This window comes from Athene noctua, chromosome 26 (genome assembly GCF_965140245.1).
Source record: "Athene noctua chromosome 26, bAthNoc1.hap1.1, whole genome shotgun sequence".
NCBI lineage: Eukaryota > Metazoa > Chordata > Aves > Strigiformes > Strigidae > Athene > Athene noctua.
The window spans coordinates 44,251-105,198 of record NC_134062.1 but is presented as its reverse complement, the minus strand read 5'-3'; the positions used below and the strand labels follow the sequence as shown (position 1 = coordinate 105,198).

General features: G+C 51.1%; 5 protein-coding genes and 1 long non-coding RNA gene across 15 annotated transcripts; 4 read left to right on the top strand and 2 right to left on the bottom strand.

Annotated features, from left to right (window-relative positions):
- The first annotated feature begins 703 nt into the window (after positions 1 to 703).
- On the top strand, positions 704 to 10,225 carry VPS11 (VPS11 core subunit of CORVET and HOPS complexes). Of its 5 annotated transcripts, none has more exons than XM_074927630.1 (16): positions 704 to 898; positions 1,263 to 1,411; positions 1,591 to 1,726; positions 2,766 to 2,929; positions 3,032 to 3,279; positions 3,688 to 3,889; positions 4,184 to 4,320; positions 5,344 to 5,542; positions 5,937 to 6,080; positions 6,547 to 6,735; positions 7,047 to 7,208; positions 7,683 to 7,822; positions 8,125 to 8,327; positions 8,848 to 9,019; positions 9,124 to 9,346; positions 9,962 to 10,225. In XM_074927630.1, exons 1-16 carry the CDS (start codon positions 745 to 747, stop codon positions 10,124 to 10,126), a joined length of 2,787 nt encoding a protein of 928 aa, XP_074783731.1. In that variant the 5' UTR covers positions 704 to 744; the 3' UTR covers positions 10,127 to 10,225. The 5 variants fall into 5 exon arrangements, with proteins under 5 accessions (XP_074783731.1, XP_074783728.1, XP_074783730.1 ...); XM_074927627.1 differs by having other exon boundaries at positions 4,169 to 4,320; XM_074927629.1 differs by having other exon boundaries at positions 4,169 to 4,320; positions 5,332 to 5,542.
- Positions 10,209 to 20,155, top strand: HMBS (hydroxymethylbilane synthase). 3 transcript variants are annotated; one of them, XM_074927635.1, is made up of 14 exons: positions 10,209 to 10,376; positions 10,494 to 10,547; positions 12,197 to 12,269; positions 12,948 to 12,997; positions 13,097 to 13,152; positions 14,217 to 14,294; positions 14,596 to 14,673; positions 15,860 to 15,935; positions 16,644 to 16,757; positions 17,274 to 17,312; positions 18,435 to 18,554; positions 18,794 to 18,847; positions 19,417 to 19,503; positions 19,701 to 20,155. In XM_074927635.1, the coding sequence occupies exons 1-14, from the start codon at positions 10,353 to 10,355 to the stop codon at positions 19,872 to 19,874; spliced, it is 1,077 nt and encodes a 358-aa protein (XP_074783736.1). In that variant the 5' UTR covers positions 10,209 to 10,352; the 3' UTR covers positions 19,875 to 20,155. The 3 variants fall into 3 exon arrangements, with proteins under 3 accessions (XP_074783736.1, XP_074783738.1, XP_074783739.1); XM_074927638.1 differs by lacking the exons at positions 10,209 to 10,376; positions 10,494 to 10,547 and adding exons at positions 10,566 to 11,508; positions 11,637 to 11,744; XM_074927637.1 differs by lacking the exon at positions 10,494 to 10,547.
- Positions 18,854 to 21,595, bottom strand: H2AX (H2A.X variant histone). 2 transcript variants are annotated; one of them, XM_074927640.1, is made up of 2 exons: positions 21,025 to 21,595; positions 18,854 to 19,007 (listed from the first exon to the last, which is right to left on the bottom strand). In XM_074927640.1, exons 1-2 carry the CDS (start codon positions 21,384 to 21,386, stop codon positions 18,959 to 18,961), a joined length of 411 nt encoding a protein of 136 aa, XP_074783741.1. In that variant the 5' UTR covers positions 21,387 to 21,595; the 3' UTR covers positions 18,854 to 18,958. The 2 variants fall into 2 exon arrangements, with proteins under 2 accessions (XP_074783741.1, XP_074783740.1); XM_074927639.1 differs by lacking the exon at positions 18,854 to 19,007 and having other exon boundaries at positions 20,880 to 21,587.
- Positions 21,596 to 21,598: 3 nt separating this feature from the next.
- On the top strand, positions 21,599 to 25,447 carry LOC141970780 (uncharacterized). Of its 2 annotated transcripts, XR_012635225.1 has the most exons (4): positions 21,599 to 21,948; positions 22,797 to 22,922; positions 23,445 to 23,613; positions 25,337 to 25,447. It is a non-coding gene; the product is annotated as an uncharacterized LOC141970780 (long non-coding RNA). The 2 variants fall into 2 exon arrangements; XR_012635224.1 differs by having other exon boundaries at positions 21,599 to 22,922.
- DPAGT1 (dolichyl-phosphate N-acetylglucosaminephosphotransferase 1) lies at positions 23,653 to 28,912 on the bottom strand. The gene is made up of 9 exons (XM_074927634.1): positions 28,624 to 28,912; positions 28,413 to 28,533; positions 28,114 to 28,327; positions 27,459 to 27,605; positions 27,244 to 27,328; positions 26,628 to 26,816; positions 25,891 to 25,978; positions 25,373 to 25,528; positions 23,653 to 24,231 (listed from the first exon to the last, which is right to left on the bottom strand). The coding sequence occupies exons 1-9, from the start codon at positions 28,776 to 28,778 to the stop codon at positions 24,166 to 24,168; spliced, it is 1,221 nt and encodes a 406-aa protein (XP_074783735.1). The 5' UTR covers positions 28,779 to 28,912; the 3' UTR covers positions 23,653 to 24,165.
- Positions 28,913 to 30,249: 1,337 nt separating this feature from the next.
- C2CD2L (C2CD2 like) lies at positions 30,250 to 53,523 on the top strand. Of its 2 annotated transcripts, XM_074927632.1 has the most exons (15): positions 30,250 to 30,665; positions 37,213 to 37,308; positions 37,794 to 37,913; positions 40,317 to 40,427; positions 41,317 to 41,430; positions 42,054 to 42,171; positions 42,335 to 42,458; positions 43,018 to 43,082; positions 43,691 to 43,818; positions 44,092 to 44,263; positions 44,993 to 45,094; positions 45,694 to 45,827; positions 46,336 to 46,618; positions 48,080 to 48,289; positions 51,679 to 53,523. In XM_074927632.1, the coding sequence occupies exons 1-15, from the start codon at positions 30,420 to 30,422 to the stop codon at positions 51,828 to 51,830; spliced, it is 2,175 nt and encodes a 724-aa protein (XP_074783733.1). In that variant the 5' UTR covers positions 30,250 to 30,419; the 3' UTR covers positions 51,831 to 53,523. The 2 variants fall into 2 exon arrangements, with proteins under 2 accessions (XP_074783733.1, XP_074783734.1); XM_074927633.1 differs by having other exon boundaries at positions 48,080 to 51,819.
- The last annotated feature ends 7,425 nt before the right edge of the window (positions 53,524 to 60,948 follow it).

Sequence of the window (60,948 nt, the reverse complement as noted above, 5' to 3'; positions counted from 1 at the left end):
TCCCCCATCCTCTGCTGAACTTGTAAAGGTGACAACAGGCATGTGAACTCACTCAGATCCTGCTCTTGGGCCACAGGGTCTTGGTAAAGCCAGGCAGCTGTGACACCAAGCTGGCATAAAAGCACATCCTCCTGCAGATGACTTCTTGATGTGGGGGAGAAGCAGGGGCTGTAGGATATAGTGGGTCAGAGCCGAGAGAGTCTGAGTGGCGCTGGCTATACGAAGCTCTGACCTGCTGCAGGCATGAGCCTATGCTGCCCAACCTCTCCCAGGGTTAAGCTCCCGAGCCCCGGGTAGCCTCATTCCTGCCCCAAGACCCGTTCAGGGTGCTGTTTCCCGGAGGTACTAAAGAGCTGCTGGCCGAAGGCACACGCGAGCAATGGCTGTTTCAGCAGCAGAAAAACGAATGCGAGTGGAAGTTGGGGACCTTGTCACCAGTCACTACTTGGGGCAGGTACAGACGGGTGGCGGGTGCAGGAAGCAGGACGACGCTAGCAGATGCGCCCCCGACCACGGCCCGCTGTGACCAGGCCGGAGCGGCAGACTCCGTCAGACCCGCCCGGCAGGCCGCGCTGCCCAGGGCCCAGCGGCGGCACCGGCGACGAACCCCGACGAGCAGCCCAACACCCCCCTGCGCATGCGCAGTGCGGAGCACAGAGCGCGCCGCGACGTGCCCTGCCTCGTGACCAGAGGGGCGGGGAAGCGCATCACGTGAGAGGCGCGGGGGCGCGGCGCGGCGGCAGCATGGCGGCGTACCTGCAGTGGCGCCGCTTCGTCTTTTTTGACAGGGAGACGGTGAAGGAGCCGCCGGGGCCGGATGGAGGCGGTGGGAAGCCCTTTGCGCTGCCCCCGGGCATCGCGGTCTGCGACTCGGGCCGGGGAAGCCTCGTGTTCGGGGATATCCTGCACGGCGGCGGCCGCCGGCGCTGCCTGCGGGCTGCGGCGGGCCGGGCCGGTCTGGGCCGCGTCGCAGGCGGGTCCCTGGCTCCGTCTAGGGCGGGCGCGGCACCCGCGCGGGCTTACGGGTACTTGAGGCTTGGGGGTGCGGCAGGCTCCAGCACTGGGCTGTCCTTTGCCTGGTCAGAAGAAACGCCGGTGTGTATTTTGGTGCTCTCGGGTTGCTGTGCAGAGGTGTGTTTGCTGTAGCCCTACCAGAGGTTAGCAAGAAGCAAACATTGAGATTTTTTTGATTCTGGTATGATTGGAGGTGTGGTGTTAGCTTGGGTTTTTTTTCCTCTCTGTGTGCCTTAACTGTGATCTACATATGGAAGGTCAGATTTGGTTTTTGCCTCGCTCCCTTCAGCTCAGCAGTTTCCAGGCTTACAAGCTAAGGGTCACGCATCTGTACCAGCTGAAGCAGCACAGTATCTTGGTTTCTGTTGGTGAGGATGAAGAGGGTATTAATCCTTTGGTAAGTCAAATGGTAAAGAGAGGAAGATGCATTTGTATTATGGGTCTCTCTGTAGATTGCTGCCATTTCCTTGGTTACCTTAAGTAGCTTGCTCGTTCTGGGCACTGTTACGTTTGATGCCCGCTCTTGGTCTCCTAATACCACGCGTTTTGCTTATGACAGATCCTTGTTGTTTGTAGGTTAAAGTCTGGAACCTGGAGAAACGAGATGGTGGCAATCCTCTTTGCACACGAATTTTTCCAGCAATACCAGGTAACAAGCCCACAGTTGTATCCTGCCTAACTGTCCATGAGAATCTTAATTTCATGGCTATCGGTAAGTAGACCTGAACTGTAATAGCTTAACAAAAATATTATGGCTGTTGCTCAGATATTAGGAAAATAAATCGATAGCACAAAAATCAGCATAGAACATCCTGACAGTTTTTGTTCCTGTGGAGTTTTTATGTTATTCTCACAGAGAGACTGCATACTGCGCACTGTCTGGGAGCCTCAGAGGATAAATACATAAATTTAGCCTCAGTTATTACAGTAATAACTTTGATACTTAAGAGATGCACATATCTTTAGTTGATGTCATCTTTTCCCACCAGCCAATAGCATTGCACTGTTACTGAACTTTGTACTAAATTTAGCTTTTGTTGTAGTACAAGAAAAAAACATAGATTTGTGTGACACCTAACGATATGGAGAGATTTTTTTCAAGCACTGCATAGAAACCGTTTTTAAAAGAAAAAAGCTGATGTCCCTTTTTGGATTTAAGCATTCCTGTGTAATATTTCTTGCTTAACTTATGGCAAAGAGCGCTCATGTTGTGGGGTTACAAGTGCATTCAACCTGCAGTGAAATCAAAAAGCTTTCCATGTGTGTTTTGTGACTTTCTGCCCTGGAACAACCTGCAGGACTGGGGCTGTTAGCAGTCTGTGAAAACTGGACATTTTACTTACTCTTAGGAAACCTGCCGCTAGTCTTTTTACTGCATGTAGTATGCTTTGAATAAGCAAGTGAATTAAAATAATAGTTAGAGTTGGTGGATGAGAAAGCTATTTGTAAAACAAAGTGCAGACTTGCTCAAGCAAAAATAACCTGCAACTGCAGTTTGTGTGTGGAAAGCAAGTTGAACCTTGCTGAACAGTGACATCTTGTGTGCAGTTGGGTGACAGCCCTGAGCGGAACAGAAGCAGTTGGGGTGGTTGGGCACGTACTCGCTTGACATGAGAAGCTGTGGCAATCTTGTTTACTTAACACCTTGCAGGTGAGCGAGGTGTTGTGCTGACTGGAGTTGCCCTAACCTACGCTGGATAGTATTCCAGGTGTGCCATGTATGTAACAGTTTAGTCTGTCCCATTCACCAGGTTTTGCAGATGGGAGTGTTGTACTTACCAAAGGAGACATCACTCGAGACCGGCATAGTAAGACCCAGATCCTACATGAGGGCAGTTACCCGGTTACTGGCCTCGCTTTCCGACAGTCTGGCAAAACAACACATCTGTTTGTGGTGACCACGGAGAATATCCAGGTGGGAAGTTAGTATTGAAAAAAAGAGACTCTGACTTGCGAATTGCATTGGCTTCAGAGTCTAGTTTGGAGCAAACCCCAGAACCTTGTGTTTCCTTTGTAGTCTTACATGCTTTCCGTGAAGGACTATCCTCACCTGGAGCTGGACACTCATGGTTGTGGCTTGCGCTGTTCGTCCCTCAGCGACCCCTCCCAGGATCTGCAGTTCATTGTGGCAGGAAATGAATGCGTGTACCTTTATCAACCGGATGAACGCGGCCCTTGCTTTGCCTTTGAGGGACAAAAGCTGATTGTTCACTGGTATCGGGGGTACCTCATCATTGTCTCCAAGGACCGAAAGACTTCTCCAAAGTAGGGCTCCTTGGAACAGATGAGTTCTTTCCACTCGTCCAGTTTCCTGCTTGCTTTCTTTTTCCTTTTCCCTGTGAACCTTTGCTCTTGGGGGCTAATTGCAACTTTGTCAGAGGTGGCATAAGGTTCATCTGGACCCATATATCGAATAACTCCCGTTGTGAGAGTGGCATGGTTAAGCATGCTGAATGAGTGGGATTTTTTTTCTGGTCCTATGAAAGTTTCATTCTAACACGTAGATGGAAGTTGTGTATAAATATGTGGTGTTTTGCCTCTGGGTTTGAGATTTGCTTCATTGCCCAATTGAACCCCATTTGTCTTGCTCTCTGGGCATCCCTAGTTTGCATAGGTATCCAGAATTCCAAGTTACGCTCTCCTTGTTTTCTAAAGCTTTCTTCTGTTCTCCAGGTCAGAGTTTGCTGGGAATGAGGCACAGAATTCAGACAAACAAGTCCTGAATATCTATGACTTGTGCAACAAATTCATTGCATACAGCTCAATCTTTGACGATATAGTGGATGTCTTAGCAGAGTGGGGTTCTCTGTATGTACTGACCAGAGATGGGAAGATTCATGTACTGCAGGAGAAGGATACACAAACCAAACTCGAGGCACGTAAATCTGATCTGCTATTAGTCTCTGCCTTATGTCTGTAAGATTGTACTGGCTCTGCAGTTAGAAAAGTTGAGCCGTTTGGGTAAGCGAGTTATGTAGCAGGTGACCTGATAGCTTTTCAGCATAAACTGGTATAAGGCATTTGGTATTTAAAAGCCCAAGTGCATGTATATGTCCAGCACCAAGAAGAAGAAACAACTTGTTTTCCAGGCGCATCTGAACTTGTTTTGCACAGCTGTGTTTTCCTCATGCTACTATTATCATGTATTTAACAGATGCTATTCAGAAAGAACTTATTTGAAATGGCCATTAACCTGGCCAAGAGCCACCACTTGGACAGTGATGGTTTGTCAGAGATCTTCCGGCAGTATGGCGATCATCTGTATAACAAGGGGAACCACGACGGAGCCATCCAGCAATACATCCGGTAAGCGGGGCTCCTCCCTCACGGCGTAGTATGGGTAGGAGCTACAGAGGCCTTGACTTCTGTTTTGGCCTAGGAACAAAACCAGGCCAAAAAAAGCATGACATGAGGTGAAAATTCTACCAGTAGAGAAACATGTCAGTGAGATTAAACATCTCTGAAAAAATTGCTTGAAAATCACTCTGTACGCTTTAGGATGAAGTGCTTTTTGATTGTATTTTAATGTGAGTAATGAAGGTACACTGGGATGGAGTGGGGCCTGATGATGTCATTATAAATAAGGGATCGCTCTAGGTAAGATGGATGATGTGATTTGACTGTGTATGGCAGTCTTCCTGGAAAATGCTCCAACAGCTTAATGTCAGTTTTAAAACATCTTAGGTTTTTTAAAACTTGGAGCAGCTAGTTTTGGGGCTTACTGCAAACTTCATGTTTGGTCTCTTTAAAATGCCACAAAGCATGTTACATTCATGTAGAACTGAAACTGGAGTCCTGACGCTTAGCGAGAGTCGGCATGTACTTTATTATTAACTTGCCATGTCTGGAGCATCAACTTCTAAGTGTCAGCATAACTGTGGCTAATCTGCTCCGTGCGGGCACGAGCGTTTAAAACTGACTTTGAGTTACGCGACTGAAATGAAGGAAAAACGTAGCTTTTGTTCCCCTTTTTGGGGCTTCCCAGTTGGCTGTGGTCAGAGCAGAGTCCATCTTCTCGCTGCCTCCTTTAAAGAAGGATTAGCTGCTTTGGTGCTGTCATCGTCATCCTGATCACAGCCTCTGTAGAGGGTGGGTTGTTTTGCTGCATGTGTGGATGGCTGGCTAGTGTGGATGCACGTGTGGATGACACGTACGCTGGACGTGTGGATGACATGTGACTAGTTGTGGCTTCTGATGCGTAGCGAAGTGCTCCTGAGTGGGTCAGTGCCTGCTGAAGGTAAGGCTTCTGTGTGCTCTGCTGTTAATGTCTCCGTTTATTTTTACTTCCTGGGTATACCGTCCTTTGTAATGTGACTCCTCCTGCCATAGAACTATAGGGAAGCTGGAACCGTCTTACGTTATTCGGAAATTCCTGGATGCTCAGCGTATCCACAACCTCACTGCTTATCTGCAGACGCTTCACCTGCAGTCCCTGGCCAATGCAGACCATACTACGCTTCTTCTGAATTGCTACACCAAACTCAAAGACAGCTCCAAACTGGAGGAGTTCATTAAGGTATCAGTGAAGGTGAAATCATGCAAAGGTGTTGTGTCCTCATAATAACTACAAAGGGGTAGCGGTGACATTGGAAATTGGCTCCTGTGTGGCTGTTTAGGGAGAGAAGAATGGATTTGACCCTCAGTACCCCGCCTTTGCTCTTTTATTTCCAAGCTCTTGGTTACATTCTCAGTTTGGCTGGCTTGCCATCTGAGTCTGGAGCATGCTGGCTTTTGCCAGCGTGCCCGGCAAGCTAATGAGAGGCTGTTAGACTACCTCCTTTCTACACGTGTGATCTTTCCGTTGCATGAGAGGGGTACTAAGTTGTTCCTGCTCTGGCTTTCCTCCTCTTACATAAATGATCGCTCCTTGTGGAGTGTGGGAGCATTGCTGAGGGATCATCTTTCTGCTTTTGTTCTTGTAGACGAGCGAGAGTGAGGTCCGCTTTGATGTGGAAACGGCAATCAAGGTGCTTCGTCAAGCAGGTTACTACTCCCACGCTGTGTACCTGGCAGAGAAGCATGCCCATCATGAGTGGTACCTCAAAATCCAGCTAGAGGACATCAAGGTGAGGAGAGGCTCACATGTTCTTTTTTGGGAAGAATACCCCTTTTCTGGCCTCCTCTTTGGTGAGAATACCATTTTGCTCCCCTTTTTCCTGTGGCTAGTGTGCTGACAGGGCTGCTGAGGTGGCGGTAACGACGGCCGTTCGCCTGTTCACTGTCCACTGTGCCTTGTGCAGATGGACAGGTGGAGATTGGAGGGTCTTGTCTGTTTCAGATGTGGCTTTTTACAGTGCTGTTTAGGAGGAGGGAGGGTCAGTGAGAGGTCAATCTAAAGCCTGCGCTCCTTCCCCTGGGCCGCAGCCAGGCTTCCTCCCTGAGGAGGAAAACAAGCGAGAATAGTGAACTTGGTGATAATTCGGAGCAAAGGGTGTTTGTGGCATATTTGCAGCACATCTTCAGTGTTTTCTGTCTGCACCGTGGAGAGCAGAGGCTGACGTCACGTGATTATTTTGCTGGCTGCCTCTACAGAACTACCAAGAGGCTTTGCGCTACATCGGAAAACTGCCTTTTGATCAGGCAGAGAGTAACATGAAGCGGTATGGTAAAATCCTGATGCACCATGTCCCTAACGAGACCACAGAATTGCTGAAGATCCTTTGCACTGATTACCGGCCATCGGGGGACAGTGAAGGCCCTGGGACGCTGGAAGGAAAAAAGGTACAGTGTACGTTGATTGAGAGTTGTTGCTCTTGAGTAGCAGCTTTGCAGCAAGTGCTCCAGCACGCCTTGTGGCGCAGGCCTAATGGTTTAGGTATAACGAGAAGCCTGGTCTGGTACTGGTAGTCCCAGAGATGAGAGGCCACTTAAAGCTATCGCTCAGAACTGGTTCCTGCTGTAATGAGCATCCCGTACTGTGCTGTATCCATCGTGACGCGGACTCTGGGAACGAGCGCTCCGCATGGCAAGGAGGAAGCTCCGGTCTGGCTGCGACTGATCCGGGGGCTTGACTTTTCCTGGCTGTGTTACAGGCTAATTTGGAGGAGTTCATTCCAGTCTTTGCAAACAACTCCCGAGAACTGAAGGCTTTTCTGGAGCACATGACCGAGGTGCAGGCTGACTCTCCACAGGGCGTCTATGACACTTTACTGGAACTTCGACTCCAGAACTGGGCACATGAACAAGATGAGCAGGTTTGAGCTCCTCCAGCTTTGTGTTTTGAGAGGGAGATTTGGTGTCTTTGAACCCTATTTGCATTCCTGCTAACCCGTAACCTCTCTAGAGGAGCATTGGTAGCATGAGGCGATACATATGCTGTGCTGGACAACTGGCACAGAAATGGGAAAGCAGCCTCCTAGCTGAGAGAATACTCCTTTCAGTGAGGCTGAGCTTGCTTTCTGTGAATCTCATTTACTAACAGATTCCAGACAACGCAACCTCTGTGGGCAGATGTTTCTCCCACAAAAGTAGCTCTACTTGCTTGCCTAGATCTCTGAGGTTGCTGGCTGTTTGGGTGAAAGAAACCACATCCTGTTTGCTTAAAAGGGATAGAGTGCAAATGGCAAAACTGTCCTTCTCTTTGAAAGAGGTGCCAATTGTTGTCAGGTCTCAGTGCAAAATGTTCTCTACGTGTGTTGCTCTCTCCAACCTCTCCCTCTTCTCTCTAGATCAAGGAGAAGCTGCACAATGAAGCCCTCACCCTCTTGAAGAGCGGAAGGTTCAAAACCGTCTTTGATAAGGCCTTGGTCTTATGTCAGATGCACAATTTCAAGGATGGTGTCCTCTACCTCTATGAGCAGGGCAAACTGTGAGTGTTGCTCTTGTCCATAGAGTCCTGTCCCTGCCTGCAGTGCAGGGATTTCTGAGCCATAAATGTCCCTGGCTTATGATGGTAATGACCTTTTTAGTGTCTCAAGGTGGATAGACCCTTGTTGGGCGAAAATATCTTGTTGTTAGAGCAGGGCATTTATGTAGAAAGTGAGCGACAGACCTGTCTTGGCTTCTGGGTGAACGTCTGGGGATCACGTGGCTGGGTGAAAACCTGGGGTCCCTATAACGACTCAGAGGAGAGATGTATCGTGGCAGCTGATGAGTCTCTTTCTCCCATAGTTTCCAACAGATCATGCACTACCACATGCAGAATGAGCAGTACAAGAAGGTGATCGAGGTGTGTGAGTTGTATGGAGACCAAGAGGCTTGTCTCTGGGAACAGGCTCTTGGCTACTTTGCACGGAAGGAGGAAGACTGCAAAGAGTATATTGCTGCAGTGCTGAAGCACATTGAGAACAAGAACCTTATGCCTCCGCTGCTTGGTAATAATGGTAACATGTGGCACCCAAAAAAAACACCAAACCAAAGCCCAAGCTAGTTTATAGCACTCTCTGTAGATTAGTAATTTGAGAGAGACGTCAGCAAAGTTTGAGCCCACAATTTGAAGTAATAACCTGCCTTATAAGGAAAAGCCATGCCAGTCACAGCTCCAGAATTAGGAAGAAAGATCTGCGGTATCAGTCCTAGAGATGTCTGTATGAGATTTCTCTTCTGTCTGTGTGGGGAGGTGAAGGGCTTGGTGGAGATGTTGAAATGTAATCCAGTCTACTGGATCCTTGCTTTGCCCCTTTTGGTCTGAGCTATCCAAACATGCTCCCAGTCATCCATTTTTGGAAGAGGTCAAACTGAAATCAAACCTGAAATGAGCTCTCTGATTCGGTGAGAATGCCAACTGCCTCTGCCTGTAAGAGGCCTTTTACAGGAAGGTGGTCTGTCCAGGTAGGACTAGTGTAGCTGCAGTTTATTGCCTCGTGTTTACACTGACATCTGTGTTGCTCTCAGTTGTGCAGACACTGGCTCATAACTCCACTGCCACACTGTCTGTGATTAAGGATTATCTTGTCAACAAGCTGCAGAAGCAAAGCTGCCAGATAGAGCAGGATGAGCAGAGAATTCAAAAATACCGAGAAGAAACTACAAGGATCCGCCAGGAGATCGAAGAGCTAAAGGCGAGGTGCGGGACTGTGTGCTGTCTTGCCTTATGTAGAATAGAACTGCTGTTTTCTTTCATTAAGGAAAAATGTACTTTGTCTTTCTCACTCTTCTGCCTCCTCTCAGTCCCAAGATCTTTCAAAAGACCAAGTGTAGCATTTGCACCAGTGCCCTGGAGCTGCCTTCGGTCCACTTCCTGTGCGGTCATTCTTTCCACCAGCATTGCTTTGAAAGCTACTCCGAGAGCGACTCGGAATGTCCTACTTGCATGCCCGAGAATCGCAAAGTGATGGACATGATCCGAGCCCAGGAGCAGAAGAGAGATCTGCACGACCAGTTTCAGCATCAGGTAGGGTAACACTGCCTGTCTTACCAAGTCTAAATCAGTACGGCTTAGATTTCTTTACAGATTCTCAGAGGCTGGTAGCAAAGGGTAAGGGTGAAAGTATTTTGTAAACAAGGTTGTGTTGACTGTGAATAATGAGGCGTTAAAGCCCTAGGGTGACTGTGTGAAGTGTAGGGCATAAAGAGTCCTCTCCAAAAGAGTCCTCTTCAAGGACAAAAGAGAAACTCTTCTCACGTGACCCCAGAATAGATTGAGGCCTGTTGGTCAACAGAACAAAATCGAGAACAGAAATAAAGCTGCGGTGAATCGGGATGGGACAGCGCAGTTGGGGTACACCAAGTGTGTTGCATTCGCATTGTGCTTCCCAAGGAGGAAGTGGTGAGGTTGAGGAGGGCGTAGGAGCTGGAACGTGTTAACGCACGAGGAAACTATGAGGCAGCCCTTTTGTGTGCTCGTTACCTTACCACGGCACGGCGCAAAGGTAGCATTGGAACGAGGTGGCAGAAACCCTTAGCAGAGCAAGCTCCTCCTGTGGCCCTTGCCTTGGAGGACTGGGGGGGGAAGGGGGCCCTGAAGCACTGGAGCCCAGTGCTGATGCTGCTGCTCTGTCTCCGGCAGCTCAAGTGTTCCAACGATGGCTTCTCCGTGGTGGCTGACTACTTCGGTCGCGGCGTTTTCAATAAACTCACCCTCATCACGGACCTGCCTCCGGGCAAGGCGGCAACGACGATCGAGGCGGGCCTGCAGCGGGAGCTGCTCATCCAGGCCAAGCGCAGCACCTGAGCCCGCACCCTGGCGCGGTGCGGGCCGCCCCCCCTCCCTGTCTCCGCGGTCTCCCCTGCTCTGTCCCTCGCCCCCAATAAACCAGACTAGCGGGCCGTCCGCCCAGTGTCGGGGCGGGGCGGCGCCGGTACCGGCGGGCGCCGGTCACGTGGGCGACCGGACGTGACGTAGGCGGCGGGGCGGTGCCGTGGGGCAGTGCGGGGATCGCTGGGCTCCAGGCGGTGTCATGGCCGAGCCGGACGCGGCAGCCGTGAGTCGGGGGCTCGCGGGGGCTGGGCACCGGGACGGGGCTGGGGCGGGGGAGGCTGGCGGGCAGCTGCGGGGCCGGCGGAGCAGCGGGCGGGCGCTGACCCGGTTGTTGCCGCAGGGCGAGAACGGCGTGGGCGGCAGAGCGGTCCGCGTGGGCACCCGCCGGAGCCAGGTAGGCAGCGCCGGGGCCGGGGCGAGCTCCCGTCCCCAGCACCTGCGGCGGGGCGGGGAGCCGGCGGGGACGCCGCGCGGCGCTGCCTGGGAGTCGGGGCGTTCGTCCCGCCGGGCCCGGCGGTTCCGCGTCCCGGGAGCCACGTTCGAGTCACGAAGGGAGTCGGCGAGCGCCGAAGCGGGGGAGGGAGTCTGGCGCCACAATTGCTGCTGGCTCTCCTCCTTCCAGGCGGCAGAGAAGGGCTGAGCTCCCTGGGGAGAGCCCCCTGCGAGGGTGCGTTCGCGCGTTCTGGCTCCTTTCTCGGGGCTCTTAGAAGGAGTTTGGAAAACACTTTCTTTGGAGTCGCTCGGCTCGGAAAGGGGCTGCCTTTGCGCGGGAGCGGAAGGTGGGGGCGCGAGCGCCCTCCGGTACAACCGGCATCTTGGTGCCGACCTTTTACCTTGCAAGGCTTGTGCAGCTCTTGTAGGAAGGCGGGAGAAAACCCCACGACCCATCCAAAAAGCCCCAGCGAGTAACGGCTTCAGCCCCCACAAAGGACAGGCAAGGAACGTCTCTAGAGATACAGTGGGTATCTCTTGCCAGCTGCTTGCAGCAGGGAGGAGCAGACTCGCAAAGGGAGATAGATAACGTCCTTCAGCCTTTGTTCGGAGATAATCTTGTTCATTCTGGCAGCAGGCTCTGGGAAGGGTTCTGTACTTTTAAGAAGGCATTTCTCTTAGCGTCAGGGTAAGGGACCTAGCCGTGCATGCATCCTACCTCTTTTTCTAACCTGAGGCTCTTGTGACGCTTTACCAGGGGAAGCAGCTACTTATACTTGTTTTACATGTAGGGAAACTGCAGTCCTGAGAATAAAGTTCATTGCCCCAGGCTACACAGCTCATCAGTGGGAGAAAAGCTGAAACTCACCCGCTGATGCTTGAGTCTACTGCTGCTTGTGTGTGTGGAATCATTTTCTGCTCGTGTAATTCTGTTTTTATTTTACTTGCTTCTGCTGTTCTTACTTAGTGTTCTTCCTGCACTTTACTGCTTTAAGATCTGTTGCCTGCTATGTGTGCAGATCTGAGCTGTTACTTTTTTTTTTTCCTGTAGAAGCTCTAAATAAGAGCTCTTTGCTTACCTTTCTGCCTACCTGCCGATGAGCAGGTATCTTTCAGCAGTCATGTTCCACAGAGGTGAAACTGAGTGGCTCAAAGTTAGGTAGGTAAATGCTGTCTATGAATAAAGGTGCTGAGGTGGTTTAGAGAAATGGAATTTCTTACTGGGGGACAGCTAATGATCTTAATAACAAAGCTGGAAGCGGAGTGTGTGAATCCTGACGTGTGTAGACTTCTGCTCTAGTTGCTCTTCTAACTCTGTAAATTCTTTGCTTTGCCCTGTCAGTGCTTGGATCACAATGGTACGAGACAGGGGGAGATGTTGTTCTGCCACTTGATAAAATAAGTTCTTCAGTGAAATGTTGTGGTTATGATATGAGTTCACATGGTTCAAGGAGCTGGTACAGATGAGAGATTTTACTTGGGGATACTTATTTCTAATGAGTTTTATTTAGAGAATGTACTGGTCACACATGCCCAACTGTTGAAGAAACTCTAGCTACTGTATGGACGACATGCTCTTTGTTTAGGGCTTTGCTTTCTACTTCGTTGCAGCTGGCCCGGATTCAGACTGACAGCATAGTCGAGATGCTCCGTGAGCTATACCCTGATCTCTGCTTTGAGATCGGTAAGTTCTTTGGCTGCTGCCCTGGGGTGGATGGCAGCAGGAGCCGGCTGCTTATCTCTGTGTGCAAGAGGTGTGTGTAGCATGCTGTCATGAGGAGGAGGGTTTGACCCTGCTTATCTAAGACTGCCATCTGAAATCAGTCAGGTTGTGTGGCTGAGTAACTGCTGCTGGTTTCTTTTAGGGGACAAAGGTGGATTTCATAAGCTCTTGATGGTTGAAACCCTTGAGTGGGTTGTTTGGATGGTGTTATGTTGCTCCATACCAGAGCCTAATATTGCTCTGGCTGCACCCCACTGTGCACTAGGGACCTTTTCCTGTATGGGGCTTGAGGCGTTCAGCAGGAATAATGGGAGCCCAGCCTTGCACTGAAGAGAACTGCTGAGTACCTGTTTATTGGCACTCCAGAGACAGACTGTGGCCATTTCCATCTGCTCAGCTCTTCCAAAAACTTGCCCTGTTTTCCCTCACTCCATTTTTGAGAATGAGGGAGGTCTCAATTTCACTTGTGTCTCTAGAGTCCCTTCTAGAGACAAGTGAGCTGCTCTTACAGCCATCCTGTGTTCACACAGTAGCGTGTGACACCGTACTGCTCGTTACATGTCATGTAGATGATTCTAGTCTAGGCCTAGGTGCTCTGAGCAAGCCTTACGTTTACATGTGCTCTCTCTCTCTGAGCAGTTGCCATGTCAACGACTGGAGACAAGATCTTGGACACAGCACTTTCCAAGGTAAAGGATCTTGTCTTCCTCTACACGAGAAGTAACTGTATTTGATGATATATTTGCAGATGTTTCTTGTGTGATTCGTGTTCCTCCATTTATGTGTAGATCGGGGAGAAGAGCCTCTTCACCAAAGAGCTGGAAAATGCACTTGAAAGAAATGAGTAAGAGCTCATTGCTTCTCTTCCTTCTTTGGCATTTGTGGTGCTCTTTGGACATCTTCGGCTTGCTGCATATGTGATCTAGTTTCCTTCTGTTCTGGTACCTCTCTGACTAAGAAAGAAAACCTTTGATAAATCGTTGTCTTTTTTTTTTTTCCTCTACCCTGGGCTTAGGCCACGTATTTTGAAGTGGAGCGCTTATGTCACTTGTTCTGTCCCAGTTAGGCGTTTTTTCTCCCGTGATTTTTGTGTTATGTGCACATCAGAGAGGATGTAATTTAAACTAATTCCTGCTTACAAGTATGTTCTTTTAAAAATACTTTGCTTGGTGGTGTTAACGTATTGCACAACGTATTTAGTGTTAGCATGTTAACATTTCGTAGTGTATTTGCATGCTAAATATGCAGGAGAATTGGACATGGGCAACTTGTGCTGCTTTCTGGGTAACTTCTTTCTACAGAAAAAATTGGTTCAGTCTCCTGCTGGAACAGTGGGAGATTAATACTTTTTTATTTTGGTATTTTTTCCTTCTTCAATATTCTGAGGAAGGTTTCAGTGGTGCTTATGCCTTAGTTAAAGTGGGTTTAAAACCAAAGATATTCTTCTGCATTTCTGACATGTAGGCACGTGATACTGCATTTCCAAGTAAAGTTGGTGAAGAAATACTGGAGACTCAGGCATTTCCAGTGGTGTTCATTTGCCTTGTAAGAAACAGATAGCTTTTACTTTGGTTAGCTATTACTTTCAGTTTGAAGCATAATGGCTGCTTACTGGTAGGATGAGTGTCTCTGTGTTAACATCTCCGGTGTCTCATTCAACCTGATCATTGTTAGGTGTCTTGCGTTGCTGCTGGGAGGAAGGCATTGTCTTAATTTTACAGGTGGGAAAAGAGACCAAGAAAGGGGAAGTGGCTTTTCTGCAGTAACACTAGAATTTCATTGTAATTCTAGCTATAAAATCTGGAAATTCCTCCCTCTTCTCCAAATTAATTCTCAGGGTGGATTCACGCTTCTTTGAGCCTCTGAGCTCAGCCACCTGTTCATTGACTACTGTCTTTTCGTTTTCAGAGTTGACCTTGTGGTTCACTCCTTGAAGGACCTGCCAACTTCTCTTCCTCCTGGCTTTACCATTGGCGCCGTCTGCAAGTAAGTGTGAACGTGGGGCTCGATTCTCTGAGGGACTTGCATTTTACAGAGGTGGTAGTGCTACGAAAGCAAAGGCAGCTCAGGTCCTTTGAGGTGTTCAAAGCTGAACTGCCCTCTGATGAATCTCTGGAACAGTGCAAACACTAGAGCTGTCCTAGTGCTCCATAGCCAGCAGGTTTGCTGGAAATTCTTGTATTGCAATGATGATGGGTATTTTGGAGCCAGAGGCGGTTTCTCTGGGGACCGATAGCAGGACTGATAAATGATGTGTCAGCCATTCTGTGCTTGCATTATTTTGCAGAAGGGAGAATCCACTTGATGCTGTTGTCTTTCATCCCAAAAACTGTGGGAAAACTCTGAGCCTCCTTCCTGAAAAGAGGTGAGTGGGGAGAAGAAGGGGAAGACAGGTGTAAAAGTGGAAGGGAGGAGTTGGTACATACTTCCCGGTGGCAAGTCAGTGAGCTCCTTGCTTTATTCTGTAGCAGTTTTATGCTGCCTTTGCATAGATGCTATGCCGAAGCCGCTTGCTGAAAAGAGCCATGCTGTCTTGTGGGAGTGCCATGCACCAAGTGAGGCTGGATCTCTCAAGCCACCCTTGAGTTGCGATGTTTACTCAAGTTAAACCCTTCCTTGTCACCGTCTCCAGGGTGAATTCCTGCTCCTCTGTATTGTGCTTACTGCAGGGGAACGCATAGGATGCGGACAGCGTGTCCGGCACAGTATTTTAGCTTGCGTTGGCCTGAACTGTGCTCCTGTTCTCACCCAGCCAGTTTCATTTTTTTCACTGTTTCTTTGGCATCGCTTGCTTATGGTTTTGCTGAGAGTGTGAGCAGTTTCTCTGTTTTGAATTACCTGTCTTTTCATAGAGGCTGTTGGAGTCTTTTGTCTGAGTCTGCTGAGTGAAATGACTCAGATTAAGGTAACTGTTAGAAAGACTTTATTTTGGGTCTATGTTAAACTAAAAGAAACAAAGTAGCTGTAACACAAACATAGACTTGTGGTTCTATGCATCTGGATAGGGGGAAAATAACGTCTGGTTGAGGTTCCAGGGTACCAAGAAAAGTCAATGGGATACATTTCTAGAAGGGAATTGCTTACTGCCTAGACTGGCCGTTTTCTGTGGTTTCCAGTTAATGCACTATTTCCAAAGGCTCTCCTCCCACTGCCTTTCTATCACTGAAGTGCCTCCATTTTAGTTACTTCAGTTGTCTGGTTATGTCTGGTTCAGTTTGGGGCAGCCCAGTCTTTTTTCTGTGACAAGTGGCGTGGTCTTTAAATGAGGCTTCATCAGTCCTTGATGGTGGCTAGGGGCTGTCCCCCAGAAGCATCTCCTGTAAATGGATTTCTTGGGAGCAGCTTGCCTGCATCTAGCTTCAGACAGGCTTTATGCTAAACCTCAAAAAGTGGTTTTCTTTCTTGTAATGAGATATAAATCACTGGCAGGTTCTTGGATCTTCATTGCATAATAAAAATGAAGTCATCACTTGTTTCTTGTTCTGACGTGTCTCTGGCTGGAGGTAAGCATAGGAGTATTCTGGATTTCATTGATTTTCTTTTCCCCACAGCGTGATTGGAACCAGCTCGCTTCGGAGAGCAGCCCAGCTCAAAAAGAAGTTCCCTCAGTTAGAATTCAGGGATATTGTATCCTTTCCTGGCAAAACGTGAGAGCTGGCTAAAGCTGCAAACAGGAAAATACAACTTAATGGCAGCTCTAGGTTCAAGGCTGATTTATACCACCTGACCTATAAGAACAAACTGCTTCCTCAAAGGCTGCCCACCACCAGCCTGTTCTGAGGGGGGTGTATAGCATACCATGCCTGTTCTGTCTTCTACTTCCTCGTGAGGCTGTGAAGAAGGGGCCGGCCTTAATCTAGCTGAGATTCAGGATGTAGATGAATTTTGTGTTTAGGAATGTTCATCAAACTGCTTGATGAGTGCTTGCTGTGTGTTTGTTGCAGCGGCGTGGCCAAATGCTGACGGGTTCCCAAAACCCTAGATTGATTTGGGCCACTGAAATAGTGATAAACAGTACTGTTCCTCCAGCCCTAGTAACCTAGTTCTTTGCTGTGCAAAAGGAGTTGGTGTTGGGTGTTCGTAATGTACTTAAATGACATGCATGTCTTTTGAGAGACTGTTCTTGAGTTAATATTCCATAATGCTTGGCAAAATTCTATTTCAAGGAACAGTTGTCCATATTTAATACTTCTTTCAGGGTGGTACTCTGATTCTCATTTGGAGGCTCATTTGGCTGTTGGACGTTGTGCATTCTGTAAACGTGCTTAGGTGAATGTTAAGTGGTCACAGGACTGTTTGCCTGCTGTTTCTATACTTGCTTAATGACTGCTACAGAGAGGGAATTTAAATACCCGCTTGAAGAAGCTAGATGAGAAGGAAGACTTCAGTGCCATCATCCTGGCTGCTGCCGGGCTGAAGAGGATGGGCTGGGAGAACCGCATTGGCCAGGTGAGGAGCCGCAAAGCAGAAAGTACCATTCTGTGCTGCACTGTCGACAGCTTGTCTGTCAGACCTCATCCTGTCAAAGATGAGCAGGTAGTCTGCTGAGTCTCTTGCCGTATTAGCATGTGATTTGATGCGCTTCAGGGAAGATGCTTTTTTGGGGGGTTGGTTGTTTTTGTTCATAGGGAAATTTCTACTGTTCAGCTTTCTGTGGTGTAGCAACAGCAGGTTGTAATCCAATTGTCTCTCAGCACTTCACAATACTTGTGTCTAGTGATGCAGCGGTGTGCGTGACTGAGATTTTTCTGATCAGCTAATTCTCAAAGTGTCAAGGTCCAGGTGAAGGAAAGAGCATTATCTCACTTGAGGGATGGAAACACTGAGGCACGGGCAGGGGGAGGTGATATTTCTTTGGTCTGGCACAAAATCGATTGATGTTAGACACGAGCATAGAATTTGGCTCTTGCTTCCTATATTCCGAACGGTGTAACTTGAGTTAACTCTGACTGTACTTCCTTCCAGCTCCTAAGCCCTGAAGATTGTCTGTATGCCGTTGGACAGGTATGTTACAGCTTTCGTATCTTCAGCTGTACCGGTTATTGAAAGCCAGCAGCAGTACAATCTGTCGAGGGTGGTTAATTGTGCCAGGTACGTCTTGTGTGTCAGTTGCTAAAGAACTACTACATCAATCTCTTCTGTTGGCCGTTATGCTGTTTTAGGCTCAGCTTGTGGGAAGAATGGTAGTCAGCTCTGTTACCTGGCAGTGTGGGGGCTGATTGCCATCAGCAATGGAAAAACAGTAAATGGTAAAGGTAGTGTGTGGCACAACTACACTGGGGCAACGTAGATATGAGGCAGGCTCTGGCAGGGCCAGTGCTGCGCTGTACTGGGATAGTTGTGCGGAGCCACAGCAGGATCTTTGCCCAGTGACGCTCCCTCCCTCCTTTCTTACGCACGGTGTCGGTGTCGTAACTCCCCTAGGGTGGAGCTGAAGCGCCCACCTTGGAGCATGTTCATAGCGTGCTCACTTCTAGGCAGGCAAACCATTCCAGCCAGTGTAGGTTGTATGGCTGAGTTTATGCAGCGTTGCACAGTGCGTGTCAAATGTGCTAAACCTGATCTGCCTGTGCGTTAGTGAGTGCGAGTGACACATCTGCAAATTCAGCCTGAAATAGTGATTTTGATTGTGTGTTTGTCAGGTACTGTGAAGTTTGGTTACCCATCGCCCCCCTTCTTTTTCCCAGTCTTGTTTCCAGTTTGAGAAAGAACTGTTTTGTCACTGTTACTCATTCAGCACTCAATCTTTGTCTTGAGAAAAGCTTGGAAGGCTTGGATTTATCCAGGCTTCTCGTTATGAGGGGACGTTGGGGTGGGTATTTGTATATATGTGCAGTCATGACTGAGCTAGATTCTAGAATGGTTTGAGGTGACAACGTGATCTTGGAACGCTTGGCTGAAGTTCTGATCTTCCCTTTACAGCAGCTGCTATAGGATGTCTTTGCAACCAGTCAATTGTTTTGTAATACATTTCTGTAGCCTTCTAAATGTCGCTCTCTTAGTGTGAAAGGCATCCAAGCCTCCCAGTTCTGTTTCGTAACCAATGCTGAGTGCAAACGTGTATGAAGTTGAGGAATTGTGGTCATGATGATGATACTGTGTTTCTTTTTCTTCTTCTTCCTGTAGGGTGCCTTAGCGGTGGAAGTTCGTGCCAAAGACCAAGAGATACTGAATATGGTATCTGCTCTGCACGATGTAGACACCGTGTTATGCTGCATTGCTGAGAGAGCCTTTATGAAAAGTTTGGTAGGTGTGCCATCCTTGCTCTTCTGTCTGCAGCAGTAAATACTGCTCTGATAGTTGACCAGATGCTGTAGTATGGGAAATCTGTTACGCTTTCCTAAAATTGTGAAGTAGAGATTACTTCTGAATTGAGAAGGGCCTGACGAGCAATAGGTGGGGTTGCTTGCAGCCTAAACTTTTCAGAGGCTTCTGCTCTGAATGTGTCGGGTAGGAGTCTTGGTGTTGGCTGCTTTCTGTTTTAGGAGGGTGGATGTAGCGTCCCTGTCGCTGTCAACACGATGCTGAAAGATGGCCAGGTGAGGAGTACTTTGTGTTTATCTGGGATTATTTCTGAAAACTTACTCCTGTGTGTGCGTGTTCCTTAATCCTTCCTGGAAGGTAACTCCAGCAGATACCTTTATAGCCAATTAGGGCAGATAGGGTCCTGACTTGAGCCTTCCAGGTTTGTGACTTGAAACCGGGGTACAAGAATGGGTCTGGCTACTGAAACTCAGTCTTACATAGAAATGCTCTTATGATAAGTACCAGTGTGTCCCCTTCTTTAAAGGTAGCCTTGCCCTGAGGTCTGGAAGTGTCACATCTGACCCCAGGAAATTGGTGTTTTTACATGATGGAGTGTAATTAAGAAGGTGGGAAGTTAGAAAAAAAGTTCAGCTTTCTCCTTGGGAAGCTGCATCTTCCCTAAGAGGAATTTTTTTTTCTCATAGTTGTATTGTACTGCTATTCTTGCTGATCCCACTGCATTCCAAAAGCGTTCCCCTCCAGACCCAGCTTTGTATGTTGTGTGTTTTTTTAAAAAAGGGGGTAGTTAGTTTTCTGTTTATTTGTTAATGCAATATTAATCCCTTCTGTTTGTCTTTCCAAGTTGTATTTGACGGGAGCAGTTTACAGTCTGGATGGATCCGATAGCCTGAAGGAGACTATGCAGACCAGTGTCAATTATCCTCAAAGGGTAGGTGAACAACTGTGGCTTCAAAATCCAAACCTGAGTCTGAATTACAAAACTGGGCCTTTTGAATTAGAAACTGTAACAGCGAACTGTTCCCGAGGCTCCTCAGACCACAGATTTTACCCTGTTTCACAGGTGGCTGAAACTGTCCAGCACCTGCTCCTTCCTGCTGCCTCATGCTGAGGTGTTTATATTTGCAGAATGAAGATGGACCAAATGACGACGTGCAGCACGTTGGCATCACAGCCAAGAATGTCCCCGGTCAGGCCCAGGAAGCTGCGGAGAACCTTGGTGTTGAACTAGCTAGTTTACTTCTGAGTAAGGGAGCTAAGCATATCCTTAGTGTGGCAAGGCAGCTCAACGACGCCCGCTAAACCTGTGGTGTGGTCAGCATGATTGCTACAAGTCTAGTGAGTCTTTGGAGCTACACTGTTGTCCTCCTTTGGAGGAAGGTTTATTTAAATGTTCACACTGGTCTTTGATGTTTGGGCACAAAAACTTGAAATACTAAGTTAACTAATTTAAGTCGCATATGCCGTTGAGGGTTTGCATCCCTCTGCATTTCTTTAAATTGCAAAAGTGTTTCTATTAAGTTCTTTGAACAATTCTTGTACTTAGGAAGGTTAAAAAAAATAAACAATCTGTAAGGGCTCTATTTCATTTAGGAACAAGGCACTCATTACAGATTAGAAGCACAGACTCGGCTGTGATGGTGCTGAAGTGCTGTACTGTGCTGATAGTACTAAAGTACTTTCAGTAGTCATCACTATTGTTCACTCAGCAGCATGCTGAAGACTGTTATTTAGGTTCCTAATAGTAAAGTGGCACAGGTGCAGTGTTTGTCATAGGTCACAGTTAAGAAATTAATTCTGCAGTTATTGGATGCGAATTTGTCACTGGGACAGTACTAAATGAGGAAGGAAGCAGATGGCCACTCTCGTTTCCCGTGCGCTCCCGGGACAGTCCTTCATCTATGCTAACCTGCTGCTGGGTAGCCCAGGTGTGGGCTACCGAGCCTTTCAGTGTAACTGCCAGCCCCCTCCTCTCACGGGGCTCCTTGCGCCCAGTACCGTGTTGCATCCTCTCCACGGGACTCCTGCATCACCCTGCTTCGTAGAAACACCGAAACGGCACCGTCCCGGGGTCCCGTTGACAGGAAGCATCGTTTATTCTCTATGCAACGTTCCCTGACAGCAGTGGGCGGCGAATACAGTCGATGAGATGCAGCCCGGTGTCCGTGTCGGTCCTTGCGGCGCCGCCCCTCCGCCCGGCCCCTCCCGCCGCCGCCCGCGCTCCCGGGCCCGCAGCGCCGCCCAGCGGCCGAGGCCCGGCGCGGGACAGAGACGCGGCCCCTCCCCGCCACCCCCCCCCTCCCCGCGGATCGCAGCTCTCCCGGTGAGCGATGGGGGTGGCCCTGAAAAGGGCCTTTGTGTGGCGCGGGGGGGCGGCCGCCCGCCCTAGTACTCCTGCGACAGCTGCCCGCCGCCCTTCTTGCCGGCCTTGGTGGGGCCCGCGCCGCCGCCCGTCTTCTTGGGCAGCAGCACGGCCTGGATGTTGGGCAGGACGCCTCCCTGCGCGATGGTGACGCCGCCCAGCAGCTTGTTGAGCTCCTCGTCGTTGCGCACCGCCAGCTGCAGGTGCCGCGGGATGATCCGCGTCTTCTTGTTGTCGCGCGCCGCGTTGCCCGCCAGCTCCAGGATCTCGGCCGTCAGGTACTCCAGCACGGCCGCCAGGTACACGGGCGCGCCGGCCCCCACCCGCTCCGCGTAGTGCCCGCGCCGCAGCAGCCGGTGAACGCGCCCGACCGGGAACTGCAGCCCAGCCCGGGACGAGCGAGACTTGGCCTTGGCCCGGGCCTTACCGCCGCTCTTGCCACGGCCAGACATGGCGCCCCACTACGCTGCCAGCCTCCCGCCGGCGCTCTGCGGCGAAGTGAGGCGGGAGGCCTCGCACGCAGCCTCTTTATAACCTTCCGCCAAGTAGGGCCCGGCCCATTGGACGGCGCCAGCGCGCCTCGCTATTGGTGCGCCTGGCGGAAGAAGCCCCCGACTGACTGGTCGCCTGCGCCGCGGTACTTGCGCTTGCCCCGAATCTATTGGCGACGGAGACCGCCAATAAGAAGGGAGGGCGCCAAATTCATACCGCGCTCAGGGGGTGGGTGCGCGCCGCCGTCAGGGGTGGGGGGAAGGCGCCGCCCCCGCTGGACCCCGCAGCAGCGCTTGCCCGGCGGCGGGCCCGCCTGCAGCTGGGGAGCTGCGGCCGCTTGTGCTGTCAGCGGAGGGCCCGGGCAGGCCTCTGCCAGCGGCCCTCGGGACGAGCCGGCTGCTGGCGCTTCCCGTCCACCGTGGGCAGCCACAGCACCGACCGCAGGAGCGGTGGTCCTGACAGCCGGTGGTGACGCTTCAAGATGTGTTCTGTGTCAGGAGCCCCGACTGCTTCACCTCCCAGGTTATGTAAGGGCTGGTCTTTGTAACCCAAAGGGGTGGAGGAGTGACAATAGATGGGGCGCCCTGATGAGCGAACTGGCGTGATGCCGCACTGCCTGGACTGCTCTTCTGAGGAGGGGCTGAGCGGATCCCCAAGGGGGATCCCTGTCTGTTAGGGGTATTGGGCCTACAGTGGCAAATGGGGTAAGAGCCTTTGGGGCTGTGTAGAATCTACTGTGTGATCCTTTTTAGGGGACTGTGGGAATGTGTGAGATGATGTACTATGGGTTGTTTAAGGGAAGCACCAAAGGTGGGGAAGGAGTCCAAGTGTACTGGGATGAAAAAAATGTGAGAACAGGGAAAGATGAGCAGGGTGAAGGGGGTCGGGTGTGAACATGCTGCTGATTGGTAGCCTTTTTAATCTCTGCAGTCCATCCTGTCCTACTAATACCATTTCTACTTTTCTTCCAGGGTGAGGGGACTATCTGCCTTGGGTATGAAGTATGTCTGGGGGTCTAAGTGCCAGCAACTGGCATAAGGCCACATGTCAAAGGGGCCAGTATGTATGTGGAACCAGCAAACGGGAAGACTGGAGTGTGTGTGGTGGGGGGCCTGGGCTAGGGTGGAATGCTGGTGTGTGTGATCATGAGCAAATGCACTATGCTAATGAGCGAGCCCATACTAATGGGCTTTGGAGCCAGGCATCCGGGACCAGATATGGGAAGAGATTGGCATCTGTGTGTTGCTTACTGGAGGTAGGTCTAAGCCAGTTTACATGAGAAAATAGGCATGTGTCTGAGAGTTACCTACTGGAAGGTCTATGCCTAGATAAGCCAGCAGACAGATTAAATTTTCTCTCTTCCTGTCTAGGTGAGATGATTTGACTATGAGCAAGTAGAGTACTACTGTGAACCTCATGTGTTCGTATGCCCCGGTGCCAGGAAATCTGGTGGCTACTTACTGGATGGACCAAGTGTTTAAGGCCAGCTACTGAAGGTATTCATGTTTGCATGCATGTACACGGATTGTTTATACTAATATACTCTCGTAGCAGACTTCCACACTGATCAGCTGTGGAGGAGGAAGAGGATTCAGCTCCCTGTACCATTTACGTTTGAGTGCTGTGTGGTGTCACTAGACACATGCATTTTTGCCTACTGGAAATACATTCCCAGCCTCACAACTTGCTGGACTCAGGTGCATGGAGGGGCAGCAGCCTCACATCTATAAAGCTACCTCACTCTACAACTTCTAGCATCGCGCATCTCAGCATCCCTGTCTTTGCTGTTGCTCTGTTTCTCTTTTCACTCCTGTTAAATGCGTGCAATTAACATGTTTTTCTGTCAGGTAAGTAGAAATTCTGTGGTTAACTATGGTGCTATGTAAATAGCGATTTGTATTTGAGGAAAAGATAATTGCAGCCTGCAGGGTCTTAATTCCACATTAATCTAAGTCTTTCACTGATGTCCTCTTGTTATGTAAGGACACAGCAATCCTTACTCTGCTAACCCATTCCAGACGTGTCCTGTTTCACAAAGGAAGGCGGACAATAAAGACATTCAGAAATAAGCACCCTTCAGTGGGAATGTTCCTGATAGCTGCGGAAGAGGAGAGACCAGAAATCACCTGCCCACTAGCAGGGTAGAAAGCCACGGAGATACATCGTGTGACCTCGTTTCACTGTGAGGTAATATTCTCGAGGCAAAGCACTGAAGGGGAAGGGTAGCATGAGTTCTTTTATTCTCAGAGCACTCTGAGTTTTGGGTATGGTTTATAACATGTCACTCTATGTCCATGGACCAAAGATAGGATTGGAGAAGGCATGAGAGGATTCTGGTTTACTTGTTCTGCTATACAGTCTCACAGAAATTGAAGTTCCTATTCTCTTTCTTGGGGAACAGTAACATACTTGTTAGACGTATAGATATTTCATCTTTCCCTTAGTGCTGTGAGGAAACATTGGGGCCTTTTACTTCCCCTTTGAAAGGTATTCCCAGTAACAATGATGTCCAACTAGCAGTGAATCTCTTGTGCCAGCAGAACTGGACAAAAGCCTTCCGTGTACAAAAAAAAATAGATGATTATGGTTCAAGACTGGCCCACGCAGAGTAGTTGATTGTATTTTGACAGGTGTCCTGAGGTTCTCGGGAGGCTGGAGCAAGATCAGTTGAATCGTTTGGTCAGCGATTGGAGAGAATTGACAAGCAGGCAAAACTCTCCCCTGCTCCCAACAGCCCGGTCAGACATCATAAAACAATCGCACTAGTTGGTACCGGATTGAAAATGCAATCACGCTGCCCAGGACCTAAGTAAAAATCAGACAGACAATGCAAACATTATAAATGCAGGCTGGCAGGTTCCTTTCCACATAGTTTCGCTACGCTTTCCAGCATGCCCCGTTTCACTAAATAACAACACTTAGGCTACGTTTTTTAAGTATAAAAAGACAAAAGGTGGCAGTCTAGCCAACGTTCTTGGCTCTTTCTCTGAGAATTGCTGCTATCCACAGGGGATTTCTGCGTGTGCTTGCACACGAGCCACATCAATATGAGAATAAGCAGATAAGATGAATGCTTGGGAACAGCTCTTTCCTGCTGAAGGAGACTCTAACGTAAACCCTGTGATTTGTAATGGAAAATACCTTATGTCAAACCTGGAGTTTGGCATCCTTGTGCGAAAGTGCTGCCACGACTTCTCTGCTGTGACTGTGCTCAAGATCGAGTGGTATCTACTTCCCATTCTCTCCCACCCCCAGTATAGTGTGCCTAGGCCCTCTTTGGTCTCCAGGCTGATTTGTTGGACGTCCTTCCTCCTGCATGGCTAAGTGTCTTTTTTTCTAATAAGAATCTCTTATCTTTGACCTGAATATGAAAAAAGAATTTTATTGTGGGCAACGAAGCAATGTGAACCTTTCCAAAAGCGGTGTTTCTGCTATGTTAGGCACAAGAGTTCATGTGCTGAACAGAGTTAGCGGCATTATCTTGTGCTCTAAGTTGCTTCAACATGCTCATGCACCCCGCTCAGATTCCAGATATCACCAGGCGGTGTGCCACACTTGTCCGCTGGGCGGGGATAACTCCAGGACCCTGTTATTTGGTAGGACTGAAAAACAGGAACGTGGAAAAAGGCTATATTGGGTCAGAGCGACGAGGAATTCTGCTTTCCTAGTTTTTCTAGCATCTGACAGTCCTGGCCTCAGGAACTGTCTCAAGCTAACCAAGGGACTTTGCATTCATTACCTCTCAATGAAGGGGGTGGAGGGAAGAATCTGTTTCCTCCTTGAGCCGTGTAAACCTCCGATTCGCTTTAAGTTCCACAGCTCAACTGCATCTTATGTGAAGAGCATGGTACTTCCCCCTTTTACCCTGAAATGTGATCTTGAGACCGATTTGGATCTGTTTCTATTGCAGAGCACAGCTTTCTACTGGAGGAACCGTTTGTCTGACCTGAATGAGTAGCAACAGGAGAGTGAGATTTCGCTCGTGGGTGGGTCCGATCAGCTTTATCACAAAGTTAATAAGTGTCATATTATTGCACTCTGTGTATTCGCCATCTTCATCTGTTCCACTCCTCACATCCACTATGTGCAAGATCTTGACCACCTGGGGAAAGAAAGATCGCACACTATTTCACCAGGTATGTTTGGTGCTCGTCAGCGTTTTGCTCAAGATCCCTTTCGCTGTATCATGTCTGCAGTCCGGCTCCTACTTTTACTAAAAAGAGTGGACAGGCTTATGATGGTCCGTGGATGCTGCTACGTGTTGTTATTCTGAAAGACTGATTACTAAGACAATCAAGTGACCGTGAGGGATAGCAATGGACTAAGCAGAGTATTTTCTTATGGATGTGAGCCGGGAAATAACTTGTGAACCCAGTTGTCCTGCACTCCCTCCCATCCTGTTGCTTTCCCATTTGACTGCTGCCCCAAAATGCATCTGGGTCTTGAACGTTTTCTGGGTATTACCTTCAGAATATTTGTTCCCAGGGCAGAGAGGCTCTTTGTTTTGAATTTGGAGTAGCTCATCTCCAACTTTCCTGTACTAGGATTGAGCCTAAAAGAAATATTAAAATTTTCATCCAGATAGAGCAAGGAGACAAAGAGACAAAGAGATCTCTATATAAGCAGACTGAGCTCCCAACCTGAGCTGAGAAAGAAATCCAGGGGTAGATAAAGCAGGAATAAACTGATACATCTAATGACAGCTGCCAATACCTAGTGCCTTGGATTGGGCAGACTTGGGAGGATATTCCTCCCTGCTGCCGCGCCCCCCCCCCATATGCATAAAGCTGTATCGTCTTAAAAATAAAATAAAGAATCTAACATCTGCAGAGGCAATTGCTCATATGGCATAGTGCCACAGAATGTCCGCTGCTATGAAATCTTAGCAGATCCTACTGCCACAGCATTAAAAGCAGCCCATATCAATGTCTCTCAGTCTCGTACCTGAGAGCAATCTCGTTCCATCATTGTTACAAATCACTCTTCTGTATCTGGGGGGGGCGGGGGGCAGTCAGCAAAGTTAACTTCTTTGAGAAACCTCTACTCTGACTTGACCGTAGCTGGCGGAACGAGCCGGCTAACTTTTAACTATAGGACTTCGATGGCTTTTGAAAAGAGCACCTGCTGCCACCTTTCTCAGCTGGTGCTGGAGATAAAAGGTACAACCTGTCGTACCGTTATAGGTCACTCGGGTACATTACCTCGGCAGCCGGTGACGGGGACAAGGAATGACGTGGAAGAGTTGAGGCAAAGAGTAGAGGAAGTTGAGCACTTGCGGGATGAAAAAAAGCAGCATTGTTTTGCTGAAGTGCCCCAAGATCCCCACCACAGCAAAGGTCATGCCCGCAAAGTAGCAGAACGTGTCCCCAACAAACACTCGAGACGGGTACCTGCAATCCACAGGGGTGAAAAACAAAGGTCTGTCACGAGCGCTGTCGCTGTGAAAAGGACTTTATCACCGCTGAATGTAATCCCATGTGGCAAGTTAGGGGCCAAGAGGGAACTGCAGCAGATCTACACAGTAAAAACAATGGTAGGTATTTATGCAATGAACTGTGGGACTGGGACCCACCACCTGATTTTCAGAGAATGAGACATACGGAGGAGCATATTCTGTGCATTTTGGTGAGGCAGCGTCCTGGAATTGTTCTAATAAAAAGAAAAGCTACCAGTGCATCAATGCTATGTGCTCTTGATTCCAGCAAGAAACCTGTTTACGCTCCAGCGTCCCATCTGCACATCGGTAAGTGGTTTTGTTTGAAAAAGGAGAAAGGGAAAGGATGCTTCTGAAGAAACTCAAAATGTCTGTCCTCTTACCAGTTGTGGTAAAACAGCCCCAGTGTGGTAAAAAAAAAGGGAATCATGAAGTAGAGAGAAAAAATGTGATCATCTCGATAGTCCCCTGTAAAAGAAAGAAAAAAAAGCATTTGTGATAAGACAGGACTGATTTTTGGTAATACCAGATGTTGAAATCAAGGGTTCTATCTCCCTTTGCTTTTTATACCCGCCAACACGTATGTTATCTTCCTTACCGTTTAACTCTACAATGTTGAATAAGATAATGGAAGCTGCTATCACCAGAGACTGCCCTGCTTCAATTCCATTAATTCCAGCGAGAATGTTGATGGCGTTAGTGCAGAACACTGCTAGCATGCCCATGTACACGTAGTAGAGGATACCTGCAGGTCAGACCGAGCCGAGTGCTTTAGTATTCATAGACGAAGCAGGCCCTGGTCCAATTTGCCAAAGCTCTAACTTCCTGCTTTGTATGACAACCCGTTACCTAGCGATCTCGCTGAGTTTTGGTAGTGGTAGTTTAGAAATAAATCATTCCCTCTCCCATGAGCCAGCCGTGGCATGTACATGTACGTACGACACGGTGACCGTGGGAAACAGTCGTGACATGGCTGCGGACTGTAGCGCTGTTTCTGCCCTTTGGTCACGCTGGTGCCGGCAGCTTGACCGCACTGCCAGAACCCTGGAAAACAGAGTGATGCCTAGCTACTGCATGCTGTGTTTCTGAATCTTCTGTCCAGCCTCATATTTAGAGGGTGGAGTTGCACCCTCTCACCAGTTACTTAAGTGAATCCTTTGTCTGTTCCCTCTGCAGCACTGAGTGCCGTCAGGCAACCCCTTCCACCAGCCGCTTGCCGCCTGGACGGTGGCTTCTGGCGAGTCATAACTTACCCAGGTCCAAGCGCATGCCCAGCAGCACCTGGAAGGGCTTGGGCACGACGATGGTTGTGTTCCCAAAGTTGGTGAAGTAAACCATGAGCAGTGGGAGGGAAGCCATGGTAGGAAGAAGGAGCTTGTGACGCCAGCGCAGGTTCAGGACATCATCTGCAAAGCCCAGGAAGATCATGCAGCAGATGGCGAGGAGTGAACCGATGAGCTCCACGAACTGCAGGACAGAGAAGAGGTCACTCATTACCAGTGGTCGCTGCCTGCCGGTGCCCGGTGCGCTGCCAGCGCCAGGCAAGCCTCACCTCGTCGTGAGGAAAGGCCGCACACTGCTCCTCCACGAAGCACGTCAGGAAGGGCACAGGGATGAAACAGAAGAGGATGATCAAGAACACGGCCCCGCTGATCACGCCCTGTGCTTCGGGGCTGAAAGGAAGGTAAGGGGGGAGTCAGCCCTGCCGGCCCCGGGGCCAGTCTGACTCGGCGGCGCCCGGCTCGGCGGGACGGCCTACTCACACGGGCCGCCGCGAGGCCTTGTTGAGGTCCTCGCCGAAGAGCCGCGCGGCGAGGAAATGGTCCTTGAAGGCCGGGATCAGCGTGAGCGTGGCTGCGAAGCCCAGCAGCGACCCGCCGAGATTGATGAGGAGGGGCATGGCGGGCCAGGGCGCCATGGCCGCGGCGGCCGCTGCCCCCGCCAAGGGCACGGAGCTGGGCCGGGCGCAGAGCAGAGCCGGGGGCCGCGCCTCCCGCCGCCCGTTTCCAACCTACGCTAGAGGGGAGGCGCCGGATGCACGGGCCGCCGCCAGTCTCTGGGCCGCGGCGGCGCCATCTTTGCCGCTGGCATGAGCCGGCCGCCGGCGCGGGGCCGGGAGCGCTCTGGGCTGCGCGGAGAGCGGGCCGAAGCGCTGCCGCCCGGCCCGGGGCTCTGCTGGGCTCCACGCCAGCCCCGCCAAACTAAGCTCTCGGCGCGGGAAGCCGCGCGCGCCCTGGCCCGGCGGCGGCCCTGCCGCGGACTCCGCCCCGCAGTGCCCGCAACCACCATGGCCGCCCCGGCGCCCCTCGAGCCGGCCGTAGTCCGTCCCCCTGACGTCACTTCCTTCCGCCGCACGCTGCGGGCCAAGTCCGGCGCGGCGGCGCCGCCCCCCCACGCCCCCCCTTTCCCGCGGCCGGAGCCGAGTTTTGCCCGGGCCTGGGGAGCGGCGCCGGCGGGCGGGGAGCCGGGTTACCGGGCTGGTGGGGTGCGCGAGAGCGAAGAACGGAGCAACCGTCGGTTTCGTCTTGCCACACCTTTCCTTAGCTGTAGGAAAAAAACAGTGAAGTGCCCGTCCTGAGATCCTCAATTGCCAGGAAATCTGCCACAGCTGTTGGACTCAGAGGCGCTTATTGGGGGGGCGGGCAGAGCAGGATAGACGCAATTTCTGACATGGATGTTGCATTCTGGCGGGGGGAAGCAGTGGAAGGTGCGGTAGCAGCCAGGAGCGCTTTCCCGTGCCCTGCCCCTGTTTAAAGTGGGGTTTGGTGGCCCCGGATGGTTTCTGACAGCCTTTTCTGTGCTACATTGAGAGCTGTCTCTGCTGTCTGTTGGAACTTCTGCAAAAATGACTTTGTAAACTTTAACCGAGCCTGAACTTTAAGGCCTGCGCGTGTTACCGCTGTAGGGAGGAAACCACATCGCGGAGCAGGGGTGAGGGTTGGCTGGAGCCCCCGCAGCTCCAACAGCGAGGAATTACCCCCCGCTGCTGCCTTGGGTCGCGGCCGCTGTGAGAAGAGGCGGTCAGACTTGGTGTGACCTGCACCGAGGGCGGCCAAGCTGGCAGCAGGCGAACGGAGGAGGGTTCCTGAGCAGTGGCGTGTCCTGCGGGCCGGGTGCGAACGGCGCAAACGAGCGTGACGTTACGAGACGTTTTTAAGCGGAGCCTGGCAAGGCGCTTGGCTTCCAGGCCGCGGTACGCCGCTACTGCAGCCCGCCAGAAGAGGACGGCGGCGGCAGCTACGAGGTGGCTGAGCGGCCGTTCCCTGCGGGCGGAGAACGGGCCGGTAAGCGGCGCGCGCCGGCGGGGCGGGGGCCCCGCCCTCTCGGGCCCGGTGGCAGTTGTGCGCACGCGGGCTCAGGTTGCGGCGGCGCGCGGCACCGGGCCCACGTGCGCCGCGGGGCTGGGGGGAAGGCGGCGGCGCGGCCCGGCCCGGCCTGGCCTCCCCTCCCCTGCCCTCCCTCGGTGGGAGGTGGCAGCGGCTGGGCCGGCGCCGCAGCGCCGGGGCCGGGCAGGCCCGCCATGCCTGCCGGCCCGCCGTGAATCGGTGTGCGCGGCGCCATGGGGCCCGATCCGGGCTGGGCCGCGCTTGTGCTGCTTTTCGCCGCCTCGCTGCTCACCGTTGCGGCGTGGCTGCTGCAGTACTGGCGGGCGGCGGCCCTGCGCGCGCCGCGGCGGCGCGGGGCGGCGGCGGAGGAGGCCGGGGCCCGGGCGCTGCTCGCCGCGTTGCTCGCCCTGCGGGCCCTGCGGGAGCAGTGGCAGCGGGCCTGGGTGCGAGCCCTCAACAGCCAGGCGCGCCGGCACGGGGTACGGCGGGGCACGGGCGGGGGCGGGGGGGAAAGGGCGGCGGCGTCTGGGCGGGGGGGGCCGCCCGACTTTTGTCCTCGGTCGCCGAGGGAGCCTCCCTGGCCCGGCCGGGCGCTGTCGCGGGCTGTGAGGCTCGGGCCCGAGGGAGTCGCCGGCGCACGGGGAGCCAGGGTCGCTGCCGGAGCTGCTCTGCGCCGGCCCCGTGGGTTGGACCGTAAGTACACGCGAGTGCGCTGCGTTGTAAAAGCACCGAGGGGTGGGTGTTGGGCAGCACCGACTCGGCGTGGGGCCGGAGCCCGAGGCAGGTCTGATGAAACCGGCTGATGCAGCCACTTAGAGGTTTCCACAGCAACCTCTTGCGAAATTTCTGGTGTTTGTTCCCTTTAATCTCCTACCATTACCCTTGTCTTGATCCGTAGTTTTGAGGTTCACGTGCCATGCTGATTCCGTAGGGAAGTGACCGCACGGTAGCGCGTTACCTGCAAGGCAGCGGCTTTTGCCCACAGGTTACTTGTCCAAAGTCTATCGTAGTCTCCGGGTTTTTTTTTGTCACGTGAACTGGAATCGGGAGCCTTTCTGTGAAGTTGCATGGGAAAATCAAGGGCAAAAAAAGATTAGCATTAAGCTAATGCATTTGAAGAAAATGAAATCAAAGTCTTGAAGAATGTGGCGTTAATTTGCATTTGAGTTTTCCAACAAGAATGGAGAAGTCCCTTCCCTTTTGACAAAGTGAGTTAAATTCTGCACTGGAGGCAGGACTGAAAAGCAGATCTCTCAGTGCAGCATGACCAGGTGGTAAAAATCAGGTGATTGGTGAAGGTGAGGAGGAATGAGAAATTAGCACTCCCCCTGACTCAACCGTTGCTGGTTGTATCAACGTAATAGGCTTTGTAAAGTCTAAGCTCGTAGGTGATGTTGTGACTTTTGCTCCTTTGAGAATGTTTGCATGGCTGTTTGTCCAGTGTATCTTCTGTAGCTCTTCATTTCTCTGTATTATCCTTTGACTCAGTGTAATCCCCTGATAATAACTTGCTGGGATGAGATGAAGAAATTGGATCTTTGAGGAAGGCGACTTAGGAAGAAACGCTTGCGTTTGTTACGTGTCACCTGTGCAGTGCTTGTCTCTTTACAAGGAATTTCTTTTCAGTTACAAGGTGTGAAAGTGGCGCTCCTGTGATACAGCCGTTTGAGTAAAGGCTGCAGAACCTGAATGAGTGTCCTCTGCAGGTTGTCCAAAGGAAGGCTTAATGTCTTCAGCAACTACGGGGCAGTTCAATTTTGGCCTCTTGTTTTCCTGCTTAATGTATATAGTGTTTTCTGGCATCTTGAGAGCAGAAGGGTTAATAAGGCTTGTTGGGCAGTGATACTGTAAAGCAGACAACAAAGAACAAATCTGAATGACGTACTCAGGTCAAGCTCAGTGCTCATGAAGTTCTATAGCCCTCAGTTGTAGCAGAGTAGAAGCTTTATTGAAAGGATTTCATCAAATGATCTATTTCAAACTGCAGAGCAAGGGCTGTGATTATTTTCAGAGGATGGTGGCCTTCTGGCATTAGGAAGTGCAAAATGATCCAAATGGGGTATTTGCTCATAATGAGCCACCTTTGGATTGCTCTTCTGTCCTCGGACTGGGCATGTTTTTGTTTTACAGCTGTCACACACTGTAGGGCAGAGAATATTTAAAAATACCGTCCACTGCTCCTTTTGAAAGGATGCGTGGTCAGCTAAGACCAGGGGCTGTTACAGGTTTTGTTTAAAGAAAGCTGTAGCCAGTACTACTCAGTCCCAGTACCCCATGTGTCGGCTGTGTGGGAACGGTGTGTTTTCTGAGAGACTGTCATCTGTCGCTCCTACGATGTGAGACAGTTGTGTGTTACTACTGGCAAGAGCAGTGTGTCTTGAGGCGAGTTTTGTTCTCATAAGAAGTCTATAGAATTGGCCTCTGCAAGTACTGTGTGAGTGTCAATGCAGATGGGCTGTCTGCATAGGATTGTTCACTCCTGTTAAACCGTCTGATGTTTTTGCCCGTTAAATTACATCTTCTGCTTGTTACAGATGGATCAGGGAATGGACTTGTTCTGAACGTTACCTTTCTTAATGCTTGTCTTACGTATGTTGTGTCTTCCTATTTCAAGGTGTGTTGGAGACCCCACCTGTGGAGCTGGGTGTTGCTTCTTGCCACTGTTTTGGACGGACAGGGTTCGTCAGACCTGCCTCACTGATGATCTACAGTTAGTTTTTATTGTTTTCCTTTTGAAGAAAGCATTTAAAAAATTTTGTTCCACTGTGTTCAGTCCTTTGCTTTCCCATCTGAAGTTCTCTCTGCTCCATGTGTGGCATGACTTCTCACTTCCTCCTTTGCCTTCTTAGATGGAGTCACCGAACGTTGGCATAGTTTCTCCTTCACTGCTACTTGTGTTAAGTGAAACGGTCCTTTGTAATGACAGTGTAGCGGCACCTACCTGGTCTGTCTTTCCAGCCTTAGATCTAGATGGCTAGCGTTTGAAAATGGGAATGGATGTTTGTATCCCTGTCCGGGCTCTGATGGTGTCAAAGGACAGATTATTCAGAGTTGCTTGTTGGTTTTAGGGTGAGCTTATCCTCTGAGTTTTCCAGAGATTGAGCGTTCTATTCCCAGGAGGTTTGTGGAAAAAACGGGTCTTTGCAGAAATGCGTGGTTGATCTGCTGGTCACTGGGATAAAGATCAAGGTAACCGTCAAACCATAAGCTGTGCCTGCTTTTGTGCATTTGGCCATTCATTCTCTGGTGATTCTTTGTCTTTTAATTTCCTTTCTTGTCCTCAATTGCTTGTGCTTAGTTGTCATGACTGAGAAAATGGTAAGATGCCTATTCCAAAACAGGGTAAGAAGTTTTCATAGAGGAGGAAGAAAAAAAAAATCAACTGGTCCTGTTGTGTTCACATCCCTTTTCTTGTACTGGTTACTTGGAATGAGTTCAGAAGCTTTCTATGTACTCTAAGAGAGTTAGAAAATGGCCCCTTAAGTATACTAAGGCCAGGAGGAGTCCAAAATGTGTGCCTGACTCTGAGAGAACGTAGGACTGATTATGAGTAGTAGCCTAACAAGTACTAACTGGCCTATGTTCTTGATCTTGCAGGATGGGGTACAGAAGGTGGTGCAGTTTGAGGTGACTGTGGGACTACCTGCTGCAGGCTGTTGGAGATGAATCTTTTGTCTTGGAACTAAATGAGACTAGATTACGTACTGTAAGATTGTGCTCTAGGTAGTTAAAGCTGGCTAAGACCCGAGAAACTTGATTTGGTGTTTAGCATGCCAGCTGCTAAAGTTCTTCCTTCTGCCTCTGTTCCCTTCTCCCTCCCTCCTCCTCCCACCTTCCCTCAGTCATGCAAATAGCCAGGCGCAGCATTGAACCCAAGATCTGCATCCTGAAAAAGGGGTCCTTTTTGCTGTGGAAAATTTCCAGGCGTCAGGATATGCTTGGGTGATTTATCGTACAGTAGCGAAAGCCTGCAGATCCTGCTGATATTGCATCCTCAAAGCCAGCTCTTTCTTTTGTGACTGAAAGTAAGTTTGTTGTGATATGATACATATTGTATTGAGGGGACCTGCTGCCGTGAGTGGCGCTTAGCAGCTCCCTGGCGGGTGGCTTGGTATGGCAAGCCACGGCAACCGTTTCTTCTCTTTTTGAGTCCTGACAGGAAAGATGAGGGCTGTACACTGGGACAGAGCACGTGCAGGTAGAGGCCTTACCTCTTTGGAGAGAGGACTCATCAAGGCACTGAACAGAAGCGAGAACATTTGGATAGCATCTTCCCCTGTAGAAATGCACCCTCTCCTTCCGTGCCCCTCTTGTCAGAAGGCCGCAGTCACAGTGGTCATGTGTCAGCGGTTGCCCGTATCTGATATGGCGTTCTTCGGTCACGCGCTGATTTCGTCAGATTCTCACAAAACAACCTACATTTCTGTGATGGTTTGACTCTGGCTAAATGCCAGGTATCCACCAAGTCGCTCTATCACTTCCCCACCTCCCCACCCCCCTCCCCCTTTCCCCTTGTTTTCTCAACAGGGTAAAGAGGGGAAAGAAGATAAACTAACCCTTGTGGGTGAAACAAAAGCAGTTTTAATATAAGCAAAGCGAAGCAAAGGTCCGTGCGCAGAAGCAAAAGCAAACAGATTTATTCTCTACTTACCATGCACAGGTGATGTCGGGCCTTCTCAGGAAGCAAGGCTCCAATACCGGAGTGGTTGCCTCAGAGGACCAAGGGTGACCCCACCCCCTTCCTCCTTTCTCCCAGCTTTATACTGAGCAGACGTCATATGGTCCGGAATATCCCTTGGGTCGGTTTGGGTCAGCTGTCCTGGCTGTGTCCCCTCCCAAGATCTTGCCCACCCCGTCCCACCGGGGGAAATATCAGAAAGAGCTTTGGTGCTGTGTAAGCACTGCTCAGCAGCAGCCACAACACCAGGGTGCTGCCAACACCCTGCCTGCTCCCAGCATAAACCACAGCACCGTGAGGGCTGCTATAGGGGAAACCAATTCCAGTTCAGCCAGACCTGGTACAATTTCAAAGTTCCAAAACGTAGAACTCCTGTAAGGTGAAGATTAGTTGGTGTATGAAATGGCATGGAGGCCCCTGGAGGGCCACGCTTCTGTTTCTGCTGGAGTCGTTCCTTTTCTGGAGCACGTCTCCTCAGAAAGTGGTATTGTCGCAGCGAGTTGCTGAGTCTAAAAGCTGTTCGCCAAAGCTGGGCCTGGTGGTTATCCCAGGGGGCTGTGACTTACATGGGATTCTGGATTAGATCAGGAGTTACCTAGAGCTGTGCTTACATCTGTTTAATGGGGAAAAATGCTCTGATTTGGACTGTTTTCTTCTCCCGCCCCTTGAGCATCCCATTCCTGCTCACACCTTGCTTTTGATCTACAGAATTGCAGTACTCCCTGCCCCCTCCCCCCCCCCCCCATAAAATGGGATAAAGTGACCTATCGTGTCCAACTGGGAAAGATATAACAATGATATTTTGGCTAGCATTTCCTCCTCGAGCCTTGGATTTAAGATACGGAAATTCTTTTATACATGGGGAAGAAACAGCACAGACTTTGACTGAGGATAGAGGTGGAAGACTCGGTGCAGACCCGGAATCTAAATAACGCTCGCAAAGCCATGGAAATACGTAATTGTGGTTTGAGATAACTATTTACGTAATGATTTCGGTCACATCTAAATTTTGCAATCTGCATAGGAAGTTACTGCGTTGCAACATTTGGCCTAGGCTCACAACTGTCCTTTGCAACACAGTTGTTTTTGAGGTATCTCTTTGTCAGGTGATAAAACAACTGAAAATTAGCATTTTGTCATTTAGCTGGTGCTTCGGTACTGGATTTGTATGAGATGCATTCTGCTGAGGAGCTCTTTGCTGACTTACACGAGGACTGTCATGTTGCTGCCTGTATTATCAGGAGACTGTACTAATAGAAAAGGAAGTAAGACTTGTTTTGTCTTGGTCGTTGCAACTTTAATAGTGTATCACAACTCTGAGTAACTTGTTATTGTGTGCCCTGAGGAGTTAAGTTTTGAAGTGACCTGGGGGGCTGCCAAACGAGAGGAGAGTAGGGACTTAATAATATGAAAGCACTACCTGTACTTTAAAAAATTTTTAAAGACAATGCTCCTCCGATCTCTTAAAAGTTCAGCGCAATTAGGCGAAGTCAGCCTCAGGTCAACTCTGAGTCTTCTCTGTGTAGTCCACGCGCAGCTTCCAAAGACCACAGAATGGGATACTTGTTCTGGGCTGGGTGCATGTTAGGTTTTCTGGTTTTGTTTTCGTAATGAAGTTGTGTAAAGGATAGTCCAGCTGTGCACTGAGATCTTGAAGGAGAAGCTGTGTCTTGTTTTTTTGCTGTGCCTCATCATTTTCAAGTAAACCTTGGTTTAGAACCGATGATGATTCCATCATTGAAAATGCACTAAAATGTCATAAAAAGCATTCCCCTGCGGCCCACTACCCTGAGTCTCCCTCTCCCGTGAAATTAATCTTGCATCCAGTCAAGGGAAGGGACATGAGGCCTGATAGCGCTTGTCATGACTGACAGTGTCTCCTTCCCTGCCCCTGGTCTGACTCCACGCCCACTCTCTTATACTCTAATAAACCTGGAGATGGTGGAAAAAGATAACAAGTCAAGCAGAGGAACTGATGTACTGTATACTGAGGGTGGATTTTGTTGCTGTAGATGTTTTTGTTTGTTTTACTTGGGGCAGTATTAACCCAGAGCAGAGAGAGAAAAAATGGCAAAGCTTCTGCAGTGAAAAAGGGTAAAGACACTTTGTCTTCTATCCAGAACAATTTTCCATTCTCATTCGGGCTCGTCTGTCTGAAATTAAGGTAGCGTTTGTGAGTCTAAGCCTTGACTAGGGTAGAATTGCATCGTGCGACAGTTCTGCGTGTGGGCTGGATTGACGGAAATGGACCGAAGCGTCTCTGGGGCCCTGTGTTGGATCGTTTGTTGTCTTTGAAACAGTCTGGGATACCTTGACCACTGGGAACTAACAGAGCTCTCTTTCCGTAGAGTTCGGTGCAGATCACATTTGAAGAAGGTCCTCAGTTACCACCAGCCGCAAATATAAGTTGCGTGACGTGCAAGGGACAGTCAGACCACAGCATGGTAAGGCTTTGCTGTTCAGAATTGCATGGTGTGGTGTTTCTCTGTCGGCCGATGTTGTGTTCTACAGAGATTGCTGAGGCCTGCGCGATGACGGAACTGGGGAAGCTTTGGGTGAGGTCTGTTACTGAGTTTGGAGGCCTGTCGATGGCCTTGTGAGCTCGCGGCTCTGGGGCTGTGTGGCGGTGAGCTCTGGGAGAGCCTCAGTGGGAGATGTGTTGGTGGAGCTGGGGCATATGGATGCTGAGCCTGAACATTGGGATCCAACAGTGGAGAGGAGAAGAGAGCTCCTGTCGCTGAAACATCTTTACTATCTCATGTACAGAGTCTGAAGCGACAGGTTTGCGGTGTGGAACTGTCTCTGGGACTACACCTGATGTTTCTTTCCCGCCACGATGGGTTGACTGTGTCTGTCACTTTTAGAGGTTTTGCCATCGCATGGCTGCATTGCCAAGGATATAAACTCATCTCCTTCCTTGTCTTTCTAGGTGCTAAACTGCCATCTGTCAGCTGAGGCTGTGAAATTTCCTGTCTCTGTTACTCAGCAGTCCCCAGCTGCTGTTTCTGTGGACACCTACCACGTCACTTTGGCTGTGCTGCAGGCTCAGGTAATAGTTGTAAAAAGTTTGCCATTGAACTTGTTCTTTCACCCGGTTCCATGCTGATTGAGGAAGGAGGATCCCGTTTAGTGCAAACAAAGGCCTCATCGTGCTGAAAGAGGCAGCATGCTGTCGCTGACGTTGAGCGGAGCGGCAGATATTCCTCATCTGCGTGCTGAGTCCTGTTTTCTGAGGGTCACTCTGTAGATCTTGGCTACCTCATGTAGCCATAACAAAATCCAGAGAGATTTGAGACAGGGTAGCATTCTGTACTGTGTTCTTAAGTGGGCGTTTAAGAAATGAAGGGTTGACGGAGTTCAATTCCTGTCACAGCACAAGGGATAGGGAAAGGTGCATCCTGCACGTACATACAATTATGGTGTCGTCCTGGTTGTCACTGTGAAAAAAAAAATCCGGAGCAAGGAGTGGTTTGCTTGTCGGTGCTTCCCTTAACACGTTTTACCAGAATGGGACACAGATTTTTCCTGTGTGTTGAACACGGGAGATGCTTCTTCCAGAACAGAAGCTGTGGGAAATCACAATGGGTGGTAACTCCGGAGTCATCTTGTGGCTGGATTTGCTTCTCTGGAATGTGATTTTGATGAAGAAGGTATCAACGCTGGAGGCGGTTACCTTGCTTGGAGACCACGGTCTTGCTTGTGCTATGGGGAGACGTGGCAAAATTATAAGTAACTATGTGGTGGCAGAAGCTGATCCCGTGCTATTGCAAGTACTGTAGCTGGAAGGTTGTTCTACAACCCCTTTGCTCTGAGAAGCTTTCTTAAAATTATCATCCTGCATTTATTGGCTCGTCCTGGTTTGGTTTTATGCCTCTGTTCTGCGGTTGTTTAAATAGCTATTCTCTGTCTCTCCCTCTCTCTCTCTCCTTGATGTTTAGCGTGCCTGCTGCTGACCTAGTCATGGGCAGCAACTGTGGTCGCTTTTCATCTTTGCGTAGTCTCTGGGAGCTGGCCGGACATTGCCACATTTCATCAAATTGTTCCTCTACTCGCTGGCATTTTCTAGGTCTCCTCGTTTGCACCTGCTGAAGTTTTGAGTTGATAGTTCTCGTAGAGCATTGCGTGTGGTATTGTAATTGAGGTCTTGCTGCTGCATTGTGAAATGCTGGTAAGGTTGCCGTATGCCTGTTGGTCAGAAGACTTCAAGTACTGTAGTCCCAAATGTGCCTTGCCTCTCTTGTGCACCTCTCGTTGTTTACTTACCTGGCTACCGTATCCCAGATCTGTTGCTTTCGACTGATGACCTCCTGTGTTTGTGGTAAATAAATGTCAGTCTGTCCTTTATGTTAAATTTCATTCCCGTGTTTTTTACTAGAGATAGGGTATTAGGAGTTCTTCCAGTCTGGTTCTGTGTCTGTCCGTTGCATTAACAATTCCTTTCAGGTGTACGGGTGTGTGACTTTCCAGCTGAAATACGGGATGACCTGCATTGTTTTTGCAGACTGTTGGTAACTTGGATGAGTTTTCAGTCTGAGGATGATCTCCTAGAGACACATAGCTAACTTAAAAATGGCCATGCTTGTTCCCTCAGAAATCTGTCCTTGAGTTGGTTGGCACCTCAGAGCGTTCTTACTGTCCTCTCTGCCATCTAGGGTGTTTCCCTTTGGTCTCTGGCCTCCTGAGGACATCTGTACTCTGTTCAAATGCCTTCCAGGTTTCCTTGCATTGCTGAGCCTTCTTTGGTGTCTTTGGCCCAATCAGGACCCTTCTAATGGTGTCACAATGCCGATCGATGCCTTTGAGGTTGCCCTTAGCAGGCTGTAGCGGATCTCACGTCCCTCTCGTTCCTTCAGAGGACTTCCTGAGTCCATATCTGTGACCCAGCCCAGTCATTCTGTTCTCTTCCCTCTAGCCATGCCTCTATTTGTTCCACATTCCTCTGATGACAAGTTTACTCGGTTCAGATCCCCTCTGGATTTATTCGTCATGTCTGTCTCTCTGGCCCTCTCAGAACGTTTCTTTTCCCAGTCACAATGCCTCCTGAGACCTTCCTTGTGCTCCGCTTCCATCTTGTCGCACTCTGGGTGGGGCCATCTTTCTTTTGGCAGTGGTTAATTGGCATAGCTCAGTAAATATTCCATGTCGGTTCCCGACTCACACTTTTGGATTGCCCTGTGGTTTTTTTTCTTTGACCGCAGAAAGAACCCACCTTTTTTGTCTCTGATGGTGCCTGGGTGTCCAAAGGCAGTAAGGAAGCCAGATCTCACCGCAGAGCAATGACGCTTCCGCAGCTGCTTCTTCCCATAAGCCGAAGACCGCTTGTGTTCTTATGTTCTGTCTCTTATTGTCACGCTGGTGTGAGGGCCTTTCAGTTGCTGAATTTGAAGCGGGGCAAAAAACACCTCACAGAAACAGAAACTGTTCCTGACTGTGCTTTTTTGTTCTGGGCCAGGTGGAGATCTGCTTGGAGGAGATACAGAATGAAGGTCTCCTGGTGTCATGGACGTTCAAGGACAGACCAGACTTGAACCTTTCGGTTCTTCCGAGACTTCAGCTTCGTGAGGTGAGGGGCCGACAGTGGGAGACTGGACTGGAGCGGAGGAAGGACGGGAGGGGCAGGAACAGCGCCAAGCTGGGAGGAAGGCCGCTGTGGAGGGGGAGAGGTTGGCAACTCACTGTCATGGTCCTTTAGGGTAAGGGAGGGCATTCTTTTGCCCTGGAATCGGTACTGGCTCAGCTCTGTCCAAATGGCACATCATCAAGAGGGCTGAAGTGGTACCGATGCCTGTTTTCCAAGGTTGGTGTAGCAGCTGAATGGCAGAGTGTGCAGCAGTAAATGTTTTCTGTCTGTGCAGGTCCTCCTGCTGTTGCCCAGTGTAGAGCTCCAAAATGACCTGGGTTGGCTTTGGGTTTTGGGGTGGTTTGGGGGTTTTTGTTGTTGGTTGTTTGGTTTGGTTTGTTTGTTTGGTGGTTTTTTTGAGAGGTTAGTGTGGGGGAGCGCTGTGGGTGTTAGAGGTTTAACAAGCTGAACGTGGGCGTGCCTATGCTTGTGATCCAGGTAGGTCGGTTGGTTCGTTTTACCGATGGCCTCGTTGCTTTTTTCTGAGTAGATGTAGGAATTTGGCTGTTCTCACAAAAGTGCAGTAGTATTGTCTCACGAGGTGGTGAGGAGGTGATGAACTGTAAAAGGCTTATTGTCAAAATTTGCAAGGGGTAGACCACAGATCTAGAGGCTTAGTTTCTTGCATTTATACCACTCGCATTTGTCTGCAGCCTTTAAAACGGAACCTTTAAGTGCTGGGGAGAGCCAGTACGGGATATGGGAGGTTATTACTGGGAGAAGGACTGTGTTGTGTCTTAGAGGCTTGAGAGGCAGTTGGAGCTGTATATGGAGAAAATGCGTCTCCCTCATTATGACTTTCCTGCATTTCCTCCTGATTTGTGGAGAGAAGAATGAAGGGAGAGTGGATCTGTCCACCATAAAGGATCTGATCGAGGACACCATTGTCAGCACTCAGCCAGCCATGATGGTGAATCTGAAGGCCTGCACCGCTGGAGCCGGTGCGGTAAGGCACTCTCTCCGTGTCATTCTCGTGCCTCAAATGTTGCGCCCCGGGGTGCTTCCGAGGGCTGCGACTCAGGCGGGAATCTGAGGGTTGAGACTTGTTCCTGGGTGACAGCCACATCCCAGCTTGCGCCGTCATGAGAGTCTGGGGTACTACGGCATGGGGACTAGGATAGTTGGAAACCACTCTGAAGGACAGCTCTGTTTGTAGCTTGTTTCCCAAGACACGGAGCGCCGGCTGTGTTGAGGTGGAGCTGGACCGCTCAAGGCACGTCTCTGTTTCAGCAGTCTCTCCGTTGCTCAGAACGCCAAGGCTCCCTCCAGGGCAGCCTTTACAGGCAGAAATGGGCTGTGGTTTGTTATCTTCAGGTGTTCATTTGGCAGCCAGCAAGCTCGTTCGTGTCTGTCTCTTCTGTCTGCCTGGAGTTTCCCATCTGAAATAACAAGGGGGGGGCCACCAGAGGTGGATAGCTTGGGGAGTCTGCAGCATCTCTCGATAGCTCTGCGGGTATTGGCTTGTGTCAGTATGAGGGGCCACTTAGCAGGTGCAAAGACAAACATCTTGCTGCTGCGTGCTGGTGAGCAAATGATAAAAGCCTTGATCTTACTCTCGTCATTCCTCAGGTATCCAGCAATAAGTTGACTCGAGAGTCCCTGTCTGGAGTAGTGGTGGCCCCTCTGGGTTCTAAGCTGTTGCTCCGGAATCTTCGAGTGCTGAACTTGGGCTGTCAGGGGAAGGGAGGTAAGTGCAAAAACACTGCTCGTCTGCAGGGGAGAACACGTGTGTGCCCAGATTGGAGTGAATGGATGTTTTTAGCAGGTTTGGATGGAAAAGAGGGGAGTGCGTCCAGCAAGCTGGTACCTCATGTTGACAAGCACGCACATCTGCTCTGTCCCTCTTGCAGGAGTCGGGGAGGTGCACTGCATGGCAGAGCTAGACAGCCCCCCACAGCAGAAGCGGACGAGGCCCGTGACAGCTGACGGTGCCAGTGCTGCAGCAGAGCTGGAGTGGACTGAGGACCTCTTTCTGTAAGTGCCTGCTCTCCTTCCAGCTGGCACGGCAGAGGCAGACCGACGTGGTTTCTGGGTGTTGTTACTGTGCTGTGGTAATTAATTGATGCAGACGGCACAGAGGCGAAGCCCGTGCTGTGGGGTGGCGCGCGTTTGTGTCACCCACGTGACGAACCGCTGAGTCTGTCGACTGGCCCTGGCACGAGTACTTATTTCCCGCTCCCCTGGACTCTCTGAGTTTTAACTGTACGGGCAGAAGCGCCAGTCGTGGAGGGCGTGTGAAAGCGGCAGGTGTGCGAGGCCTGGAGTGCAAATCTCGGCCTTCTGGATGGGTCGCCCCCTCAACTTCCCCTGGCAGCTTACGCAGCCTCGCAGAGGAAGTGAACCGGAGTTCTCTTCTCTGTAGTTTGCCGCCCCTCGTCGTGTCCTCCAAAGTAGTGTGCGTGTACTGGTGATTTGGAAAAGGTGATGAGGAGTGTGAGATGCAAGGGAGGGAAGACGCGGAACGGGGTTGTTTGCTCCGTGGCCGTTCTGCAAAGATTGCCTAACGCCAGCTCGTCTTTTTGTGTTTTGACAGGGAGCTGGGACCTAGAAGTAAAGAGCTGAAGCTACAGGTGCTGGGGAATGGCAACGGAGGGGGAAGTGAGTATGGGCAGCTGTAAGATGGATTGTAAGACGGGGAGACAGAATTGCCTAAGGGACTTCCTATGCTTTGAGCCTGTGGTAGTTCTGCATCGGTACGATGTGTGATGAACTCTGCAAAGGTGTTTTCTTGCTCAGCTTTCTGTGAGCCTCTGACTGCCTGAAGTAACCCTGGAGTCTGTTGTTCTTAGTGAAGCGCTCTTACTCTGACCTTTTTTTGGTACCCAGGAGGTTCCTGCGGCCCGCCCATCTCCAGTCAGAAGCGGGAAGAGGCATGCAGGGATTTGTCCCCGTGTATTGGAAGAATGTTGTGGAAGGCTCCTACCTCTGTTCATTTGTGCTCGGTCAGGGACTAACCGCAGCACCTATTTTGATGGAGGCCACTCAGTGGCCACCTCTGTAAGGGAGTTGATTTCTGCATGGGTAAAGAGGAGCAGAGGAGCGGTGCCTGCCCCCTCCCCCCCCCCTCCGAACCTGGGAGCTGCTGGAGTCGTGGCGATCTGCTTCGTTGGCCCACTGGGCTGCTTCCCAAAAGCAGAGGTTGCCTGGGACGCATTTGAGGTACTGAGGTCACGCAATGTGTTTTATCTTCCTGTTCCTTCTTGCAGATGTGCTGCTGGCGCACACCACGCTTTTACTCGATTCTTTGGGCAAACAACCATCTGGGAGACAGGTCTGCTCGCTGGTCCCGGGAGCCGGGCGGTCACTGGCAGCTGAAGCTACCGTTATATTGGAGGTGAGCTCACGACTCCGTAAGTTTGGCACAAACACGTGCTCTTGGAAGTGTTCGTGATGTGATCCTCTAGCTGGGACGAGCACGATTGGGCCTGGGCTCGTCGCTGAGGAGGGGTGTCAGCGGGCCCTCGGCACTTGAGCCTCCCTCTGTTTGACCGACAGCAGAGAGGGAATGGCTCTTTGGGGCCCAGAGTGGTAGCTTTGGTCATCTGTATGCCTGCCTTTCCATCTGGGAGGAGGAGACCCTCTCTGAGCTGCGTTTTACCCTTTGTAGCTGCTCTTCCAGGAGTCTCCCGCCTCTTTGAATGCTCAGCACACCACATCTCTGCGAACTAGCATCACCCCCACTAAGAAGGTGGAGATGGACCGAACCATCATGCCCGACGGCACCATCGTGACTACCGTCACCACAATTCAGTCCCGGCCCAAGGCAGACTGCAAACTGGGTGAGGCTGTCCTGCGACGAGCATCTCATGTGGGTGGCTGCTATGGGGGCACAGGCTCGGCAGCAATATTCCTAAGGTCACTCACAGGCGGTAGCAAAACCGGTTAGCCTTCGTACGTTGCGGACTCACACCTTGCGCAGAGCCATCAGCTTCTTCGGTCCCTTAGTGTCTTGTGGCCATCCAGAGACTCGGGCATAGCCTTGGGGGAGGGAGTAGTTGCAGCCCTGTGTTTGGGGGTGTGGCAAGAGAGGGCTGAACCTCCCCAACACCCTTTGGTGGTGGGAGCTCCTAGCTCTGTGTACGTTGCCGCATAACTTCTGAGTGGTCTTGGGCTAAGTGTTTTGCCGCTCTTGCTCTGCGTTCTTCATTCCTGAAGAAGTCGCGCCATACGTACCGAACGCTGAAAGTGTGGTGACCTGGCTTACTAGTGGTTGTTGCCGCTTGCAGTCTGACATCCTGATGAACGCGGTGCCGCATATTCTGTGAAGTGGGGCTGGGAAACGACATGAACGGGGTCTCGTGATGGGGCTGCTTCACGTGTCTTTTTCCAGTAGGCTTCTTACTACTTTGTTGCCACAAAACCTCATGGAGCTGGCCTCTCCAGGCTCTCTGCGTGCACTTGAGGCTTTCTGGGGCTGCACGTAGGGGGCCGTGACACAGTCGTGAAGTTGCTGAAGCTTTGTTTCCACTTACCGGTGACTCTGTGTCTCTGCCTCTTTCACTGTGAAGATTCACCGTCGAGGTCTCCTTCCAAGGTGGAAGTGACCGAAAAGAAGACAACGGTGCTTTTGGAGAGCGGCCACCCTTGCAGCCCCTTGCCCAGCGGTAGCCGTAAGTGCTTGGAAATCTCAGGTTCTTACCAGAGCAATGGTGTTCCTTAGCCTTTCTTGGAGAGTGGCAGTCTGAATGTAGGTCGCCAAACTTGACTGCAAGAAGAGAATGTCTGAGTGAAGGCAGGGGTGGAGGGGTGGTGGCGGGTGGGTACAGGTAAAAGAAATTCCACTTGGGCTCTCTGTTCTGTGACTCTGGGTGCTTCCTTGCTCAGTGAGAACACTCCAGGCTATCTGGACCAAAAGAGCTTTGCTCACCCTGTACTCGGGGCTATGGTTTTCTCCAGGGCAGAACGCTGCAACTGTTTTGACGATTTGTGGCCAAGGCTGCCCAAACTCTTGGGAGTCTTTGGTAGTCTTTGCGGAGCAGGAAGGGTGTTTTAATGACACACCTGGTGGGATGTCAAACTTTTCAGGTGTCTAAAAGGGCAAAGGTGTATATGCAGCATGCTTGATTTGGTTTATTTGGGCAAGTCCATAATTCCATTCTCTACCTTTGTGCACATATAGTTGCCTCTTACAAACATCGTGGTCAGCGAGCAGCCTCTTGCCTGTGCTGAAGGTTGCCGCTTCAAGCATTGGTATCTTTCTTGTGCTCAGGGGATAGCCATATGCCCAACGGCTTGGATCCGGTGGCCGAGACAGCGATCAGGCAGCTCACTGAGATGAATAACAAGCCCACCAAGAAGACCCCGACGAAACGCAGCACACTGATCATCTCGGGAGTTTCCAAGGTCTCTGGTAGTTAGGGGGCTCCATTTCCAGTTTGGGAGTTTGTTTCTAGGGATGTGTGCATGAAACCACCCTGTCCCATAGGGATCAGTGTGGGAAGGTTCCAGCACAGACATCTTGCTTGGCAGAACCCTTTTGCCGCTTCCTTCCAGCTTGCCACTGCTTCCCGGCGAGTGTCAAAGGTAACTTGCCAGTCTGCAGGGCAGCTGCTGGTGGGAGTTCGCAAAGGGCAGCTGCAGAAAGGGAGGCTGCTGCTGTACCGGGTTGGGAACCTCGTGGAGAATCTAAGGAGTTCTCTGTTGACATGCCCACGGGAGTGAGGGAGGTGCTGTGGAAAGCTTTGGAATTGGCCACATTCCATCAAAAGAGCGACAGTTGCACATTGGTGCCGTCTAGCACTATGATTGGAACCGAAGCATCTGTACGTAGGTATGGATGGAAGAAGGGAGATGAACACAATCCTGTAGACCCCGTCTTCCCATCTGTCTGACCTTCTAACCCCCCCTCCAGGTACCTATCGCTCAAGATGAAATGGCACTTTCTTTGGGTTACGCTGCATCCTTGGAGGCCATGGCATACGGGCGTTCTGTGGCGGAGGGCACAGCTGGCCGGACGCATGATTCTACCGAATCGTCACAGCTGCCGGAAGTGTCGCCGTTGGGTCAAAGGGCCAGTCAGGAGCTGGATGAGACGACGCGGTCAGACATCTCTGAGAGACCGTCGGTGGAAGACGTGGAGTCGGAAACCGGCTCCACGGGAGCCCTTGAGACCAGGAGTTTGAAAGATCACAAAGGTAAGGATGAACCGTTAGATAATAGCTAAAGTTAGCCTGTATGTCCTTGAGGAAAAAATGACATCCGACTTCCCTTGCCTGAGCATGGGACCTGTGGCCTGCTTTTGGCGTGGCAAAGAGCAGCTTCTGTGGGAGCTTGGCAGACCCTGACTCTCTCCTACACTTTTGCTGGAGCAGTTCCAAACTCTTGGGCTTGCAGGCGTCCGAATCCCGGGGACTTTTTGGTTTCTGTGCTCTCTTAGACAGGTACCCTCCTCAGCTTGTGCGTTCCCAAGAACCCGTTTTCTCCCCCCAGCTTCCAGGACCGCAAATCAGGCGTGTGTCCATAAATAACGATTCCTTCTCTGATTTTGGCCACCTCTGGTGTGGAAATGGAGGCCACCCGACAATGTAGATTGTATGGGCCTTGATGCCCTCCTTTTTTTTCTGTTAGCATCAAAGCAGCTAGTGCCTCTGACCTGTCGTACTGTAAGAAGTCCATGAAAACTCTCTGCTTTTAAACGATGGAGTTGGCCTGCCCCGACTGACCTGCTGTTCTGGACTTTCTCGGTTTGTGTTGGTTGGGTGGATGGCATGTCCCAGATTTGTCTGCTTGTAGCTGTGATGGTTTCAGTTAGCTATAAACTTACGTAAATGGGTGCGAGCCAAGATCTCAATCACTCATCACACGACAGCGGGACAAGTTTCATGGGGTTGTACCCTGGTCTGGCTGGGTATGGTTTGGACTGTATGGCCCCTCAGGTGCACATCAGCAGGTAGAAGGGTGCATGGCCCAGATTCCTGAGAGACTTGGTGGGCAGGGAAGAGAAGGAAGGAAAGGGAAAGCAAGCCCCCTCTGTAGGAAATATGGTGATGGATTTGTAGGGTGCACAGGTTTTGGATGCATGCGTTTGCACCTGACCGGGACTGATGGCAATTGATGTCTCTGTCCTGTTCTGCCCACGTGAGTCATTTGAAGCCGTTGCTGTTACTTGTCTCCAGATTAGGGCATCTCGTGAAACCAGGGACCATTTTTTCCGGGGGCTCGATGACCTGCTCGTCCGGGTGCCCTTGAGATGGGTTAGTCTGAGAGGCTGTTTCTCTGGCACGCGTTCCTCCCGGCGTCTCCACGTGCAGACATTTTCAGTTGCTTTCCATTTGTGTGAGTCTTAGTTTTCTGTTGCCATTCTGCATGCTTCCACCGAAGGGAGGGCATGGTTGCTTAAAAGGAAGTTTTCGCAGAGAGAACATGTGACGGCATGCTTAGCGAAGCAGCTCGTTAGTATCATGGTCTGTCCCAAACATAAACTTTGCCTTGTGGCCGGGAGCTGGGATTTACCAACCCGCCATGCACTTCTGCTGCTTGGAGCGGAAGAGACATTTGCCGCTCGTCCGAGAGCAGCCAGGTGTGTTAACGTTCCTGCGACTTGGCAGGGCAGGATGCTATCGTGGTTTCCGTCTCCTTCCTTTCTGTCTCTGCAGTTAGCTTTCTTCGGAGCGGTACCAAGCTCATCTTCCGGAGAAGGAGCAAGCAGAAGGAAGTGGGCCTGAGCCAGTCACATGACGACTTGTCCAACGTCACCGCCAACTCTGCTGCCAGGAAGAAAGCCGGCAGCTTCTCGCGCCGCCTCATCAAGCGCTTCTCCTTCAAGTCTAAATCCAAACCCAAAGCTAGCGACAGCATGACAGCAGGTGAGAACTGAAGGAGGGAGAGGCCTATCAGAAAGATTGCGCAGAGATCCTTTTCTAGTCTCTTGTCTTCCCACGCCACGGTATCTGTGACCTGCAGTCCAGTTCCTTCCAAGCTTGGCTGAGGGAAGACACCCCGGTGCTTTATGCCGTGCGGGGAATGGAGGGGGTGAACCTGGGGCTTAGGTCACTCATCTGCACTGGCTGAGCCTTCTCGGACTGTCGTACCCCACTGTGCTCTCCCAGAAAATCCAGGTGGCATGCTAATCCTTGTGGGGGTCCTGAGAGCTGCCGAAGCGACTACGCCTGCATAGCTGTCTGGCATTGCTGGGTGTGTCTTGGAAAGCATGGAGGGGGGCAGATCTCGAGTGGCTGCCCTCAGAGTTAAAGGTGAAGAAACTACTGGGTTTGCTGAAGAAGTGTGTGATGCAGCCTCGCTTGGCTCTTCTGGTGAGAGAGAATGACGCGGTCGCTGGCATCTAAATGCTCTTGTTGCTTCTGCTTGGTGCAGAGGCTGTAACCTGACTGAGGTGGGGTGCAGCGTGGGGCAGCGAGCCGCCAGGAGAACGAGCTGTGGTTCTCCACCTGGCTCTGCCGTTGGAACGGTTTTTGGTTCAGTGGACGACTCTGAGGCATGCCTGCTTTCTGTGCTGTGCTGATGAAGGAAGGAGTCTCTATGAAGATGGAAGTTCTAAACACTGGGTGAATTTTTGTGGAAGCCCGGGCCCTTGCAAGGTCATCTGGTCGCTGCCGTTGGTGCTGTCACGCTGTGATGCAGCCCTCCTTCCGCATCCACGTTCTCGCACGAGGAAGGGACTGTGCCGCATGTGCGCACCGACCGTTACACAAGCAGAACCCTTTCTGTTGGGAGAATTGCTGGCAGGGTACCAGGCCATCCTCTGCACCTGCGGAGCGCCTGGCTTCTCATGGTTCTCGCAGTGAGGACCGGCACCACGCTGGGGATGCACTGTCGCGTTCCTCGCTGTCCTTGCAAAAGGGCGGTCTGACGTGGAGCCTGAAGTCACGTGGCGGAAAGAGGCCAGAGTTTATATGTTTTCACTGATGAAAGGGTTTTCTGTGGTAGAAGGACCCTTTCTCGATTGTGTCTGGTATTTCCTTTCTTCTAGCAAACTCAATCCAGTGCGTTCAATTGGTGGGCATTTCTGCAGCGTGCGTTGGCAGAGGGAGAGGCGTGCAGGGGGAAATCGAATCCTTGTATGGGAGGAGACTGCCTTTCTAGATGAACAGTTTTCTGATCATCTGACACGTGAACATTGCAAATATGCCCAGAGGCCCTATTCGAATAGCACGGTGACTCTCTGGAGAAATGCTTGTGCCCCATCGGCATGCCTGGTTTGAACGGAAGCTCCTGCTCTCCTGTGGGTTGTAGAGTTAAGGAGATGGGGCAAAGGGGAGGAAAAACTTCGCTGAAGAGCGATTGCCTAGGCCTGACCCGATTTTCTAGCTCTGCTCTCCTGTTATGGTACCTCCGGAGGCGAGGGCCGTCGCCCTGCTTTATGTGGGATGAGACCAACCAAAAAAAGTGGTTGTTCCCTCGGCAACACGCTTAAAGTAACACGTCACGTTCTTCAGAAGGACGAATCCTGGCTCGTTGGCGTGTGCTGTTTCCAAAGACCAAATGTGTTTGCTGTGCTGCTGTGAAAGGATTTATAGGTGGGAATTTCAGGGCGTGTCTCAGAAAATATCCAGAGGTAGGGAGGGCCAGAATCACCTGGGGCTCGGATTGAACATGCCAGTGCATGCCAGCAGGAGGGACTCTTTCCTGTTTTTCCTGCTGATTCCCCGTGAGGTTGGGCACGTGTGAGAAATGGGACTGGTCCAGCCAGCTGACAGGGAACCTATTCTCCATCTGTTTGTTTTGGTTTGGGAGTCTCTCTGTCCTCCCCGAGCTCTTTCATGTCTTTTATCCTTTGTTTCTTTTGTCGTCTGCACGGCACTGCGGCTTCATTCTCAGCTCCGCACGATGGATGTTGGCACACTCGCCATTTCTTGCTGAAAATGGTTTTCCTTGATGCAAGAGGTTGCTTCCCACAGTGGCACCAGCGGAAGTCGGTGCTCTCCAGTTGTAGGTTTAATTACAGGACCTTCCATGAGTTTCCTTCATTAGTCTTGTATTCTTTTCTTGAAATCTCAAGAGCAGCTCAAGCTGTCCCGGTGCAGGGCAGCTGGAGGCCAATGCCAGAGGCTTCCATCTGTGCTTCTGAAGTGTGAATAGGGCTCCTGTACACGAGGAGGGCTGCAAGGCCGAGTGAGCGTTGTCCTTGTTGCTGTAGACTGGAGGCGGAAAAAGTGAGCAAGGCTTGCATCCGACAAACGCATACCTGGATTTCGAGTGGAGTATTTTGGTCTGCCTCAGAGGAAGGAGGTGATGGGAATGGCAGGAGTAAAACTGAAACCAGAGTTCTTCACCAGCCTAGGGGACCGAGGAACCCTTTCTAGCCATGCTAAATGGGCCATTCGTGCCATATGTCCATGGGATTTCCTGAATTTGGTCCTGGTTTGTTGGCTACAGGCTGTGCCTGCTCATGAATCGCAGTGGGGGGTTCTGTCTTTGATTTTGAGTTTCAACTTGGCAGAAGGCTCATCTGGGAACCTTCCACGCTGCGGTCCCTGGAACGAATGGGATGCGGGATGGTCAGTGTGTCTCTTCCCTTGAATTTTTGGCACTGCTTTTTATCACAGGCAGTAAACTGCTATGAAAACTTGTGTCTGGTTAGATAGCACGCAGAGGAAAGGAATATTGTCTAGGGCCGACAGCACATCCCCAAACGTCAAGTCCCGCATCTGCTCGTGTTTCCTAACAGATGTACTTTCTGCCGTTTTGTTGCTTCTCAAAGTTGTACGCTGCAGGACTGATATCGTAACCTTTTTATGTTCTTCTAAATGTTCTCGCTAAGTGCAGAATGTTTTTCAGGGTGTTTTGGTCAACTGCTGTTTGAGGTCAACTGCTGTTTGAGGGACAGAGGGGTAGGGAGAATGGCTCAGATGCATGAATCCTGATGTCTTTTAGATCGGATATACTCCCAATGAACGTGTTGATCCTTGTTCTTCATATCTGTACATGGCTTTCTTTCTCACACGCGTGGTTGCGTTCATCCCCCGAGCGGCAGGCGACTGGTTTTGTTAGTCCTGGCTACGCAAGCACGGGTTACTCTCCCGGTTTCTCAAAATCTGCCTTGTGGGAAAAGTGTGAATATCAACCTGAGAAATTTTTCTTCTATCCTAATCTCCTCCAAAGGAAAGGGAAGTTCATGTACATCTTTGTCTTGACAGTTTCTGGAGGCCAGAGTCCCAGGGAGGTCACCCCTGTAGAACTGCCACTTAAAGAAATCTCTTCTGTATTTAATCCCTGCTTGTGCTTCTGGCTTTAGGACAGAAGAAATGGTATTTGAGATCTGCTTTTCCCCGTTCCGCTTCTTCTGGATACTCGTGCCCTTGCCTCGGTGCCATTGTGGGGCATGTGGCATTTTGTAATGCCCGGGACTGCAAAGCAACCCCGGCGTGCAGTGTGGGCCGCCTTTGAACTTTTTTAGACTGAAGTGATCTGCAGTTGCCAGGTTGCTGTCTCAGGGTAGGCTCGATATTTTCACCTTGTGAAATCGGTCCTTGACTGAATGTGTGGGGGAGGAGGCATGGCAGAGCAGTGGGCTTAAACGGACAGAGGCTTCTGAAGGAGTTCAACCTGCTTATGAAGGCCTGCATTCCAAATGCTACGTTTTGCTGACAGCTACACAGGTAGAAACGGTGACTTAGTGACTGGTAAATGAAGCCAAAGTATATACATTTTGGGGTTTGGGGGTTCTTTTGGTTTTTTTTGTGGGTGGTTTTTCGTTTGTGGGGTCGTGTGTCCGTCCGTGTCCCCCCCTTATTTTCACTGAACAGCATTGCTAGAACTTACCTACACAGTGTGTTTCTACTTCTCTATTTCTCTAGCTGTAAGTATGTTTGTAAGTATATTTCTGTCAGGATGCATCCTCTCCCCATGTTTTGGTAAGGCTTTTTAAGAGCCTCTGCATTGAAAAAGCCCTGGGCATCAGCCTGCAAGGGGTATCCTCTCGAGGTAGGAGAAAGCAGACACGGGAAGAGGAGGAGAAAACTGCGAAAGCTCAGTGATTTAGGGGTGCCATATGCTTTACTGTGCTGGATGTCTGAGGCCCAATAATTGGAGAGGGTGCTCAAAGGCTGCTTATTTGAGGGCAGAGGGAATCGTGTGCACGTGTTTGCATGCGCTTGTAACTGAAGTGTGCTCTGCAAACGCCTGTACCGGTCACACTGCAAAGCGACTTGAGGACGCCAGATGGGTTGGGAGAGCGGCCTTATCAGCTTCTGTGGCATCCACAAAAAATGTCTGACATGGACCTTTACAGGGGCAGAGTCTTGAGCAAGCGAGTCCAACTTCTGCTCCTGCAAGCACCCTCGTGCTGTGTATGTAGTTGGGGATGGAGTTGTTAGAGAGATGGGTTGAAGTGGGGGAGAGTGAGGGTAGACTACCAGAGAGCTAGTCAGAAAACAGTTCATGGGAGGGGAACATGATGAAAACTTCTTCAGACTGACAGAAGAGGACTAGAGGCCCACGCCATTTCTAGATGAGAACTGGGTGCACGGCAAAGTGTACGCTTACAAATGTTTTCATTCTTCTTTTTTGTCTGGAGTGGTGCCACTTCCTTCCTGCGGCGGCTTCTCTTGGTTCATTGTTGGCTAAACCTACAGAGAAGTAATTCCTGGGTCGCTGGTGAGATGCCTGAATGTTGAGTGGCTGGTGTTCACGTGTTTGGGGTCTTGCATCGTTTCCCCCTCCGCTAGGTCACAGTGAGTGTTATGGTAGAGTAACAATCCCAGTGGTGGTCAAACATCTGGAAACTTTGTGTACTTGCAGTACCGTAGCTCTTCCTACAGGCATGACTGCTCCACGCAGCCTTTCCTTGCTCATACAGGTACTGGACCAAATTCCCATGCTGAATTTGAATTAGCGCCCCTCCTCGTGCGTGCTCTTTTGTACTTTGATAACTTCTTTCTGGGTGTCTTATTTTAACCCCAGACTGTTCAGAGGAAAATAAAATTAAAAAAAAGGAACTGTGTAGCTATTTAAGAGATGATAGTAAAATGTCTTAATTTGGACTAAATGAAGTTCTTGCACCTTTGTAAATGTTGGAGAAGAATTCCATTGCTGTGTAATGGCTGAACCTGTTAACTTATTAAACCACATGGAAATTAAAGCCTGACCCAGAGTCTAACTTTATACTGGCTGGAGTGCAGCGAGTTGCGGCCTCTTGCTTCCTCTTAAGTTCAAAGAGGATTTGTAGTCCTCTTTTGTAAGACTGTCATCTCTGAAGCGTCCTTCTTGCCAGGAACAGGTCTACAGACTGTAAGACCAGGCCAAGGACTGTAACCCTGTGGAGGCAAGTGATTATTCCCAAGATGGCAACGTCGGCCCCAGAAGGCCTGAGCTGAGCCAAAACCTTTGGCTGGCCCCGGACGTGCAGCAGTACCCTGGGCGAGTCTGTTACGGCTTCTTGGGGTGCCCTTGCGGAGTAGGGAGACCCCGCCCTCACCCTGTTTGGCACCTGGTTCACGTTGTCTTCTCCCCTCAGCCTGCTCTGCTTTTCCTTCTTTGTTGTCCTTGCTGTGTTGCAGGGCCTACAGCTGCAGCTGCAAAGTCAAGGTAGACGAGAGGGTTGGTGGTTGTGCATTTCTGCTCCAGGCAGGGCTCATCCTGCGGCAAGGTGGTGGTGGCAGACCAACACACTGGTGGTGCTGCCTGGGGCTGGGTGTCTGGTCTTCCACACGCTTCCTGTAGCCCGAGGTGCTGTCCCACTGCTATCGTTGGCAAGGCAGTCACATGCTGAGGACATTGAACAGACGTGCCTCTTTGCTTTCCCTGGTGCACAGCTGGCTGAGCACTGGAGGGCAGGCTTGTGAAGAACTTTGTGCGGCATGTCTTATCGAAGTGACAAGCCCTGCCCAGAGAGCCTTGTGTGGATGCCAGGTGAGGAGACCAGAGTACTGGTAGCACAGAGGTGAGGAAAGGGGTGAGCAGCACTGCTGAGCCTGCGGGTCACCAACGTGTCATCACAGACATGCAGCTTAGCTCCTGGCACTGGCTCTGCTTGGCCATGCTGGTTCCTGCTGACCGCAGCTGCCTCTCTGGCACAAAGCAGCTTTCCATCTGTGCCCTCCTGCCCTCAGCAGCCGCCCATGCTGCCGGCGGTGTGAAAACGCTCTCTGCAGAGTCTGCTGCCTCGCGCCAGGGCAGAGGAAGGCGAACCCTGTCCGCCCAGTGAGCAGTTGCCATGTTGGGATGGTCGAAGGCGGCTACTTCTGGGCGTCATTTTTGCTCCCGGGAAATGCTGAGGGGAGAAGTGGGGCGGTGGTGCCACACGGCGGCCAAATGTCGGCACTGCAGCTTGGGGGCGCGCACGCGCAATGTAGCCCCCGTTTTTCTGCTCGTTGCTGCCACGCTGCGACCAAAACTGCATAATGCAGCCCGAATTCATGCATGCGCACAGGCTCTCCTGTGTTGTGGCTCAGGGCTGCCACCAGGTGATCAAAGTGCGGTATTGCAGACCGGAACTCACGCATGCGCAGTGGCGACTCTGCGTCTTTCATGCTCAGTGCTGTCACTGTGTGCGCAAAATTCGGCACTGCACCACGGAATTCGCGCATGCGCAGTGGCACGTGGTGGTCGTTTCCCCCAACCCCTGTCCCCTCGCCCTGGTACCGCCCGCCAGTCAGAAGGAATAGTCCCCCCTGAAATACTGTCTCCCTGAGGTAGACCCTCCTGTAACACTCCAGCCCTGAAATAGTACCCCCCAACAAAGAGTCCTCCCTGAAATAATACCCCCTAACTACTCCCATCTGAAAGAGTGCCCCCAAAACAGTCTCCCAAAATAGTGCCCCTCGTAAACACTCCCTTCCTGAAATGGTCCTCCCCAAAATACGTCCCCCAGAAACAGTCACCCCTTAAATAATTCCCACCCAATACACTCGCTTTCTTCTAAGGTCTACATTCCTGTGGCCTTCCACCCCGTTTTGGCCTCCACTTTTTACTAGAGTTATTTCCCGCAAGTTATTTCCCTCCATGTCAAGAGTTGCCCTCCCTCTCAGAGCCTCGACTTTTCTTACCTCTGCCTCCTCCTGTCCTCCCATCTGTTTTCAGCCTCCCACCCCTTTTTGGCTACCACACTTTTCTGACCTCTGTTTCCCTTCCAGCCTCCCTTTTTGGCCTCCTGCAGCTTTTTGGTAACCCCTTTATTTGGGCCTTGATGTGCTCTTTGAAGAATTCAGTCTATGGAAGAATTTTAATCTATTGATTGCTTCATCTCTCTGTCTTGTTCTCTTTTCCTGTATTTTCTCATGCTCCACCTCTCTGTCCTTTTTTCTGTCACTTTCTCTTCCGCAGTCGTCTCCTGCTCTCTGGCTCCCTGTTGCTCACCTGTCTTCTAGATGCCTCAGTGCTGCCTCCTCTCTTTCCTGATCCCTCTGGCCTGTTCCCATCGCTGGCTTGACGCTCTTTTTCCACCTTGGTGCCGTCCCTCTTCTCATTTCTCGGTTGCTAATGTTTCTTTCTCCATCACTGCCTCGCTGCCTGTCCCTTTTTCATTCTTCTCTCAGTCCCCCATCCTCTCCTGAACATTTTGCCTGTAGAGATCCATACCTCTCTCTGTGGTGTTCTTTCCCGGTATAAACCAGTGCGCAGCTCCCTGTGCCGTTCTCTCCTGCTCTGGGGCCTTCTCCCTTTCAGTTTGTAGCCCATCCCGATCCCTCTCCCTTTCTCCCTCTCTTGCTCTCTCACCCCTTCAATCCCTCTGCCTTCTTGACCGTCTCTTGCTCTCCCTCCTGCCCACCTTCCTTTCACCCCATGCTTAATTTCTCCCTTTATCTCTTTCTAGTCTCCACCTATCATTATCTCTCTTTCTCCTTCTTGCACCCTGACCCTGATTTTCTTTCACCATGCGCTGACAGGTCTCCTCCTTGGTTTTCTAGTGATTTCTCCATCCCTAATTAATTCCCCCACGGCCTCTCACTCCTTTTTGGCTTCCCAGCCCCTTTCAAACTCTAATGCCCATCAGAACTCGCACCCCCTTTCGGCATCTACTTTTTCTGGCCTATGCTTGCCCTGTGGCCTCTTCTTTCCTGTGGCCTCCCACCACATTTCAGGGCCCCCTGAAATACTGCCCCCAAAAGAGTCTTCTGAAATAGTGCCTCCTGTAACACCCCCCCCCCCCCTTGAAATAGCACCCCCTGAAACAGTCCCTCCCCAAATAATCCCCCCCGAAATACTGCCTCCAAAAGGTCTCCCTGAAGTAGTCCCTCCCGCAGTAACACACCCTCTGAAATAGCCTGTCCTGTAAAAACTCACTCTCTGAAATACCCCCCCCACCCCCCCAACTATTCCCCCTTAAACTAGTGCCCCTCTGAAATGCTGGGGTTTCAACTCCAAGGCCCAAATTAAGGTTGACATAGGGGTGATTTCCACAGTCCTTCACAAAGGGGTGTTGAGTTTCCCTTTAAACTTTCCTCTGGCCTTTCAGGGAGAGCCATTAGGTAAATGTGCCCCAGGTGTCCTGCAATAAGTAAATTAAGGTCAGGTGTCCCACCTAGGGGATAAAAGCTGGCACCACTTGCAGGAAGAGTGGAGTGTCTGTCTGTGAGGTGGATGCATTCTTCAGAGTTTCCTGTTGGGGAGGGGCCTCCCGCCTCCCTGGAACAGGGCTCCAGTCAGGTCTGGCTTTTGTAAATGTGGGCTGTGTAGAGATTCAGTATGTGGCTTCCTTGGTCTTATGTTTTGGTCTTGTTGACCTGGTTGTTTCCCATCCCTTCTATGGGAGACTGTATTTCACTGTTTATTGCACCCATTGCTGGTTGTGTGGTGTCATTTTTGGGATCGTTGGGATTGATGTCGGTTATGTACAACCTGATTGACTTGTACCCCCAGCGATCACCCGTGTACTGACCCTTTTGTGTCAAGTACAATCTGGTTATTGGTTCATCTTGAGGCTGGCTGTGTCCTTTATGCTGGGCCTGATAATTGGCAAAACACACTTGAACTAGTGTCCCTGAAATAGTCCGTCCCATAACACTCCCGCCCTGAAACAGTAACCCCACCAAAGAGTCCTCCCCAAAATACTCCCCCCTAAATACTCCCCTCTGAAAGAGTGCTCCCAAAACAGTCTTCTGAAATAGAGCCCCTTGTAAACACTCTCCTCCTGAAATGGTCCTCCACAAAAGAGTCCCCACAAAGTATGTCCAAAATGAACCTTAGATGAACTTTGCTTCGTTGTAATACCAAAACACACCTCCTGGTGGAAGGCTGCCCACTTCAACTGACCACGCCTCGGACGACACTCCCTGTGCATGTGCGATGGCCTCGCTCGAGAAGAGCGGAGACCCCCGAGGCGGAGGTGGAGCAAGGTGTGTTACTGAGCATAAAAGGATGACATCTGGACAAAGAAAATGGGAAGCTTCCCCACCAAGGACCATGATGATCGACGATGCAGCATCAGCTGGACCCGGGACCGTTAGGATGTCGTGAGATCAGCAGTGGTAGCTATAACCTCTCTCTCCCCTCTCTCTAAAACTTTACTTTACTTTTCTCCTTTCTTTCACCTGTCCCTATTGCGTGCCGCTTCACGGGCAACACAATAAAGTTTCACTGTTTTATTGCTGCTATGCCCTTTGGTGTTGGTCACCTTAATTTTGCACTTTCGAGATCGTAGCAAACTAACCATCATGAGTCCACCGAGTGGACAGTGACATTAAACTGGTGTCGTGGGCAGGATCCCGAGAGACAGGGGGGTGCAGGTTGGGTGTGGTCTGTAACAGGGGAAGAACCTTTCGTTCCCGCCACACCTGGCCCTACACCTGAAAGGGTGAGAGGTGTCCAGAAAGCAAGGGGGGACAACTCGCATTTACCGCACACAACACACGCCTCAGTGTATTGCACCCCAAACTCGAATTGAGAGCTCTGTCTATCAGGATAAGGTGCAAGGATCTATTAGTGCAAAAGGGGGAACTGTCCTCAGCAGATGAGGTCGACTACCCAGGGAAGTTAAAGCAAGCATGGAGCACGAGAATCACTGTTGCCCTGGAGAGCTTTCCGGGCAGCGGGGAAATCCAGGCAGAGAATTCCCGGCTAGGAGCTTCTCGGTGCCTGGGAAGTGCAAATGTACACGTTTTTGGCCGAAAACGCATTTTCTGGCCGAATAGCACACCAAGGCTGATTCTGAGCCAAAGCAGGCATGGAGCACGCAAATCACTGTTGCTCTGGATAGCTAGCCCCGGGGACCCGGTTCTAGAGGGACCCAGACCCATAAAGGCCTAATTCCATAAGGACCAAGGGGTCCGGACAGCCCCACAGGGACCCCCAACCCCACAGGCCCCAATCCCCTACAGCCACCCCTACAGCCCCCACATTCTGGTATCCCAAAATAGGTGGGAGGCCGAAAAGAGGTGGGAGGCTGGAGGGCAGTAGAGGCCAGAAAAAAAATGGAGGCTAAAAGAGGTGGGAGGCTGAAATGGGGCAGGAGGCTGGAGGAGGTTGAGGCCAGAAAAAAGTGGAGGCTGCAGGAGGGACGGAGGCAGGCAGGCAACAAGAGGGAGGTAGGCAGGCATAGCTGCAAGAGGGTGGGATTGATCCAGGCTGCAAGAGGGAGGGAGGCAGGCAGGCTGCAAGAGGGAGGGAGGCAGGCAGGAAGACAGGCTGCAAGAGGGAGGCAGGCAGGCTGAAAAAGTCAGGGAGTGAGGCAGGCGGGCAGGCTGCAAGAGGGAGGGAGTGAAGCAGACATGGCTGCAAGAGGGAGGGAGTGAAGCAGACATGGCTGCAAGAGGGAGGGAGGCAGGCATGGCTGCAAGAGGGAGGGAGGCAGGCATGGCTGCAAGAGGGAGGGATGCAAGCAGGCGTGGCTGCAAGAGGGAGGGATGCAAGCAGGCGTGGCTGCAAGAAGGAGGGAGTGAGGCAGGCAGGCCGTAAGATGCAGGGAGTAAGGCAGCACGATGCAAGACGGAGGGATCAAGATAGGCAGGCTGCAAGAGATAGGAAGTGAGACAGGCATGGCTGCAAGAGGGAAAGAGTGAGGCAGGAAGACAGGGTGCAAGAGGGAGGCAGGCAGGCAGGCTGAAAAATGCAGGGAGCGAGGCAGGCAGGCTGCAAGAGGGAGGGAGAGAGGCAGGCAGGCTGCAAGAGGGAGGGAGAGAGGCAGGCAGGCTGCAAGAGGGAGGGAGTCAGGTAAGCATGACTGCAAGAGGGAGGGAGTCAGGTAGGCATGACTGCAAGAGGGAGGCAGGCTGAAAGAGGGAGGCAGGCAGGCAGGCAGGCTGCAAGAGGGAGGCAGACAGGAAGGCAGGCGTTGCTGCACTAGGGAGGCAGGCAGGCAGGCAGGCTGCAAGAGGGAGGCAGGCAGGCAGGCTGCAAGAGGGAGAGAGTGACGCAGGCATGGCTGCAAGAGGGAGGAAGACAGGAAGGCTGCAATAGGGAGGGATTCAGGCAGGTAAACAGGCTGCAAGAGGGAGGGAGGCAGGCAGACTTCATTGCAAGAGGGAAGGCGTGAGGCAGGGTGCAAGGGGGAGGGATTGAGGTAGGTAGGCTGCATGAGGTAGGGAGTGAGGCAGGCAGGTTGCAAGAGGGTGGCATTCAGGAAGTCATCTAGAAGACACTTGAGCAACAGGGAGCCAGAGAGCAGGACACACCTGTAGAAGAAAGAGAGACAGGGAGTAGGATGCTGGCCTGGAACCAACAAGAGCAACAGACAGAAGTACAGAGAGTTGGAGCCTGAGAAACAACAGGAAGAGTGAAGAAGAGAGAGAGAGAGATGAAGCCATCAGTAGATTCAAATTCTTCCATCGATTCAATTCTTCAAAGAGAACATCAAGGCACCACTAAAAAGAGTGCAGAAAAGCTGCAAGAGACCTAAAAGTGAGACTGGAAGTGAAATAAAGGCCAGAAAACAGTGGTATCCAAAAAGGGGTGGGAGGCCAAAAAGAGGCGGGAGGCTGGAGGGCAGTAGAGGCCATAATAAAAAGGAGGCCGAAAAGAGGTGGGAGGCTGACAGGGTGTGGGAGGCCCTGGGGAGATAGAGGCCAGAAAAAAGTGGAGGCTGCAAGAGGGAGGCAGGCAGGCATGGCTTCAAGAGGGATCGAGGGAGGTAGGCAGGCGTGGCTGCAAGTGGGAGAGAGTGAGGCAGGTAGGCTGCAAGAGGGAGAGAGTGAGGCAGGTAGGCTGCAAGAGGGAGAGAGTGAGGCAGGCCGCAAGATGCAGGGAGTGAGTCAGCAGGATGCAAGAGGGAGGGATTGAGATAGGCAGGCTGCAATAAGGAGGGAGTGAGGCAGGCAGGCTGCAAGAGGGAGGAAGGGAGGAAGGCTGCAAGAGGGAGGAAGGGAGGAAGACAGGCTGCAAGAGGGAGGAAGGGAGGAAGACAGGCTGCAAGAGGGAGGTAGGCAGAAAAAGGCAGGGAGTGAGGCAGGCAGGCTTCAAGCTGAAGGGTGGCAGCTAGGCATGCATCAGGAGGGAGGCAGGCAGGCAGGCACGATGCAAGAACGAGGGAGGGAGGCAGGCAGTCAGGCAGGATGGAAGAGGGAGGAAGGCAGGCAGGCAGGACGGAAGAACGAGGGAGGGAGGCAGGCAGAATGGAAGAACGAGGGAGGGA

Coding starts and splice junctions, on each gene's coding strand:
- VPS11 (XM_074927629.1), top strand. CDS start 745: ATGGCGGCGTACCTGCAGTGGCGCCGCTTCGTCTTTTTTGACAGGGAG. Junction 2,930..3,031: donor TGACCACGGAGAATATCCAG/GTGGGAAGTTAG, acceptor TTTCCTTTGTAG/TCTTACATGCTTTCCGTGAA. Junction 9,020..9,123: donor ATCGAAGAGCTAAAGGCGAG/GTGCGGGACTGT, acceptor GCCTCCTCTCAG/TCCCAAGATCTTTCAAAAGA.
- HMBS (XM_074927635.1), top strand. CDS start 10,353: ATGGCCGAGCCGGACGCGGCAGCC. Junction 14,295..14,595: donor ACCATTGGCGCCGTCTGCAA/GTAAGTGTGAAC, acceptor ATTATTTTGCAG/AAGGGAGAATCCACTTGATG. Junction 16,758..17,273: donor GGGAGAACCGCATTGGCCAG/GTGAGGAGCCGC, acceptor ACTTCCTTCCAG/CTCCTAAGCCCTGAAGATTG.
- H2AX (XM_074927639.1), bottom strand. CDS start 21,386: ATGTCTGGCCGTGGCAAGAGCGGCGGTAAGGCCCGGGCCAAGGCCAAG.
- DPAGT1 (XM_074927634.1), bottom strand. CDS start 28,778: ATGGCGCCCTGGCCCGCCATGCCCCTCCTCATCAATCTCGGCGGGTCG. Junction 28,534..28,623: donor AAGGCCTCGCGGCGGCCCGT/GTGAGTAGGCCG, acceptor CCTTCCTTTCAG/CCCCGAAGCACAGGGCGTGA. Junction 27,606..28,113: donor GGGCATGCGCTTGGACCTGG/GTAAGTTATGAC, acceptor TCTGACCTGCAG/GTATCCTCTACTACGTGTAC.
- C2CD2L (XM_074927632.1), top strand. CDS start 30,420: ATGGGGCCCGATCCGGGCTGGGCCGCGCTTGTGCTGCTTTTCGCCGCC. Junction 37,309..37,793: donor GACAGTCAGACCACAGCATG/GTAAGGCTTTGC, acceptor TTGTCTTTCTAG/GTGCTAAACTGCCATCTGTC. Junction 45,828..46,335: donor TCATCTCGGGAGTTTCCAAG/GTCTCTGGTAGT, acceptor CCCCCCCTCCAG/GTACCTATCGCTCAAGATGA.